The sequence below is a fragment of the Panicum virgatum genome, chromosome 8N (assembly GCF_016808335.1).
Source record: "Panicum virgatum strain AP13 chromosome 8N, P.virgatum_v5, whole genome shotgun sequence".
Classification (NCBI taxonomy): domain Eukaryota; kingdom Viridiplantae; phylum Streptophyta; class Magnoliopsida; order Poales; family Poaceae; genus Panicum; species Panicum virgatum.
Genome location: NC_053152.1, coordinates 42,395,778 through 42,464,914, shown reverse-complemented (window position 1 = coordinate 42,464,914; position 69,137 = coordinate 42,395,778). Strand labels below are relative to the sequence as shown.

At 48.0% G+C, this 69,137-nt stretch overlaps 6 protein-coding genes and 1 non-coding gene across 10 annotated transcripts; 4 read left to right on the top strand and 3 right to left on the bottom strand.

Annotated features, from left to right (window-relative positions):
- The first annotated feature begins 10,651 nt into the window (after window positions 1–10,651).
- Window positions 10,652–15,382, top strand: LOC120686662. Of its 2 annotated transcripts, none has more exons than XM_039968877.1 (13): window positions 10,652–10,979; window positions 11,104–11,596; window positions 11,729–11,819; window positions 12,043–12,133; window positions 12,208–12,262; window positions 12,333–12,414; window positions 13,027–13,110; window positions 13,280–13,413; window positions 13,525–13,644; window positions 13,762–13,902; window positions 14,222–14,371; window positions 14,499–14,624; window positions 14,706–15,382. In XM_039968877.1, exons 2-13 carry the CDS (start codon window positions 11,226–11,228, stop codon window positions 15,124–15,126), a joined length of 1,866 nt encoding a protein of 621 aa, XP_039824811.1. In that variant the 5' UTR covers window positions 10,652–10,979; window positions 11,104–11,225; the 3' UTR covers window positions 15,127–15,382. The 2 variants fall into 2 exon arrangements, with proteins under 2 accessions (XP_039824811.1, XP_039824812.1); XM_039968878.1 differs by having other exon boundaries at window positions 11,101–11,596.
- Window positions 15,383–18,742: 3,360 nt separating this feature from the next.
- On the bottom strand, window positions 18,743–18,849 carry LOC120687075. Its single transcript, XR_005680575.1, has one exon. It is a non-coding gene; the product is annotated as a small nucleolar RNA R71 (small nucleolar RNA).
- Window positions 18,850–24,239: 5,390 nt separating this feature from the next.
- On the bottom strand, window positions 24,240–27,623 carry LOC120684682 (zinc finger BED domain-containing protein RICESLEEPER 2-like). Of its 2 annotated transcripts, none has more exons than XM_039966565.1 (2): window positions 25,604–27,623; window positions 24,240–24,687 (listed from the first exon to the last, which is right to left on the bottom strand). In XM_039966565.1, the coding sequence occupies exons 1-2, from the start codon at window positions 26,413–26,415 to the stop codon at window positions 24,537–24,539; spliced, it is 963 nt and encodes a 320-aa protein (XP_039822499.1). In that variant the 5' UTR covers window positions 26,416–27,623; the 3' UTR covers window positions 24,240–24,536. The 2 variants fall into 2 exon arrangements, with proteins under 2 accessions (XP_039822499.1, XP_039822500.1); XM_039966566.1 differs by having other exon boundaries at window positions 24,658–24,687.
- A 2,012-nt stretch (window positions 27,624–29,635) lies between these two features.
- Window positions 29,636–41,131, top strand: LOC120684681 (CRM-domain containing factor CFM3, chloroplastic/mitochondrial-like). The gene is made up of 9 exons (XM_039966563.1): window positions 29,636–30,407; window positions 31,373–31,814; window positions 31,906–32,036; window positions 32,604–32,951; window positions 33,394–33,550; window positions 34,114–34,406; window positions 39,853–39,912; window positions 40,066–40,158; window positions 40,249–41,131. The coding sequence occupies exons 1-9, from the start codon at window positions 29,643–29,645 to the stop codon at window positions 40,504–40,506; spliced, it is 2,547 nt and encodes an 848-aa protein (XP_039822497.1). The 5' UTR covers window positions 29,636–29,642; the 3' UTR covers window positions 40,507–41,131.
- LOC120684683 lies at window positions 35,885–37,644 on the top strand. The gene is made up of 2 exons (XM_039966567.1): window positions 35,885–36,454; window positions 37,264–37,644. Exons 1-2 carry the CDS (start codon window positions 35,918–35,920, stop codon window positions 37,630–37,632), a joined length of 906 nt encoding a protein of 301 aa, XP_039822501.1. The 5' UTR covers window positions 35,885–35,917; the 3' UTR covers window positions 37,633–37,644.
- Window positions 41,132–42,455: 1,324 nt separating the features above from the next.
- Window positions 42,456–46,057, top strand: LOC120685740 (probable galacturonosyltransferase 4). Of its 2 annotated transcripts, XR_005679717.1 has the most exons (8): window positions 42,456–42,700; window positions 42,864–42,916; window positions 43,039–43,083; window positions 43,767–44,002; window positions 44,104–44,461; window positions 44,835–45,080; window positions 45,187–45,353; window positions 45,482–46,045. XR_005679717.1 is itself a non-coding variant. In XM_039967822.1 (7 exons), exons 1-7 carry the CDS (start codon window positions 42,556–42,558, stop codon window positions 45,755–45,757), a joined length of 1,632 nt encoding a protein of 543 aa, XP_039823756.1. In that variant the 5' UTR covers window positions 42,462–42,555; the 3' UTR covers window positions 45,758–46,057. The 2 variants fall into 2 exon arrangements, 1 of the variants encoding a protein (XP_039823756.1); XM_039967822.1 differs by having other exon boundaries at window positions 42,462–42,700; window positions 44,835–45,353; window positions 45,482–46,057.
- Window positions 46,058–50,190: 4,133 nt separating this feature from the next.
- On the bottom strand, window positions 50,191–54,323 carry LOC120685082 (wall-associated receptor kinase-like 6). Its single transcript, XM_039966922.1, has 5 exons — window positions 53,676–54,323; window positions 53,387–53,496; window positions 53,117–53,295; window positions 51,621–51,779; window positions 50,191–51,350 (listed from the first exon to the last, which is right to left on the bottom strand). The coding sequence occupies exons 1-5, from the start codon at window positions 54,321–54,323 to the stop codon at window positions 50,191–50,193; spliced, it is 2,256 nt and encodes a 751-aa protein (XP_039822856.1).
- Between the last annotated feature and the right edge of the window lie 14,814 nt (window positions 54,324–69,137).

Genomic DNA, 69,137 nt, shown 5'->3' with positions numbered 1-69,137 from the left:
ATGCCAGCTCCAAAGGAGGTCCTCTCAGTCTATGGAGACTTGCAGATCTCCTACGCGTTAGAGGCCAAAAACATCGAGCTCTCCGACACCCTGGAATGATCCAGGAACTCCGTTCTTGTTGCCCAGGCAGCAAAGAACCTCCCGGCGGACCAGCAAATCATCCCCGCCAAGGAGTCGACTTCCGAGTCGCAACTCACTCCGGCTGTGGCGACCAAGACCATCGTCCTCCGAGACGATGAACCACACAAGACCGCCGTGATCAGGGCCAGCCATCTGACATGCCCGGAGTCCCAAGGGAGGAGGCTGAGCACTCCTTAGATCTGGACAAGATGGCGAAGCCCGTCAAGCAACGGCTTCGTCGCTTTGCGCAAGTTCGAAAGGAGGCTATTAGGGTAGAAGTAACCCGGCTCCTAGCCGCTGGTTTCATCAGAGAAGTCACACACCTAGATTGGCTGGCAAACCCAGTCCTTGTAAAAAAGAAAAATGGTGAATGGAGAATGTGTGTTGACTATACAGACCTCAACAAACACTGTCCTAAGGACCCCTTTCCTCTACCACGCATCGACCAGGTCGTTGACTCGACGGCCGGGTGCATTCTCCTTTCTTTTATTGACTGTTACTCAGGGTACCACCAGATAGCCCTCAAGGAGTCGGATCAAGAGAAGACCGCCTTCATCACTCCCTTCGGGGGCTACTGCTACAACACTATGACATTCGACCTCAAGAATGCCGGCGCAACCTACCAGAAGGCCATCCAGAGATGCCTCCAGGGGCAGATAGGGCGCAACGCCGAGGCTTATGTCGATGACATCATCGTCAAGACAAATTGTAATGACCAGTTCATTATAGACCTCTCCGAGACATTTGAAAATCTCAAGAAATTCAAATGGAAGCTCAACCCGACCAAGTGTGTGTTCGGTGTCCCGTCCGGAAAACTACTCGGCTTCATAGTCAGTAGCCGGGGTATCGAAGCCAATCCCACCAAGGTCAACACCATCAGGTTCATGAAGCCTCCCAGGAGCAAAAAGGACCTGATGAAGCTTATAGGGTGCATGGCTGCCTTGAGCCGGTTCATAAGCCGACTCGGCGACAGAGGCCTACCCTTCTTCAAACTTCTCCGGAAGTCTGACAAGTTCGAGTGGAACGATGATACTTCCAAAGCATTCCAAGAGCTCAAGGATTTCCTCACCACGCCACCCGTCCTAACGGCACCTGAAGACGGGGAGGTCCTCCTCCTATACATCGCAGCCACTACCAGCGTGGTGAGTACCATCCTGGTCATCGAGCGCGACGAGCCGGGCCACATCTACAAAGTGCAACGACCCGTCTACTTCATCAGTGAAGTACTCGGTGAATCAAAGGCACGCTACCCTTAAGTGTAGAAGTTGTTGTACGCCATCCTCATCACGTCAAGGAAGCTGCGGCATTACTTCCAGGCTCACAAGATCAAGGTGGCCTCATCATATCCACTCGGCGACATCCTCCACAACAAGGACGCCAACGGACGAGTCGTCAAATGGTCAGTAGAGCTCAGCGCATTCTTGATCGAATTCATGCCACACTCCACCATCAAGTCCCAGGCGCTTGTCGACTTCGTTGCCGAGTGGACCGAGATACAAGACCCTCCACCCGATACCAAATCCGAGCACTGGATCATGTACTTCGACGGAGCCCTCAACCGCGATGGAGCCAGCGCTGGAGTCCTCTTCATCTCCCCGAAAGGCGAACAACTCAAGTATGTCCTCCAGCTACTCTTCAAGACTACCAACAATGCTGTCGAGTATGAAGCTCTTATACACGGTCTCCGGATCGCTGTCACGCTCGGCATCAAGCGCCTGTTGGCATACGGCGACTCCAAAGTCGTCATACAGCAAGTCAACAAGGATTGGGAGTGCACCAAGGAAAAGATGGATGCCTACTGCAGGGAGATCAGGAAGCTAGAAACCAAGTTTTATGGCCTGGAGTTCCACCACATCCCCAGGGACAACAACGTGGCGGCCGATGTTCTTTCCAAACTCGTATCCAAGCGGTCCATCGTACCACTCGGCGTGTTCATTCAAGCACTCGGGAGATCCACGATCAAGATGGAAGAGGAGCCTCCCACAAAGCCTGACTTGGCCCCGGCCATAGGATATGAGGTCCTGACCCTCGACACCGACTGGCGCTCCCCAATTATCGACTTCATCAAGAAAAATAAAAGCTATCCAAAAGCAAAGGAACACGAGAAGCTTGCCCGCCGGTCAAGCAACTACATTGTCATAGGAACCGAGCTGTTTAGGCACTCGGCTTCCTGAGGAACCCTGTGCAAATGCGTTGCACAGGATGAAGGAGTCTGACTCCTTAGCGATATCCACTCGGGTATCTGTGGCAACCACGCAGGCGCCTCCATCCTCGTGGAAAAAGCCTTCCGATCAGGCTTCTACTGGCCCACGGCTCTGGCCGATGCCTGGAACATCGTCAGGCGATGTCCCGGGTGCCAATTCATCTCCAAGCAGCAACACGTCCTGGCCAAGGCCTTACGGACCATACCGCCTTCTTGGCCCTTCGCCTGCTGGGGACTCGACTCGGTGGGACCCTTGAAGACGGCCGTCGGTGGATATAGTCATATATTTGTGGCTATCGACAAATTCACAAAATGGATTGAAGTCAAGCCAGTGACAGCCACTACAGCAGCCAAGGCAGCCGAGTTCATTGAGGAGATATCACACCGATTCGGGGTGCCTAACCGGATCATCACAGATCTGTGTACTTCATTCACCGGATCCGAGTTCTGGGACTACTGCCAAGAGAGCTGCATCGACATCTACTACGCCTCTGTGGCGCACCCAGGTGCAATGGCCAAGTTGAAAGGGCCAACGGCTTGATCCTTCAGGGGCTCAAAGCCAGAATTTTCAACCCGATCGAAAAATACGGTGCAAAATGGCTCCAGGAACTACCCAGAGTAGTTTGGGGACTCCGCACACAAAGAAGCCGGGCTACCGGCTACACACCATTCTTCATAGTGTATGGTTCTGAAGCAGTCTTGCCATCGGACATAGCTTTTGGTGCTCCGCACATCCAGAACTACGACGAGAACGAAGCCGAAGCGACTCGATGCATGGACATCGACTCGGCAGAGGAGCATCGCCTGACGGCCTCCATCCAGCACACGAGATATGAGCAGCAGCTCCGGCGCTATCATGATCGCAATGTTCACGAGTGCGACTTCAACGTCGGCAACCTAGTTCTACGACAAATCCAGTCGACCATCGGCGCTCACAAGCTGTCTTCCCCATGGGAAGGCCCCTTTGTAGTCAGTGGGATAGTGGTTCCTGGAACCTACCACCTACAGAGGCCAGACGGTACAGATGTGGGCAACCCATGGAATATCGAACACCTGCGTCGCTTCTATCCGTAGAAGCATAGGAAATGCAAAGCTATGTACCCATCTACTCATTCAATAAAGTTTGTTATATTTCAAATATTGCATACCACTTGCTCTTCGTTCTTTACCGAGTCGTTTTCAACACGCTCAGGGGCTGTGTCTCGGCAATCCAGCCAGCCCCCACTCGGAGTCCAACCAGTCGGACAAGAACAACCCGGTTCGTCTTTCCTGAATAGAGCCGAGTACGTCCAGGAATCACTCTGTGTCACCCTGACCAAACGCGCACATTGATGATCCGCTCTCAAGCGCCATTCAAAGGGCTCAGAGTTTGTTTTCCACCTACTCGGCAAATTCAGAAAAGAACTCGGACCGTGGGCATAACACTAACATTAAACTAAAAACATTATTTACACAAATATTGTTCTTAGTCGGTCCACTCTGACCAACTTTCTTTGCAGCAAAAGGAATAAAACAAACTCTTGGAGACCGACAGCCTACAGCTCGGCCACGACGCGCTCGGCGATCTCCAGGACGGCAGCGTGGTTGGCCTCCCACTCGGCGTCCGAGCAGTCTTCGGGGACGCCGTATCCGACCGGGTCCAGGTCTGCTTCAGGGAGATGGGTCTTCACAAGACCCACGGTGTGCTGCACAGCATCCTTGGCAGCTCCCTGAATGCAGGCCTTCATTCGGCCGTGGGACGCCTCTAGCCTCTCAGCCAGGCTCTCGGCAGCCGCCACGCCCTCAGGCTCAAAAGCCCCGAGCAACGCCTCCAGTGGCCTGCTCAGGCGATCCAGTGTCGCCCGTCCTTGCGCCACCTGATCCTCCGCTTCTGCAAAAAGCACCCGGCTGGGTCAGCCCAAGCTAAAGAACAAGACAAAAAGAACATACAATATGATCTCCGGGTCATACCTTGCCGAACCTCCCATTCCAGGCGAAGCTTCTCCTCGGTGGCGGACTCCCGCGCTTCGGCCACCTCTCGGAGCTTCTGCAGCTCCTCGTTGGCCTTGGTGTAGGCCTCCAGCTCTAAACAAAAGCAAGTCAGAGACTAAATAGCGCACAAAGAATTTCGGCGGACATCACTCCGACTACCTACCACGCTTCTCCTTGCGCAGAGCATCCTCAACCTTGACCTTGTCGGCCTCCAGATGATGGCTCCGCGCCTCCAGCTCGGCCACCCTGGCCTCAAGCTCCGCCACCCGACTGAGGGCAGTGCTCCCCCTGGCCAGCTCCTGGGTGGCCTGCTCCGACATATCCACAAGAGCCTGATGAAGACACACGTGTTACAAGACAACACCTCCAAGAAAAAGTCGGCTTCACAAAAGGAGAGCGGAAAAGGGACTTACCTCGACAAGTCCCTGGGTGATCTTAGCAGACTCCACGAGCTTGATGGAGACTGTGACGACCCCCTTCTTGTCTTCGTCCTCCTTGGCCTTCTCCTTTGCCAGCGGGGGCCTGACCTCCTCGGTGGAATCGGCTCGTGCCCTCTCCACCCCGATGGCCGGGACCTCGACGGTCCTGACCTCCTCGATGGCCGGGGCATCTAAGGCCCCGACCGCAACGTTCACCGCCCCTTCATCGCGGGGCGGATCCTGCATCTCCACGTCACATGGAGGGGGGAGACCCTATTGCTGGCCTCCTCCTCCTCCTCCTTCCTCTCCTCCTCCTCGTGGCGAGATCGGCTCTTCACCGGGCTCGCTCGCGGTGAGGTCAATTTTGCGGCATCACTAGAGCCGCCCTCATTGGACGACTCCTCCGCCTTCCTCTTGGCGCCGCTGAGCGTCGCCCTCCTGCAGCAACAACAAGGACGTTGAGAACGACTGCTGGAAATAAAAATCAAGATAGATTGGAATCAAGGTAATAGAACTTACCCGCTGCTACGACGCAGCGGGAACCTCAGCCTCAACGGCGCGGCCGGCGGAGTCCCAGAGCTAGCGCGCGGGGATACAACTTCCTCGCGCAGCTAGCCCAGCGACTGGGCCGCCTCCACCTCGACTTGGGGGCCGGTCAGCGCCGACCCTACCTAAGTGGTGGCCGGGGGCGCGATGCCCCCCCGGACTTTGCTCGCCCCCTTGCGGATCGAGCTCTTTAGCGCTTGTGCCGCCGCCAACCCAACTTTTGATAGCTAGATCTTCCTGACGGTGTGGCGTGTCTTCCATCCCGGGGCAGCCGACGGTGGTGGCCCTGAGGCTCCGGTGATCTCCGGCTCGCTCCCCACGGAGGAGTCAGAGGAGAACTCGGCCTCTTCCTCCGCCGGCTGGCGCAGCTCGGCAGGGGTGGCGGCATCCTTCCCAGGGTCCCCCTCAGGCAGAGGAGTGAGGGACTAGTGCTCCAAGACTTTGGCCTGCAAGAGAGCCGAGTTGTTATACATCCCAACGGGTGCACTCGGAAAAACAGAGCAAAAACAGAGGAAACAACCCGGAACGAATAAAAACAACTCAGCAAGGTTCAAGAAGACTTACGGCGTCGGTTGGCCGCTTCAGGCAGTGGGCTTTGGGGCAGCCCTTGTCCCGGATAAAAACAACCCGGTTTGCGATCTCGTCCCGGGGAACCTTGCGTTCATGTCCCCGGGTAGGGTCCCGATGACCCCAGTACTCGAAGGCCGGGTGGACCCTCTCCTGGATCGGCTGCGAGAGTTGCATGCAGAAGGAGATGGCCACCGCGGCCCCCGTCAGGCCCTGTTCTGATAGGCCGGCGATCTCTTCGAGGAGGCGCTCCACCTGCGCCATCTCCTCGGTCATCGGCGGCTCCTCCCAGCACGCCTTGTACTCCGGCGCGTGGCCAGAGCGTGCCGGGAGGCAGGGCGCGAGGCGGTACAGAGCCCGCCACAGATTGAAGTGGGGAGCGATCCCCAAGTACCCCTCGCAGAAGTGGATGAAGATCACAATTTGAGCAATCTAATTGGGCTTGAGATGAGTTACCTCGAGCCCATAGAAATGGAGAAGCCCGCGGAAAAATGCCCCTGCGGGCAGCTCGAAGCCCTTCTCATAGAAGGACTTGAACACGACCGCCTGGTCCATGTCCTCCAATGGGAATTCCTCCCCGTAGCAGCACTGCCACCCGGAGACCTACTTCTCCGGGAGGAGGCCACGCTCGACAAGGTCCTGGATGTCGCTATCCTGGAGCGAGCATTTCTGCCACGACGATGATGGCGGCGGGGCCTCTCCGGAGCTCCCCAAAGTCGAAGATCCGGATGCAGCAGGCGAGGCGGCCATGGAGATGGTGGTGGAACGCAGACGAGAAGAGGAAATTGCAAGAAAGAAGAAGGCCAAGAGCTCTGGAGACTTGCCGAGTTGGCTAAGGCGGCGGAAAGCTCTAGAGTGCTCGGGAACAGGGTGGCTACTCCGCGCGCCTCCCCCGTTAAAATACCAAGGGCCTTACAACGGGCAGATCCGAAATTAATGGCCAGATTTCGTTGGGTTGGCGATCTCGCGGCGGAGAAGGCGGGATAAACGGTAACTTCCCTTTTTACCGCTGCCTCTGACAACCCCACTCCTCTGTCAGTCGCGACAGATCCGCGCGGTGAATAACAGTTGGATTTTAATTCCGGAACGAATATGCTTCGAATATTCCCGCAAATGACCCGGCGTGTCTTCGTGACCCAGCCAGGGCCTCAGGGCCCGGACGCCGTGATGACTCGGTGTGTCTCCGTGACTCCGCCAGTGACCCTGCTCGGGGGCTGGGTGCCGCAAATGACGAGGCGTGTCTCCGTGACCCAGCCAGGGCCTTAGGGCCCGGACGCCATGACAACTCGGCGTGTCTTCGTGACCCAGCCAGGGCCTCAGGGCCCGGACACCGTGACAACTCGGCGTGTCTCCGTGACCCAGCCAGGTCCTCAGGGCCCGGACGCCGTGACAAATCGGCGTGTCTCCGTGACTCCGCCAGTGACCCAGCCAGGGTCTCAGGGCCCGGACGCTGTGACAACTCGGCGTGTCTCCGTGACCCAGCCAGTTCCTCAGGTCCCGGACGCCGTGACAACTGAGCGTGTCTCTGTGACCCAGCCAGGGCCTCAGGGCCCGAACGCCGTGACAACTCGGCGTGTCTCTGTGACTCTGCCAGTGACCCTGCTCGGGGGCTGGGCGCCGCAAATGACCCGGCGTGTCTCCGTGACCCAGCCAGGGCCTCAGGGCCCGGACGCCGTGACAACTCGGCGCGTCTCCGTGACACCGATAGCGACCCTGCTTGGGGGCTGGGCGCCGCTAATGACTTAGTGCATCCCCATGATGCAGCTAAGGCTTCAGGGCCTGTATGTTTGGCTAACTTGGGAAGTCTCAGAGACTTAATCTATGGCCTCGGAGTCAGGATTATCAAGTCAGGTTCGATCATTACGGCAGCCTCAAGGTGGCCGGATAACCTCAGAGGGACAATATGGCAAAGACATTGATTGGATATCCAGGCATCCACCAGACGAGTTAAAGATCATTTCTTTGACCCTCGAAAAGATTCTCCGAAACCTTCCGAGGCTCGGGGGCTACACCCAACGGGTGCGCCCAGGGGCGCATCCTATTCTGTACCAGCAAGACATGGTGGGTAATCGTCATGAGCACCGGAAGACTTCATTCAAGTACCACAAAGTTCCACTCAATCCTCCGGCGCTCGGGGGCTTGATGGAGGTAGATCTATGTACCTCCCTACCGAGTAGGGTCCTCGAACCCGGGAGACTACCCTGCTCGGTGACTCGGCTACAACTACTCGGTGTGCGGGACTCGGCCGTGCGCAGAAAGGATTCTCAAAGGATCAGGACGAGAGGCTCTAACTAGAGACCCGGATATCTAGGGATCTTAACTGACCTCCTTCCTTGTAAAACAACCCGAGTATATCATTCCTTGTACCCCTACGCCTCCTGGTCTATATAAAGGAGACATAGGCCGACACATAGACTCTCTCCACCTTTCGCAGCATCTTGCAAACTCTAATACAACCCCGAACACAGGACGTAGGGTTACCATCGAGCTCTTGGTCCTGAGATCCCCATCCTGAAACTCTACCGCCGGGTACACCCCTGGTGGACTAGCCGAAATAACAATCCGACAGCGCCCTATGCCCAAACACCTCACTGTTGTTCTTGTCGCCGGCAGGCAGGACAACGTCGAGGAATCATTCCCAGCGAGAGCCCACGCCACATCCTCCCACCAGCCACTCAAACTTCCTGCGTAGCGCCCACAACAGGCTAAATAATAACTCATGAATCGAAATAGAGCGAAAGAGGGGAAGGTGATCATCAGGGCGAAGACACGAGAAGGAAGGAAAAAAACATACAAACAGACTAAAGGGAAGCTATATGCATATTAAAAATAAAAGAGCTCCACGTTTGGGTCATGAGAGTGTCATAGGTATTAAAAACTATGACACATCAGCACAATTGCTCTATGCAACAGAGTTAAGAGGAGAGAGAGATGACCCGGGTCATCACCATGACCCTCTTATGGCACGGTTGCCAAGTAATGACATGGGGATGACAGTCCCCAGTGAGGTCGTTCTTCATCAAGTCATGGTATATTTGATCACACAATTGGTGCACTATTTAAGCTGTAAGTTGTCTATGAAACTGTGTCATGACACTATGCTGAGAGTGGTTATGTCATTCCAGTCGCATCCAACACCAAGGTCTGCCTACTGCCCATGTTGCAATGTTTGTTGTGATAGCAGTTTTATTTTGTTAGTTAGGAAGGAGATGTCTATCAGAGTGATGAAATCATATCTTAGGTCATTGACGTTCCCCATCGTCTGCATTCCCTTGGTCGTCGTCGCCGGTGTTCTCTCATTCTATCTGCCTTTCGTAAATTCGTTCATCACGTAGACATCGGCACCAGCGTCTGTTATCTTGGAGGTCAGCATAGTCACCTATTCCAATCCCAGTATGTTGTCTTGACCGGGATTGCTGGTTATATACACAATATTTTTTACAAATATTCATTTAGTTATTTTACCCATCAATTTGGATCCTTCTTTTTTTCCTCTACGGAAAATGATGCGGCTGATGTGCTAATATTGATACCTTTGGTTGTACCAGTGCTAATTGTTGAGGCATACAAAAAAGGATTAGGACAAGTCAGCCTGCTAAAGGAGTAGATCAGAGTCTGGTCTTCCAAATCAGCGGCCTTCAATCTCCATGATTCCTCTCTATTATAGAATTAATTTTTTTTATACTTTTCCTTCCCTTGCGGCTATGGAATTAAATATTGCTTACAAACTGAATATGATTGGCTCAAAATAAACTCATCTAAACTCCAATTAGTAACAAACCAGGCTAAGTATTCCTTCACCAATTTGTTGATTAACTAATTTCATAAACATCCACATGAAAACAATATGCTTCCATATTTAATCAAGGATTAATCTTATATAGATACTAAATGTTTCATTCTTTTTAGACTTTTAGATAGCAAATACAAATATAATTGGTTATTCCACTACACGATAAATGAGAATTTTTTTAGTAGTAGTTCGATGCAATCCAATCATTTTTAAATAATTTAACTTTAAATACGTGTCTGTAGCATGTACAACTCCACTAGTAATCTACAAAAAGGGAACAAAAAGAAAGAAGCAATTTAGAAAAAAGGGATAAAAACTGGGTAAACTTATCTTATATAAAACAATAAGAGACTTAATATGGAGTAGAGAGAACGCCAGAAAAAAAATTATGAACTTTTGTATTGAATTATCTTTCTCAAGTATTTATCTTATAAAAGAGAAGGAAACCGGGTACAGATATCATAGTAATGACCTTTTTGTTTTAGATACTACCGTTTGAGCAAGCCTAGCTAATCAATCAGATGGAAACTAGGCGACAGGATAGAATGGGCTCATGAAACGAAACGAAACAGTCAGATAGCAAAATATGCCGAAACCATCCGTGGACTCCGTCCTCAGCACTTGAGCTCGGCTTCACTCTAGCCTACACATGCGCAGAGCAGACAAGATGCGGTGCCGGGAAAGTGGCCATGGCGACCCGGACCGGAAGAAGCAAGCAAAAGCGCCTGCCTGCTTTCCGTCGAGGAAGGAATGTGCGCGCGGTGGCGCCTCCGTCCGGAGAAGAAACACGCTGCTTGTGATGGGCAAGCAAAAGGAACCAGGGGAAAGGAAACGAAACAGGCACATTCAGACGAAACGAAAGGAACCTTCGAAGGAGCTCAGAAGCAATCAACAAACAGTATATTAAGACTGTGCGCCGCGAAGGATAATTGGGTTTCCAAAGAAAAAAAAAGAACAAAACGGACGGGCCGCCGCGTGCGCAGCTGCTTCTGCGATGGAATCGCGCCTAGGCCTAGCAGCGCGCGCGATAAATGGCCTTGCGTCCAGCGGGCGCCGCGGCTCGGGTTGTGCGCTAGGCTTTGGAGCCGCCGTCACCGCCTCACCGGCTCCGCATCCTGCGCCGCTCTCCAGGCGCAGGGCCGGCATCTCCAGCTCCGCATCCAGTCCGCACCAGAGGCCGCCGCGGCTCCCGCAGTTTCAACACCGGTTACTCCCCTGCGCTCTCCGCGACCGTTCCTCTCACTCGGGGTTGTGCGCTAGGGTTTAGCGCTGCCGTCACCATCTCCCCATCCGTGTCGCTCTCGAGGGAGCAGGCTCATTCGTCTCCATCTCCGCATCTGGTGTCGACGACAAACACAAGGTACTTGCGGTTCCTTTGTAAACTACATTCCAACGCTCTCTAGCAGATTTGTTACCTATGTTCCAGCGCTGTCTACCGGATTTTCTGAAACCTACTTACTGTTTGTTACTCACCTTTGAAGCAGGATATGGCTTAGTTGTTTTGAGGATACCTGCTGGAGCCGGAGTGCCCGTCGTGGGATGAATTTGCTGTGTAGGATAGTTGAGGCTGTTTAGTCAGTTAATTTGTTCTTAACCTGTTTCAACCATGCGTGATCCACCCCAACCTTTTAGCCGCAAATATAGAGTTCGTGAACTTGATATCAATGGCCAATCCATTCCATTTGTTCTGAATGGGAGTGGCGGATCTTCAGCACTCGTTTCACTCTCCAATGCTGTACTACAAACTAGTGACTTCCACTTTGCATTAGTCACGGAGGGTGGAATCAACGGCCGCCCAAAATATGTCCAGACCCAGACACTCCTGCAATTAATCGAACTGGCAGTGGTTCAACGAATCCAAGAGGGTTGGGAAAAGAAGGCGTATGATGCAGACACAATGTTGAGATCGTGGCAAGGGTTCAGGATGATGATTAGGCATCTTCCCAAATGCTTTGATGTCTATCCAATCTTCGAGAGGTTTGTTTCTTTTCAGTTTGTCTGCTTTGTATCTTCTGTATTTTATCTTATCTTACGCATATAATAATATCTGACATTCCATCTGTGCATCCATTTATCTTATAGTTGTTTGTTGGGTTGTGCCCATTGCAGCTGCAGTTCCTTTGCAGAACCTTCAGAAGTTCTTTCATTGTTTAAAGCATGTGGCTTTGATGTTTACCATGGTTTGGAGTTCGATCCTGAGGTTGGTTTCTTCTCTTTTGCATGTGTCCCTTCAAATAAATTTTAGATTGCAGCCCATAGCCCATCTGGGCTGCAAATGCGAAATGCGAGTACCTTTCTTCAGAGTATTAAACTCATCCTTTACCCTCTGCTTTGATATGGTTGGCATATAATTGCTACATATTAATAAAGCATTGTTATGCTGATGCCCCTCTGTTTATGTTAATTCATTTCATTTTCGGGAGGATCCTGAAACTACTGAAGCAATTGCATCAAAGAGTTACAATGAGATAGTTGACATACTTAAGTCTCCCTCACAAATTGATGATAAGACTGGTACTGTGCGAGTTTGTCCATCTAATACAAATTGCATGTGATTTACCCTTCTTATTTTGTTCTCTTTCTTACAGCTCACATACTAAAAAAGTTTCTGGACGACACAAAAGATGGCCTGACCACTTATGGGTACATTCCATTGACTGTCTCCAATATGTTCTTAATTGTTATTGCTGATGGCACTTCCCAAATATTACAGGTTCAGATGCTTGAAGAGGTCCCTCAATGTTCACAACAGGGGTGTTCTATTCAGAAACAATCTTTGCAATTTGATATATAAGGTGTGGTATCGCTGCTCCTAAATTCAGTAGGATGGCAATTGGGGAGGGCCATTTCAGATTATTTAGAAGAAGCTAATACATGGGGATTTAGTTACTGCAATTTCTCCTTTATATTATACAGCCGTCTCAGTCTTCTCAGCAACTGTTAGTGGTAGCTACAGTGATATTCTAGTACTAGAATGAACACAACTAAGTAGGCATGGAACCATCTCTCCTCTTGGGAACATATTCTCATGTCTTTCAAAACTCTCTCAGGGCTAATGTTATTATATGAACACAATTGAAGCATGCCATGCATCTTGCTTTTTCTTGGAAGCTTCTTTTGAAATGCCTGAACATGTACAGGCAACCACTAAACAGTTGAACAGTTGATTTCTGAATTTTGAAACACTGTACCATTTACCATTAGGAGAGTGGGAGGGAGTTGGCGTTAAGGGAGGAAGTGGAGGAACTTGTCAACAATAGGCTTAGATGCTTAGGTGCAGGTGGCAGGGTTGGTGAAGCTCTAGACCATTTTTCTGGCATGGTCATCAATTTAGAGACATTTTTTAAAGCAATACTTCCGTATGTTGTAGTATGGTCACCATTTTGTTCATGTATTTACTTTTGTAGTGTCATGAGACATTGATGGTCTTTCAAGATACTGAAGAACAATTCAAGAGAACCCCGGACGCCATATGGAAGGTCTTGGATATGGTATGTTATGATGAAGTTGAACCATTTACTCTCTGATCTTTTGGTAAACCTTGCTCCTTGAAATTCACTCACTGTCAGCTTAACCACACAAGGTGCACCTACTCAATATGTGATCTGGCTTCGCTTAGTTTGTAGTGATTTGCTTTATTTTTTATGCTCTCTACTTAAGGGTAAGAGGAACGGGAAGCTGTTGGCATTTGATTTTTCGGAAATTAAGCTACAGACTATGGGACATGATGCTGATGGATCAATTTCTCTTCGAAGACAAGCAGCGCCTATTGAGGAGGAGCCAAAGCAAAAAATGTACGTCTTTTTTATGCTCATGGTGAATAAGCTACTATGATTTATAGTTACATAAGTTCAGTTCAGTTTGAATTAGAAGCTCAAACATAATTCTTATGGCATAACCTGCAGGAAAATGTCCAAACCGTCAAGTAAACAAAGACGAAAACTGAAGACCAAGATGGCCATTAACAAGTCGGAAGTGCAGCAACCCGCGAATGTGATGGCTTGTGATAAGAAAACAGAAGAATTGTATGTGTTCTTTTGTGCTTATGGTGAATACGCTAAATTTAATTTCCAATTCCTTGAATTCTGTTCAATTTCACAATGAAAAACTTACACAGAGAATCCTTTTTGGATAACTTGCAGGAAAGGGTCAAAATCCTCAGGGGAAGAAAAGAATATGCTTAATCTACAGGAGGAAGAGCATAACAAAATTGAACTTGATGCGGAAACTGAAGAGGAAAGAGATGATAAGATCTCTCAAACTTTTATACGTTTTCTAAAAGTGTAAGCACTTCTTTTGGTGCAGTCTTATTCTTTTGACATTAGTGATAAGACAGATATCTGCTTTGATTGATTGGTTCCACAGGCATTGTTTTTTTAGTTATATTAATTGCCTTCTGTTTATATACTTTCACTTATGGTTAACTAGATTGTCCCTATTTGTAACTAGGAAATAATGCATGTGCAATTAGTCAATGTAATCAATCAAAAGCATATTTATCTCTATCATTTAGATTCTATTGGTAGGGTTCTATGTGTTCACACCAGATTCTGTGTTCTTTAAACTAAGGATTTGACAATATTGTTATTCTATGTGTTTTAGGTTTAAAGAAGAAGGTGCAAGTGCACCTTTCTTTGAAGGACAGATAATTGCTATGGATCACTACATTTCCTTTAATTTCAGAATCGACTATAAAGACCTGGAGATATACGACAGACAAATCGCAAGAAATGTATGCAATAAAATGCCAAGGTATTAGCCATTTCAGTGTTTTTCAAAACTTTCCATAATCCTGTGCTGATTGAACTTTTTTTACGTCAGGATTTAGCCTTGCATAATCCTATGTTGATTGAACTAAACCCCTTCTTTTTTTTGTCAGGATCTATGATAGATTAAAATATTGTGCTTGTTCGTTTATGTTGGAACATGTTCAATTTAAGACGAAGTCAGAAGAGGTGTTCAAGAGGACAAGAATTGAAATCAACAATCTTCCTCCTCCAAATAGGTTTGTTTTCTATCTAAAAATAATTGCAACTCCTAGATTCATTGTACATTAAAATTTATAGCAAATTTCATTCTTCTACAGCGTACAAGCTCTCAGTGAATTTGCAATGCAACATGATATGCACGAAATACGTCAACTGTTTGACTATGGTGGAACCAAAGTCAATGCAACAACATATATGGGCAGAAAGGCTGCTCTCGGCTATCTTAGATTCATTTTGAAGAAGCACAAAGCTGGATACTGTTGGAATGGCTCTTTTGTTCTTGAGGATTTTATTGTCCTTGTTAAAGGTGGGGACCTGGAATTTGTAATAACAAAAGAAGCTTCTGAAGGGTTTTCCAAAGAAAACGCAATCTCAGATTTCAACAGGTTTTGTGTTATACTTTTCCGTCTTTTCATGGACGATGCAATTGATGAGATGCCAGCATATTTTGATCAGTTCCAGCTGGATTATTTTTTGCACATGCCTAGTCCTGAAGATTCGGAAGCTTATGATATATAGGTGGCTGAAGTACATGGCCAACCACTGTGCTTTCAAGGCGCCTCAGGCCCGCTCAACATTAATTACTGAAACATTTGAGGTCTGTGACTCAGAGCGACTGTCTGTGACTCAGCAACCAGAAGCCAACTATGTTTTACTAGCAAAAGTGCCCATCATATAAATATATTATTATTAAATTTTTTTGAAACAATATATTTGGGACCACATGTATAAGTATATTATTATTAATTACTTTTGCTATTGCAACGAAAGATTATGAATGGTCCAAACTAATATATCATGGGTGTGGTCTCATTTGCATGTGGACACCTGTCTTCTACTTAGGAACAACAACCAAAAGCCAAGTAAAACTCAACTGATTAAACTCCTCTTGCTCTTCTCCCCATGCAGCATACCGAGCTTCCAGCCATATCACCATTTTGCTAGTATATACTCTGAATAGCTACCTTTCCTTGCTAGCCCATTCAGCACACGACACTACAGTCATAGTTGGTCATATACATCAGAAAATTGCAATAAAAATCCCAAGAGTTTGGCGATTAAATGAAAACATGTATACATTCAAAGGATTTGTTGGTTCAGAATTTCAGATCAGAGCTCTACCAAAAGATCTACAAAGAAGATTTCCTATAACACACGAAAAATATCTGCAGAGTTTCAGAAAGTGCTTAATTATTTCAAACATTGAATTATTGGTTGAAGACACCAACGTGTGTAAACGCAACTTGTGCCACTTGCCGTTTTGTTTGCAAAAAAAAAAAGTATGTAGGATGCTTATTGGCAGGTCCTAATTCAGCAAGTAAGTGGGAGTGTGGGACACCAATATGCTTATAGACACATACATCGTCAACATTGAGTGGGGTTTATCCACTAAACTAATGGTCAGGGATAGATGGGCTCACATAGCGGCTATTAATCCGCTTGTCTTCAGCGTCCTAGGAGCAGCACTGTGCTAGGTGGCGTCGCGCGAGAAGGAGGGGGCCGCCGCCCGCCGGCCGCGCTGTCCCACTATCCGGTGCTTGATTCGTTGGGTGGCATTGCTAGCACTCCAGCGTCAGGGAGCTCTGACAGACAGCGTAGAAAGCAAAATAGAGAGGGGAGGGCGTGGGTTGCTTGCCAGTGCCGAACTGCAGACGATGATTGGGGCTGCTCGACCTTGAAGAAGGCGGCGGTGGTTTGGGCTCCACATTGCAGTGGCGCTCTTGAAGCGGAGGGGGTGCACTCGGCGCGTGGATGCGCGCGGCAGTGGCGTATTTGACTGGCAGGCACCAGGCGGCGCGTTGTTGACGGCCATAAATTCACATTCTAGGCGTCAATTTTTCGGAAATAAAACGAGATTTACACAATGTTCCATTCATTTTTTATTTATTTCTAACGAGTTCCAGAAGTTTTAGATGAGTTTTGATTTCAGAAATAAATGTACTAAAAATAGACAGAATTAGGCGAAAACCCAGGCCGACCGGCCTCTCCTAAGCCGGCCGGCCTGGCACCTCTGAAGACAGGGTCCCGGCTTCGATCCAGGGACAATGTGACACAATCACAATGTCTCTGAGTCTGGATTGGGTGTCAGTTTGATCAAGTGGACCGAAAGGTTTGCACAAAGATCAAAAGACCCACAACTCAGTACAAACTCGGGTCCAGGTCATCGATCCACTACTCTGGTAAGATCACAAGTGTGCAGAGGGAACGTCGGCGCAACGGATGGCCGAGATGGGCCAGAGGGAGGCCGGCCGGCCTACAACCTCGCGCGTTGAAGCCACGCAACAAATACCGACCCCAAGAGACGATCAGGAGCGTCAACACAATGGCGGTGGCCAGATGGCCGCAACCCCAGGCCGACCGGCCTAGGGGAGGTCGGCCGGCCCCACTTTGCAGCACCTCAAGCCTTGGCTTCTCGTGGAAGACAAGCACACCGACCTTACCTGCTTACAACTGACGCCAACTGCTTTACCGGCCAGGAACCGACCTTGGAAGCCTATAAATAGAGAACCCATCCATCACTTGTAACACACACCATTGGAGCTCATCTCTCTTCACTTTTACTTTCTAGAGTAGGTTAGTAATTTGGGAGTTAGAGTCGAGTCGAGCTTGCTCGGGATTCCGGAGTCGTCGGAAGTCTGGTATAGCTCTTGTATCTTTCTTTTAACATTATTAATATAAGTTATCTTCTTTACTTTTCTGAGTCGGCTTTACTTTCCGCTGTCTTATATCTTCTCGAGTCTGAGTGTTCAGCTCGAGTGCGGAAGTTTTCCTTTAGCTTAGGCTAAGTTATCTCTCTAGTAATCAGGATCTTATCTTACGGGTTTTCTCGCCCGGACTAGAGTATCTCAAGTTAGTGCTCTAGGTTGAGGGGGATTTCTCTCGAAGGCCTCGAGAGAAATCCTAACACCGAGTGCAGGCATGGGGTCTGACCTTAGTGTTAGCTAGAAAGTGTGTTCCACCCCACAGAACTGTTGTGGTAGGCGGTAGGTGGTGACAGCCCTATCCATCCCTTGTAGTCCACCACGTTCGGGTGTTTTCATAGCAGTAGTGCATGTTGCCGTTGGACTCCCCTATCATCCCTTTCTGAAGTCCTTCCTCTTCCAGCCGCCGAAGTAAGCTCTGCTTTTCCGACAACTAGTTAGGTGTTTAGTCTGATCTAGAAAGGCTAGCTCGATAGTTTAGAAGTGTATCAGGTGTCTTATCTCGCTCGTTGTCCTCCCAGCTGCTACCTCTCTAAGGAGTTGAGCCTCCGTGTGTCACTCGGTCACCATCTGGCCATTTATCTTACCTATCTATCTGGCTTACCCCCATCTAGTTAGTCGGTTGATTAAGCTAGTATGGTCATCATTCGATTTATGATACTCTTTACCATAGTGCTTTCCTGAGAAAAAATACGATACCCTGGAATACTCCAAGGTGAAGTGCTACAACGGTGATTCTGTGCGCTTGCGGAATATCAATTCTATTGAGCATAAGAAACGCCAACAAGTATTTCTGGCGCTGTTGCCGGGGAAGCAATTGGCTAAGGATATCGTAGATAGTTTGATAAACTTTACTAGTTTGTCACCGCTAACCCTAGCGGGCTTATCATTGATCTCTCTATCTTTTAATCGATGCAGAGCAGTGCATGACCGGTTTCGACCTACCAAGTAACTTCAACCCAAATCCAGAAAGAATTGGGAGAATTGTGAGACGCCGCGTCGTCCCACCACAGAAGAGACTCACTTGGCCTCATAGTTCCCCGTCCACTTCAGCCTCCTCACCCATGGCTCAGAAGACTCTTCGTCAGTTCTCTGCCCCGTCCAGTAGCCATATACCTATTGGATTGAACCAAAACCAAGCCGGTGATGATGGCTTTAAGCTGAAGACTGGACTGGTGAACATGGTCCAGGCAAGTCCGTTCTGCGGAAAGGCATCCGAGGATGCCAATGCCAAACTCTAGAACTTCCTGAAGATGAGCAACACCATTAACCCCAAAGGAACTACACTGGATATCGTCCGCCTTCGGCTGTTCCCGTTCTCACTGCTCGGGAAGGCCAAGACGTGGTTCTATTCCAACAAGGAAGCTTTCACAACATGGAAAGCTTGTTCGAATGCATTCCTAGCAAAATACTTTTCAGTGGGCAAAACCAATGCCCTCCGGAATAGGATTACCGGAATTCAACAATTACCATATGAGAGCATCCCAGAAGTTTGGGAACGTCTCCAGGAGTACATTCAAGCATGCCCACATCACGTCATAGAAGAGTGGCTGATTATTCAGAACTTCTTCCATGGCCTGAATCAGCAAGCTCAGGACCACGTTGACGCATCAGCGGGTGGTTCCTTCCTTTCTCTCGATGTTGCAAGAGCAAAGACGCTGATTGACAAGATAGCTTCCAATCAGAATTGGAAAAGAGATAGCCAGCCAGCCCATCCCAGGGGCGCGCATCAGATCGACAGTGTCGACATGTTAGCTGCCAAGATGGATCTTTTTATGAAGAAGCTGGAATCTCCGCATCTGGAGGTTAATCAGGTTTCAGAGTCTCGGATGACATGTGAAACATGTGGCGAGACTGGGCACTCGGGCAACTCTTGCCCACTAACTCAAGAGGACGCAAACTTCGTTGGGAGCAACAACAATCCCAACTTGGGATTTCATCCTCAGCAGGGTTGAAACTCCAAGCCCAACCTCCCCTTCGGTCAACAACAAGGTATGAATTTTAATAACAATTTTCAGCCCACATTAAAATACCTAGTGTACGACCAAAAGCAAATAAATGACAACATTAGTAAGAAATTTCTTGCTAATGACAAGATCTTAGAGTCCATGGCTGCACAGCTAGAGGGATTTAATTCTATTATTAAAAACTAACTGAGCTTTAATAAGATGATAGAAATCCAAGTAGCTCAGCTTGCATCTTCTTGTCCTAACGTTAACACGGAGAAATTGCCCGGGCAACTAGAAGTAACCCCGAAAGAAAATGTTAGTGTGGTGACTACGTGTGGTGGTAAGACCACGCGAGAGCCACCTTTTCCACAGGATGCAAGAAGTCAGCAGAAGACTATAACCAATAGCCATACCGAAGTTGATGACGAAGTGCGAGAGGAGGCCGTCGAATCCAACACCCCTGCTACCCAGGAAGACCCCGTGGAACCCCCAAGAACTTCTCGGGACTATCACGACACAACTGCCTTACCGTTTCCGGAGTGGATAAGGAAGCCGGTGGCCAACGAACAATTCGGCAAGCTCGTCGAGGTAATAAAGAAGTTGTATGTAAATATACCACTTCTTGACGCTATGCAGGTACCCACGTATGCCAAGTATATCAAGGATATTCTTGGAAACAAGCGAATGTTGCCCACCACCGAGGTCGTGCAGTTAACAGAAGAGTGTAGCACTGCTATACTCGATCCTCTCCTGGAGAAGAAGAAGGACCCAGGCTGCCCTACCATCACATGCTCGATCGGTGCCCAACAATTTTCGAACGTCCTCTGCGACTTGGGAGCAAGCGTCAGTGTCATGCCAAAGGTAGTTTATGACAAACTTAACCATCATGCACTTGACCCTACTGCCATGTGTTTGCAGCAAGCGGACCAAACAGTTCGTTTCCCCGCGGGAATAGCAGAAAACATCCCGGTAAAAATCCGGAATTTCTTCATTCCCGTCGACTTTGTCGTGCTCGACATGGAAGTCGACACCAAGACGCCTCTCATCCTGGGTAGGCCGTTCTTGAGTACAACAAACTCCCACATTGATGCGGGAGCTGGAGAAATCCAGCTCAACATCAATGGTCAGAAGGAGAAGTTCACCTTCAAACCGAACGTCGAACAATGCTCACAAGTCAAGGAGGTCCACCGGAAAAAGAAACCCGAGAAAGAGACGAAGAAACCATCGCTTCCGAACATCGAAGCCCTCATCGAATTCGTAGAGAGTCTGTGGATTCAGGAGGAGTTAAGAATTCAAGAGGAAGCAAAGCAAATCAAGCTTCACAATCAAAAAAATGTGAAACGAAGAATCCAGCGTAAGAAATTTCTGGAGTCACAGAAGACAAAGGTCGAAACACCACACCCAAGAAAGTGTGGCGGAAGAAAGTGTCATCACCAAAGACTCCATCTGGCGACGACAGTCAAACCAAAGGAATGGAGAGTCCGGCTCCGGACTCAAAACCCGAGCCCTCGCCATGAGGTAGTGGCACATATCTATCATTGCATTGCATATAGGATAGTTTAAGTTTTCTCCTGCAAAAATTTCGTTTCGTTTGTGCATAACCATATTTGATTTTCAACCAATGCATGTTAAAACTTTAAATTGTTGCATCCATAGAACTTCACAGAAAAAAATTTCGAAAATTTTTGGCTAGGTACAAGGCCGGCCGGCCCCACCTGCTCTTCTCTGGCCAGGGGCAGCAGGGAGTGGGAAGCATGGCGTGCAAGCGAAGCAAAGGAAAAAGGACAAGCACCGAACGTGCAGGAACCAGGCCGATCGGCCCCATGTAGGCTGGCCGACCCCTGCCCTCCGTTCACATCCCATCACCACCGATGCAGCCACTACCACCTACAAGTCTATGGAGTAGATGCACGACGTGGCTCGCCGGCCGCCGCTCAGAGGCCGACCGGCCTGCCCCCGGCCGGCCGGCTTGGCCCCGGCGCCGGGCTATAAAAGCCGATGAGGTCGACGCTTCTCAGTGCACCAGAGCCTCAAGTCTAACTGCCTCAGCTCGAGCTCCTTCATCTCCTCTCCCTTTCTTAAGTTTCTTTGCTTAATTAAGCTCTTTTGAGTTAATTAAGTAGAGAGCTTAAGTGCTAGCTCAACCCAAAAAAAATAAAACTTGAGTAGTAATTAGTGAAGTTCATAAACCAGAAAACATAAAAATATTTCCCCTTCAAATAAAATCATGGCACGCTGAACGACGAACATTTGTGGTTGTTTAACGCCCCGCAAGAACGACTAACACTATCGCTAACCCTCTCCTTGACTCCTTGTTTCCTTCGGGTATTCTTCATACTAATCTTTTGCAGGCACCATGCTGAATCGAGCGAAGGAGAAGGTCAAGAGGGCACTCTCAAGATAGTCGAGAAGCTCGCGGAGTTTGTCTTCTTCTCGGGACAACATGTCGGTCGACTCCGGTCACCGCTTACACCCATCCCAGGAGGAAGAAGAAGTTCCTGCAGTCCCACGAAGCCGTTTCTGCATCAGGATCTTGATGATTGTTGAGCAAATCATTGTCAAGAACGACTACGAGCGGCAAGCACTTGAGTTGCTGAAGAGGCAGACCTTCGGCCACGCTAAGAGGTTCGAAACCCGCTTCCTCATCATGACGGGACTCATGCAAGACATGAACCAAGCCTTCACTGTTGTCGGATGGGAGAATTTTGCCAACATCGTTGAACCAGGTTCGCAACTCTTGACCATGGAATTCCTCATGTGTCTTACCGTTAAAGAAAAAGCGACTGAAACTAAAGTTTACTTTTGGTTCTTTAACAAACAATTTGAGATGACCCTAAAACAATTCAGCATTGCGTTGGATTTTAACAAAAGATGCATTCTTGACCCCAACACACTTGTTGAAAGTTACGAATATGATCGTAGCTCTTGGTGGAGTTTAATCTCAAATGAACCTGTGAGTAGTAAGAATAGCATAGTCTCAATTCATAATCCTACTCTGAGGTTCCTTGCCAAGTGGCTCGCTATGGTTGTGCATCCTCACACAGACCTTCGCCTTTGCAGCTTGCCTAAGCTGCAGTGTCTGTACGCTATGGCGAACAAGATTTGCTTCTCGCCCGTCAGGAGCATGCTCGCTCATTGGCAGAAGATGATTTCAGACAGAAGCCCCATCGACATAACCTCTCTGGTCTCTCACGTGGTGAGGTATGTCAAAGCGATGGAAGGCGCCGAAGTCACCTTCTTGCCTGAGACAGAGGCATACATATACGAGGTCAGTGTCGAGCATTTTGTGCAAGGGCACATGATGCAAGAGGGGCCAGGAAACTCTATTTTTATGTGTTACCCCGGGTACGATAGGGAGATCGAGCTGCCGTGCCCGAAACTCTCTCTACTCAGTGAAGAGTCTAACCTTGTAGATACAGAAAAAGAACCCGCACGGCGGAGTGTTGCAGGTCCACAGACGAGGAGCAGGACCCGGCGTGAACAAGCCGGGGCAGGACCATCACGACGGACACCCCGATTCATGCCTCAGCACAACCTGGGCCGTCCACACAGAACATGAGTTTCGAGGAGGCATACGGGCATTACACTTATGACCCGTATCAGGCCAGCAGCAGTGAGTACGCTGGTGGGCAAGAACCGTACTACCCGGCAGGTATGCATGCGTCTTATGGTCCACATGTGGGTCCCTCATCGTCAGCACGCTTCAACTACGAGGACCCGATTTTCCGGAGCATCTCCGACCTGTCGAAGCGCATCAACACCCTTGGCACGCAGCAGTAGCAGATCACTGAGGCCAACGACGAGCTTTGGAGTTCTGCGTGGTGGCTGCGGGACCAGAGCGCGCGTGGAGGTCATCGCGGACCAGAGCTCGCCGCCGGCACCGCCGTTGCAATCGGGCGAGATCTGCCACCCCGTCGGACCTGGAAACGTGGGAGAGAGAGGAGAGGTTCCACATGACAGGTATATAGATAGGTAATTTGGCTAGTCCATTGGGTTCTACCAAAATATAGAGAAGAAATCTTAGCTAAGTGGATAGCTAAGTTTGAAAATAGAGATTGAGATTTAGCTAACCTCTTGAAGATGCTCTAAGCCCTCCCTATAATTTTTTAACATAAATACACTGCGAGAAGTGGCTAAAATTATATAGAGGTAGAAGAAAATCACTTCTAATAATTATCTTGGATCCGCCACGACACAACTATAGATGGCCATTTGGGCCGCCCGACCCGGCCCTAGCACGAGCCCAGCCTGGCCCGCTCTTCGCTGTGCCGTGCCTGGCCCGGCCCAATATCAAGTCGGGCCGTGCCGTGCTGTGCCAGCCCACGGGCTCTACCAGCGGCCCAAGCACGGGCTCGCGGGCCTATTTCGTGCTGGGCCAGCCCGCTGGAGCCCGGCACTACAGCCCAGGCCGGGCCGCCCGAAGCCCATAGTTCAAAATACATCTCACCCTACTCCAAATTTAACAAGCAATCCAAAAAAAAAAGGTCACAGGTCATAGTCAGCCACACACAGAGACACATATAGCAAAATATCACTTAACTGATAAGTGATAACACAATTATAGAGCTGTTTTAACACTTGATCTATGTGATCAAGTGTTGCTGCCTCATTAAAAACCTTCCTAGATAAAACACACCCTTGTGAGAAACCCTAGGAAGAGAAAAAGAGTACAACCCAACTCTATAATTGTTCAAAATTACATCACATTGTTCAAGTTCAGCAGACTCATTAGTACATTACAAACAGAAGATCAAATTGCAAAACACTACTGCTGACTTGGTGATGCTGCTGGCCTCTTGCCTAGGCCCAGCCTTGCCCCTTGCCTTCACTTCTCATGAATAGCCATTGGCAGGGACAGACCTAGCAAACACAGACAAGAGAAGAATCAATGATCATGATTTATGAAACTGAACAATTCATAATAGCATAATCAAACATGTTCATGTGAACTTGTGAAGTACTTACTCATTTCCAGCAGCTTGCCCTTCAGCATTGTCCTTGATGCCAAACTTTAACTCCAAATCTCACGTCAACTTCTCAACATCATGCTGCGCTCTTGCTAGTATGGAACACCATTATGAGGCGTCAAGCATCGTCGACGCTCCTCGATCACCATACTAGTGAGACTAAAGCAAGATTCCGAAGAGACAGTAGAAACTGGAACAGACATAACATCTTTTGCTAGTATGGACAGAATGGGATATGTCAGTTTGTGCTCATGCCACCAAATTAATAGGTCAAAATCATCATCAAAGTAGGTGACAGTGTCGCTGTTCAATTAGGAAGACAACTCTGAAACAAGAGGCACAGATACAGCAGGAGAAGATGTAGATGCAAGAGCAGGAGAAGAGGGACTTGTACCAGTAGCTCCATATATCTTACCCCAAGTATTTTTTTTCTTACCAGATGATCCTGATATGTTGGAGGGCCTCTTGTAACGACCCGGCCCGGGAGAATGGCTAAGATCTACTCTGCACGTTGAATAAAACACACATGCTAAATAACTCTCTTGCGCTTTCGTCCTCGCTTCGCGCAAAAGGTTCGAACCGGAGTTATTTAGCCTCCCTGGGCCTAGTATTTAAATTGGTCTGTACCCCCTTAGCCATCGAGTATGGGACTAAACCCACGCTGCTACAGTATTCCGCGACGCTACAGTACCCCCGACACCCCGGCAGCTACAGTACTCGCAAATCGGCCCGCTGGCCTGGCCCAACTGGCCCACGGGTGGGATGTTACAATCACCCCCCGTTGAGGACTCGACGTCATCGTCGAGTACCAGACCAACCTAAATATCAGGATCTGCTCTCTTGGCCACGTCCCATACGTCTAGTGCTAACGGTCCCATGTGCCACGTCCGTGCGTCCAGTGCCAACGGTCCCTGTGCCACGTCCGTGCGTCCAGTGCCGGCGCATCCTCGATGCCCGCGCATCTGTGCCCACACGCGCCCGTCCACATGCCAGTGGCATTTGCGACCACGTGCCCATGCTCATGCCCGCGCACTTCTGCCCGTATGTGGTGTGGAACCGCGAGAGTCGGCTCTGATACCACTGTAACGACCCGGCCCGGGAGAACGGCTAAGATCTACTCTGCACGTTGAGTAAAACACACCTGCTAAATAACTCTCTTGCGCTTTCGTCCTCGCTTAGCGCAAAAGGTTCGGACCGGAGTTATTTAGCCTCCCTGGGCCTGGTATTTAAATTGGTCTGTACCCCCTTAGCTATCCAGTATGGGACTAAACCCATGCTGCTACAGTATTCTGCGACGCTACAGCACCCCGTCAGCTACAGTAACTCGCAAATCGGCCCACTGGCCTGGCCCAACTGGCCCACGGGTGGGATGTTACACCTCTGCAACCTAACTGCACCATACTTGTTTTCATACTTGTTATACAGTTTGTACAGTTCAGCTCTTACCTCAGTGAAGTAATTAGAATAAGCAACACCAATAGCCTGAGAAAGAAGCTGGAGAACATTATGAAATCCTCTCATCTTGGCCCTTGGATCCAAAACAAAAGCAAAGGAATACAAAAGTGAGATGTTTTGCCAATACTTGAGGAACTTCAGTTTCATAGGAGTCAGAATGCTCATGAGCAAAGGATCAGTCTCTTTGGCATGCAAATGACAAGCAATTTCAAGGATATGATGCAGCATCAGAGGACTAGTTGGATAATAAACACCAGACAAAGCAACAGTTGATTCATAAAAAATTCCAAGAAACTCCATGATTTTCTCAGCAATAGTCCAATGACCTTCACTGAGTAGTGGCTCACCATTAACCAAACCATAATTAGCAGCAATAAAGGTCGAGAAAGTGGCCTTGTATGGTATGAGATGTTTGAGCATGAGATAGGTAGAGTTCCATCTCACATCCATATCCAAACCAAACTTGCGAGGTTTAACCCCCTTAACAATGCAATAGTTATGAAATTCACCAATGCGTTGGTTAGAAGAGTTCAAATAAGAGATTGCATTTCTAAAAGCCTCAAGATAAGACTTGACCCTTTTCAAACCAAATTTGACAATGAGATTTATAATGTGACATGCGCATCGCTGGTGCAAGAGCCCACGCAATGCATTGTCATTTTCTCTGTTAACATTGTCAAGTGGTGCAGGATCAGGACCAAGATAACTAACAAACTTAGGAATGAGCTTTGACATAGCTCTGGAATTAGAAGAAGCATTATCAAGGTTAGCAAAGATTTTATCTATCAAACCAAACTCATGAACAACAGATTCAACACGTTCAGCAATGTTAACACCATTATGTGAGCAATCAATGAGCCTAAGCCCAATGACTCACTTCTCTAACTCGCAATCAGCAGAAACAAAACGAGCAACCACACTAAGATAGTCTTCCTTAGCATTGCCCGACCAAATGTCAGAAGTGAGGCAAACAGATGTAACAGAACGCAAGCTATCAATTAGAGAAGTACGACGCTCAAGAAAGTATTTTTCCAAATATCTAGTAGTGGTCTGTCTAGAGACTCTAGAAAAACAAGGATTGTGAGCACGCTGAACGTACTCCTCAAATGCTTCTTCATAACCAAAACCAAGAGGCAAATCAAGTCTAGAAATCAACCGGCACAACTCTCTCCGAGCAACATCGGGTTTGTATTGCCAACCAGTGACTGAACCATCACCATTGAACTGGACGCGGGACTGCACTAAAGCAGCATGCTTAGCTTTCTTGACGCATTGCGTCTGCTGACGGAGCAGATGTCCAGTACCAGAAGCAGATCGAGCAGACAGAACATGATTACAGTGGTGGCACTTGGCAGCGATTCGTACCTGCTTGCCAGAGGGCAAGGTCTCAAAGATCGGCTCGAAGTCGTTCCAGGCACCAGACCTGGCACGCTTCAGCACGATGTTGTTGGCAGTAGAAGCATTAGGCGTCGAGGCCGGCGTCTGAGTCGCCGACGCGCCAACGCCATCACCTCTGGCACCAGCGCCGGCATCATCAGGGGCATCGACATTGATCGGAGCAACACTGCTACCGAACAATGCCTCAGCGCCGGCAGTCAAGTCGTCGTCGTCGTCCGCGAGCAGGCCACATGCCCTGAGGTCATCGTTGACGGTGTACTCCTCCATGTCGTCCATCACGACGACCTCAGGGTGCAGCCCACCTTCGCATCAACCCTCGGCGGCTCCGTTCCTCAATGGCCGGCGGCCCCGAGTGCACGAGACCTGCACAAGAGACAAGATGGAGATGAAAGACGAGGGTTAGGGGTAGGGAAAAGAATGGAGATGGAAGACGAGGGTTAGGGTTAGGGTTATGGAATAGAGTACCTGCGCAGCCGGAACCCAGAGCCGTAGAGAGAAGAGACAACGACGGCGAGACGGCAAAGACTACTGCGAACTCCAGCCAGGATTGGAGCGAGCCAGCGAGGTGCGTAGGAACGCGAGATCTGCTCACCGGAGCGACGGAACCGGAGATCTACTCACAGGAGACTGAAGGGAAGACGAGAAGCCGGCGACGGAAGCGGGTGCGGCCTTGCGGGTCGCCGCTTGCCGGCCGGAATGGCGGAGGCTGCCAGGCGGAGACGCAATCTCTTGCGTTCGCGGGGGGGGGGGGGGGGGTGGGGCGAGGGAATGGAGGCTAGGGGTACGGCCGGGGGATCCGCGGGCGGGCGGAGTTATATACTCCCCCTCCCCTAGCCAGCTGGGCTGGGCCGGCCGCGCCCGACCGTTGGAGTTAGCGGGCCACTACCGGGCCGGCCTGCTAACTCCGTGCCGGGCCGTGCCGGCCCAAACACGGGCACGGGACACGGGCCGTGCCAGCCCGGGCACGAAATGGACCGGGCCGGGCCGGGTTTGGGCCGGGCCTAAAAAACGGGCTTCCGGGCGGGCCACCGGGTCGCGGGCTGCATGGCCAACTATAGACACAACACAATACAGGACTTGACTACTCCAGAAGCTGAAGTCCTTTAGGTGATATCAAGGTCCGAGTCATCCACCTGGTTGAACATTTTCGAATTCCTGCATTTCCATAAATTACACGGGAGACAAGTAATAATGGTTGAGCACCCGTAATTTAAGCTCCGTTAGGCACACCCAGCTAAATCTATTAGCTGTGTTGGGCCAATAATTGAATAGTTGCAAACTTGGTATCCAGCTAATTAAAAGGACTTTAACTGCACATGAGTTATAGGGCGTGTTTGGATTAAAGTGTTAGAGTTATTTGTAGTCTAAATTAATCTAAATAGTCTAAAATCTCCAAACATGAGAGCTAATTCTTGGCTATTTGCAAATAGTCTATCTTAAAAAACTATCCCACCCAAAATATGATTAGTTGGACTATTTCAAATGGTGCCACCATAGCAAGAGACGTAATATGGCTCCAATAATTAGAAAAATGTATTTTAAAGACTAAATAGCTCTTGGATCCAAAAATGTCAAAAACTATTTTATTTGAGCATTATTTTCTAGCCCAAATAGCTCTAACCTTTGAATCCAAACACGACCATAGTTCCGTTTAGGTACACCTCCATCAAAATTAAGTGCCTACCAATTAGCTGGTGAATCCAAAACACTCCATCTTACAATTTGAATCACACGATCCCGGTGGTCCGTTTATAAAGCCCATGGGCGGTTTGCGAATGCTGCTGAAACTGAAACCGAATCTCGCGCCACCATGCTGCACACTCCCTCCGTTCAAGAACGTAACATGAATTCCGTTTCGTTAAGGCAACGGTTTAGCTGACGATCACAGTATTGATATGTCTTTTCTTTATGGAAATATAGGGTGTGTTTATTTGGTGAAAAAATTTGGGTTTTGGTACTGTAGCACATTTCGTTGTACTTGACAAATAATTTCTAATTATAGACTAATTAGGCTTAAAAGATTCAGCTCGTGCTAATCAGTTAGATTGTGTAATTAGTTATTTTTTCAATTGTATTTAATGCTCCATGCATGTGTCCGAAAATTTAATTTGACGGGTACTGTATAAAATTTTTTGGGAACTAAACAGGTCCACAGAGTCTTAGTCATAAGCTATGGAGTACTTTTGAGTACGAAGGTAATAACACTAATGTAATGTCTGGAACTTAAACACCAATAAAGAAATTGGAAGTTGAACACTTACTCTAATGAAATAAGAACACTTACTCTAATGAAATAAACACACGATGCTATAAAAAATTCATAAAATTTTGAAAATTTGTAGCCAATTTTCGTATCTTTACAGGAATAACGCTTGACGGCTTTACGAGCGGCTGGCGAAAATGGTTTTGTGAGAGAAAATCGAAGTAATCCGGTGCCATCAAAAATAAGCAGCTCAGCTTCAATCTGAGCCGTCAGTCCCCGATTGGACGGCGGAAGCATTCATCACTCGGACCAAAATATCCCCAATCCCCTAAACCCCGTGTCTTCAACCACCCCGTCATCCATGGCCGCTGCGGCCATGGCGTCCTCCCCGGCGGCCTCTCACCTCCGCCACCCCCCGCGCCTCCGCCTCCTCCTCCTCTCCTCCTGCCCCCTCTCCACCTCCGCCTCCTCCTCCTCCTCCTCCGCCTACCCGTGGCTCTCCGCCTGGTCCCGCCCCGGCCGGCGCGGCCGCCTCCGCGCGCCGGCCTCCGCGCTCGATCTCCGCCCGGAGCCCTCGCCCTCCTCCGACTCCGACGACGAGGACGCCGTCGGCACCAGCCGCTCCTCGGGCCGCTCCACCATGGCCCTCATCCTCCGCCGCCTCCAGCGCGCCGGCTTCTCCCCGGAGGCGGGGGCCCCGGCGCCCCCGCCGGCGCACCCGCCGCGGGGGTCCGTCGAGGACGTGTTCCGCGCCGACGACGGCGTGCTCCCCAACGCGCGCGGTGGGTTCGACTCCGACGCCGCCTACGCCGGGGAGGAGGAGGAGGAGCGGGCGCTCGGGGAAGCGCGGTTCCCGTGGGAGCGCCCGATGCCGCCGCCCGAGGCCGCGCCGCGCGCCGCGCGGTCGCCCACGTGGATGGCGGAGCTGACGCTCCCCGCGGCCGAGCTCAGGCGCCTGCGGCACGCGGCCATGAGGATCAAGTCGAGGACCAAGGTCGGCGGCGCCGGGGTCACGCGCGAGGTCGTGGAGAAGATCAGGGAGAAATGGAGGACCGAAGAGGTGGTCAGGGTCAAGGTCTCCGGCACGCCCGCGCTCAACATGCGCCTCTTCCACGAGATACTCGAGGTGTGTGCCACAAATTCTCCTGAAATTGTGCTTGCGTAGCTCCCATTCGTCATGTGTATTGTATAAAGTATAAACTACTTGAAGCAACTCGACCTGCAAAATGCGGCTTACTGGAAGTATGCTGGACCTTGTTAAAATTAACTTGCACCGATGCCTAGGCAGTGCATAATTACTGTGATTTTAGCATTTTCTATGAGAATACAAAAGATGATTGCACACGTTTGCACATTAATATGGAGAAGAACAATGTTAACTCGTCTTGACACAAATCCAGAACTCATCGGTAGTCTTACAGTTTACAATCAATGCTAAGGAGTATGGAGTGAATTAGAATCGCCAGCCGACTCTACCAATCTACATTGTTCAAACTCCTCTATGCCATCTGTTACCTTCATCACTCGAAGATCCAAGCTGTTCTGCACTGAAAATGTATACATTTTGGGTGTTCGCTGTAGTTACCACATTATGTCAATATCATAAAGCTTTTGGTTACTCTTGGTGCGAGGCAGGGTAATGATGGATTGCATCTTTGTAGTGCTTGAAAGTTTCTAATGATTATAGTTTCACCTATTGTGGTTCTTTATCATTGTCGATTTGAGTTAAAAACAGCATTCAACATCCTATTGCTATTGTTTAGTCGAGTTGAGAAAAGTTGCTAGAAAATTTGCATTAAAAATGCTGATCATATCATGGGATATTTAGATAAACTAGTGTGGTATATTTGTAGCACAAACTGATGGGTTTGGTTTAAAATTAGATCTTTTAATAAAAACCACCATACTTTTTGAATCTCTGTTGCCTCTTTTTATTACAAACTGAATTGTTCCCAGAGAAAGAAAGAATAAGGTGAATATAGAGGCCAGTTGACTGATTCTCTACTCAAGTTCATTGAAATATCTTGAAGTAGTTGTAATCTGACATCATTTGCCCCCTTATTTCTTTGTGTATTGTTGGTCGGTGATTAGAGAAAAACAGGAGGCTTGGTAATATGGAGGTCAGGGACTTCAGTTTCTCTATACAGGGGAATAGACTATGATGATGGTATGAAGCCCTCAGTTAAAGGGTCTCCAAGTTCTTCCTTACGACCTGCTGAGAAAGTGGACAGCGCACAAAATAGCAATGGAGCTTTTATTTGTAATACTGGGAAAGAGGAAATAGTTGAACAAGCGCCAGAAATCAAGTATGAAGATGAAATTGACAAGCTATTGGATGAACTTGGCCCAAGGTACAGTGACTGGCCTGGATCTGATCCATTACCAGTGGATGCAGATTTGCTTCCTGCAACTATTCCAGGTTACAAGCCGCCTTTTAGAGTTCTTCCATATGGTGTTCGGCCATCTCTTAGCCGAAGGGACATGACCAATTTACGCCGTCTTGCCCGGGGACTACCCCCTCACTTTGCTCTTGGTAAATCCTATGTTGCTTTAGTAAACTTTGAGCTTTTATTGATCAATTATGCTATCTTGTTTTTGATTTTCCACTTATTGATGGATGTTAGGGCGAAGCAGACAACTCCAAGGCTTAGCCAATGCTATGGTCAAGCTGTGGGAGAAAAGTTCAATTGCTAAAATTGCTTTGAAGAGAGGGGTACAACTTACCACCAGTGAGAGGATGGCTGAAGATATCAAAGTAAGTATAGAAAGTGTTTCTTATTAGATTTTTTTCTCGAATATGCAGGAGAGCTGCGTATATTATATTAATAATAGAGAAGAGAGTCATACAGAGACCCAACACACACCCAACACACACGCGCACACCCACTGAAACTTGTTAGAAATTTTTGTAGCATATGTACAGCTTAGAGCCTAGTTACTAGTTAGAAATGTTCATTGATCATTAGAAATAGTGCATTATGGATCCATAAGTGCAACAGAAGTGCTTCTAGTTTATTTTATTTTATTGTCATACTTGTCCATTCACGCACCTTGAAGTTTTTAGTCTTTGCTAAATGAATGGCATGTGTTGTGTATGAAATCATTTGGGCTCTAGCTCAATAAAAGTTTGGCTGTTTTTTGCAAGAAACAAACAATATCTTCTACGAAGCCCTAAATTTACATTTTGGATCCTGGTTATAGAGAACAATCTTTTATCCTGCTATTGCTGCATTTCTTTTCACCTTTCCGTTTCTCCAGGTTTTAAGGTAGGTCTTCTAGTGAACTAATGATTCATAGTTAATATTCTTTTGGTCCACCTTAGAAATTAACAGGTGGCGTAATGCTGTCAAGGAACAACGAATATATAGTTTTCTACAGAGGGAAGGATTTCTTGTCCTCAGAACTTGCAGAGGTGCTTATAGAAAGAGAAAGATTAGCAAAGTCCCTACAAGATGAAGAGCAAGCACGATTAAAGGCAGTTTCTTCATTTTCTTCGAGCATTGATGCATATGTACAACCTACTTTAGCTGGTACTCTAGAAGAGACTCTTGAGGCTAACTCCAAATATGGAAATAAACTGGATGAGGATCATGCAGACAAGATGGCAAGAACAGTTGCAGCTGCAAGACATGCTGACCTTGTGCGAAAGCTAGAGTGGAAGCTTGCACTTGTAAGTGACCAAGTTTGAATAATCTAAGCTCACTTTGTTTGAACCCATCTTATCTGAGCTATGTTTTTGTAAACAAAGTAGTCTTTTTAATCTTTCCATCAATATTTCTAAATTAAACTATCAGAATATGGAGTATGGATTACAATCTAATTTAGAAGCGGAATTTACCATATTATGGTCCTAATAAAGTTTTATTTTTCTGTCATATATAACTTGAGAACTTGTAGGGAAGTTGACCTGGCTCATATTTTTTTCTTCAGAGTGTTGATGCACAATTGTTTGTGAAGAAATCTGATGCACAATTTACATTGCAAGTAATTTAGTGTGCTGACATTGCAACTAAGTTTTTGTGTTAAAATGCTTGCATGTTTCATATAAAATGCAGTTGGTGGTGCATGATATGCAATGTGAATTGATCTGATTACACTTCATTTATGTACAGGCACAAAAAAAGATGGAGAAAGCTGAAAGGGTTCTAGGAAAAGTCGAGACAGCCCTCAATCCAACTGAAGGTTCCAAGCCGCCTGAAACAATAACAGATGAAGAGAGGTTCATGTTTCGGAAACTTGGTCTAAGGATGAAGGCATTTCTGCTCCTTGGTATTTCCTTCTCTCTTATATTTTGTTTGTTTGTTGGACTTTTGCACACTTATTTAGGAAAAGAGCAACAGGCACAAGATGACCATATGCCATATTGCATTTTTGTCAGCTTGCCTGCCTCTTCAACAGTCCATTTTTTTTAATCTTAGTAGCCAAATAACTAATTGATTCTCGTACATGTAGCACATACTAAATGTGGTAGGGGTAATTTAGGAAGATGAAGCTATGTCTATTCTCTATTATTGTATAACTCTTGTAGCATCAAATAAAACATTCACTTCTATATCCCTAAAATATCAAATAGAAAGTTACGGAGGGATGCCAACATTTAAAGGGTCATTGTATTTCCTTTGCATTCTTTAATGATAGAAAAACTATTTGGATCATACTACTCATTCCTTGCAATCCCTTTCTTTTTTTGTGGAAGGATCAGCGAGGCTTCTTTTTTTTTTTGAATCTGAGCAGTTATTTACTCCCATGAGATATAGTCTCCATAATTGGCCCCTGTGTCACTTTTTCCTTTGGCTCCAGTTTCTAAAGATTGTTCTTCTCACCGCTTTCAGGCAGAAGAGGAGTATTTGATGGCACGATTGAAAACATGCACTTGCACTGGAAGTACAGGGAACTAGTGAAGATTCTAGTGAAATCAAAATCTTTTAAAGAAGTCAAGCAGACAGCATTGTCCCTTGAAGCTGAAAGTGGTGGTATTTTAGTTTCTGTGGACAAAGTCTCCAAAGGCTATGCCATTGTTGTGTTCCGCGGGAAGAACTACAAACGCCCTTCGACGCTCAGACCGAGGAATCTCTTGTCCAAGCGGAAGGCTCTAGCTAGATCCATTGAGCTTCAGAGACACCAGGTACTACTTATATCTTATTGTGTTGGGTTCCTCAAGTTCAGTCTAGTTAGGTGTTTGAAAATAAAGGAGCAGTTGTTAGATAATTACCCATACTCTAGCTTGTCTAGGTTCTATGCTGGTAGGGGCTCTTGCTCCTGCTCAGTCAAGGCTGCCTCTTCAATGTTGGGCGGCAAACACTATTGTAATAGTAGCAGCTGCAGTCGGCAGCATGGTAGCAGTAGTGACTAGTAGTAGCAGCAGTAGCTAGTAGTGGTAGAGGATGCATAACACTATAGCGCCTTACCTTGTAAATGCTTACCTTGACCGGTGTGTCTATAAAGAGGAGAGCAGCTGCAGCTCACAGATTAAGCAACTCCACTTCGTGTGCTCTTTCTGAGTCCTTCCTCTCATCTTCTTCCTCCACCTGCAAGCAAGAGGGTGTTGTGTGTGTGAGGGAGTGCCAACAAGTGGTATCAGAGCTTGAGTGTTCGAGCTTGGTGGCCATGACTTCCCTAGATCGTGAGCATGGGCGCGGGCGTTCTCAGGAGCGTGGCCGTGGGCGCCAGATGACGTACGTTGTGAAGAAGACGGTGCGGGACGTTGGCGGCTCGCAGTACCCCATGCTCACTCGCACGAACTACGCCGAGTGGGTGGTGCTGATGAAGGTGATGCTCAAGGCGAGGCGCCTGTGGGCGGCGGTGACCGTGGGCACCGCTAACGAAGAAGCCGACCAGTCAGCCATGGAGGCCATCCTCAAGTCCGTGCCGGCAGAGTACGTCGTCCCGCTCGGCGCCAAGGACTCCGCCAAGGAGGCGTGGGAAAGCCTGGAGACAATGCGGGTGGGCGGCGACCGCGTGCGCAAGGCGAAGGCGCAGCAGCTCAAACGGGAGTACGAGGCGATCGCGTTCCGCGATGGAGAGGCCATCGAGGACTTCGCGCTGCGGCTCACCTCACTAGTACCTAAGGGTCGTGCCGCCCCGGTTCACATAGATTGCGCTCTCAATCGAGACACTGCTCGACATGAGCACGATCTCGATCGAGAATGTCACCGGGCGGCTCAAGGCGGTCGAGGACCGTGCGGAGGCCCCCGCCCGCACGACTGCTGGCGGCCAGCTACTGCTCACGGAGGAGCAGTGGGCAGCGCGCCTGCGCGAGAGGAAGCAGGGGGATGGCTCCTCTGTTTCGCGCAGCGGCGGCAGAGGCGGCGCGGCAAGCCACGGCGGATGGCGGAGGGCGCCGGCAAGGACGGCGGAGATCGTGCTACCGACAAGGATCGTTACCGCAATTGCGACAAGATCGGGCACTGGGCCCGCGACTGCAAGGAGCTGCGGCGCCAGGAGCGGGCGCACCTCGCCCAGGATGACAAGGAAGAGCCTGTGCTGCTCATGGCGCAGGTCTGCGCCATCAACACCGAGGCAGAGGACCGCGGCGGGCGCGTCGAGCTCGACGAGCCGCGCGCGCGGGTCAACCTCGGGCGAGTAGAGGAGGAGACAGAGGAGCTATAGTACCTCGACAGCGGCGCGAGCAACCACATGACCGGGAACCTCGCGGCCTTCTCCGAGCTCGACACCGGAGTCGTCGGCACCGTGATGTTCGGGGACAACTCCGGCGTCGACATCCAGGGGCGCGGCACGGTCGTGTTCCAGTGCAAGAATGGCGAGCACAAGGCGCTGACGGATGTGTACTACATCCCCAAGCTCCGAAGCAACATCGTCAGTATTGACCAGCTCGACGAGCGAGACTGCCAGGTGCTAATCGGCGGCGGCGTGCTCCGGATCAGGGACCGCGAGCAGAAGCTGCTCGCCAAGGTCGAGCGCGGCAGGAATCGCCTCTACACCTTGGCGCTGCGCATTGCGCGCCCGGTGTGCTTGGCGGCAAGGTGCGACGATGCGGCATGGCGCTGGCACGCGCGCTTCGGCCATTTGAGCTTCGATGCTCTGGCCAGGATGGCGCGGCAAGGCATGGTGCGAGGGCTGCCACTGATCGAGCGTGCCGGCGAGCTGTGCGACAGCTGCCTTGCCGGGAAGCAGAGGAGGCTGCCGTTCCCCAAGAAGGCGAGCTACCGCGCTGGCGACACCCTCGAGCTCGTCCACGGCGACCTCTGCGCGCCAATCACGCCGGCAACGCACGGTGGACGGCGCTATTTCCTGCTCCTGGTGGACGACTGCAGCCGCTACATGTGGCTGCACCTACTGTCGAGCAAGGACGAGGCGCCAGCGGTGATCAAGGAGTTCCAGGCGCAGGTGGAGACGGAGACGGGGAAGAAGCTACGCGTGCTGCGGACGGATCGCGGCGGCGAGTTCACCTCGGTCGAGTTCAGCCTCTACTGCGCGGGATAGGGCGTTGAACGCCACCTCACGGCGCCGTACTCGCCGTAGCAGGACGGCGTCGTCGAGAGGAGGAACCAGACGGTGGTCGGCATGGCCAGGAGCATGTTGAAGGCCAAGAAGATGCCGGCGGCGTTCTGGGGCGAGGCGGTGAGCACGGCGGTTTTCATCCTGAACCGCGCGCCCACCAAGAGCTTGGAGGGCACGACGCCATTCGAGGCCTGGCACGGGAGGAAGCCGGACGTGTCCTTCCTCAGGACATTCGGCTGCGTCGGGCACGTAAAGAAGACGAAGCCCAACCTCACCAAGCTGGAAGACAGAAGCACTCCCATGGTGTTCCTAGGGTACGAGCGCGGGAGTAAGGCTTACCGGCTCTACGACCCGGCCAGCAGCAAGGTGGTCGTGTCCTGCGACGTCGTCTTCGACGAGGCGGCGTGCTGGGGCTGGGAGTCCGGCGATGGGGAAGCGACACCAGGCGGCCTGAGCAGCTCTTTCACCGTCGAGTACATGGTGTACTCCGGTGCGGGGGAGCTGGCTCACGACGAAGGGGAAGCAACACCCTCGAGCGAGTCGCAGGGGACACCCTCGAGTGCGACACAGGGGGCACCCTCGAGCGAGTCGCAGGGGACACCCTCGAGTGCGACACAGGGGGCACCCTCGAGCGAGTCGCAGGGGGCACCCTCGAGCGAGGCGCAGGGGATACCCTCGAGCGAGGCGTAGGGGGCACCCTCGAGAGCGGCACAGGTGACACCCTCGAGCGAGGCGCAGGTGACACCCTCGAGAGCGGGGCAGGGGACTCCGATCTCCGCCGCAACGAGCACCGTTTCGTCGATTCGCTTCGTCACGCCTCCGCCGAGCGCCTCCCTGAACATCGACGCCGATTACTCCGGCGAGCCACTCCGATTCCGTCTGGTGGATGACATCGTTGGCATGGGGAGTCCGCCGGGGCAGGCGGCCCATGTGCTGGACGACCTCGAGCCGCATCTGGGCAGCGCAGAGGAGCCACCAAACTTTGCCGCAGCAGAACAGGAGGCACGCTGGCGGGCGGCGATGCTGGAGGAGATGGCGGCGGTGGAGGAGAACCGCACGTGGGAGCTGGTGGATCCGCCGGCCGGTTACCGGCCAATTGGGCTCAAGTGGGTGTTCAAGGTGAAGCGGAACGAGCGCGGCGAGGTGGTGCGGCACAAGGCGCGACTCGTCGCCAAGGGATTCGTGCAGCGCGAGGGCATCGACTTCGAGGAAGTCTTTGCGCCGGTGGCGCACATGGAGTCCGTGCACTTACTGTTGGCGCTGGCGGCGGTAAGGTGCTGGAAGGTCCATCACCTGGACGTGAAATCGGCATTCCTCAACGGAGAGCTCGCCGAGGAGGTGTACGTGCAGCAGCCGCCGGGATTTGTCATCGCCGGCGAGGAGCACAGGGTACTCCGCCTGCGCAAGGCCCTGTATGGGCTGCGTCAGGCACCGCGCGCGTGGAACATCAAGCTCGACACCAGCCTCGTGTCGCTCGGCTTCACCAAGTGCGCCACCGAGCACGCCCTCTACACACGGCGGTCGAAGGGAGGCCTGGTGATCGTCGGCGTGTATGTCGACAACATCATCGTCACCGGAGCTGAGCAGCGGGACATCGACGCGTTCAAGGGGAAGATGAAGTCGATGTTCCGCATGTCAGACCTCGGTCTGCTCACCTACTACCTCGGCATTGAGGTGGAACAGACCGGGAATGCCATCTCGCTCCGCCAGAGCGCCTACGCGAGGAAGCTGCTGGAGCGGAGCGGATTGGGCGAGTGCAGGGCGTGCCAGACGCCCATGGAGGAGAAGGTGAAGCTGTCAAAGGACAACACTGTCTCCTTGGTGGACGCCACGAGCTACCGGAGCATCGTCGGCGCACTGCGTTACCTCACGCGCAAATGGCCGGACATTGGGTTCGTCGTGGGGTATGTGAGCCGGTTCATGGCGGAGCCACGGGAGGATCACCTCACTGCGGTCAAGCATCTGCTCCGCTATGTGGCAGGGACGCGCGACTACGGGCTCGTCTACCCAAGGAGGAGCAGAGGAGAGCTGGAACTGATTGGGTTCAGCGACTGCGACATGGCGGGCGACGTTGATGGACGAAGTAGCATGACTGGTGTGCTCTTCTTCCTTGGAGCGTGCCCGATCTCCTGGCAATCGCTGAAACAGAAGGTCGTTGCGCTGAGCACTTGCGAGGCAGAGTACATTGCGGCGGCGACGGCATGCTGCCAGGGAGTTTGGCTAGGGCGGCTGTTGGCAGAGCTCACTGGAGAAGAAGCTCGGGCACCCGTCCTGATGGTGGACAACCAATCCGCCATCGCCTTAACAAAGAACCCCGTCCACCACGACCGGAGGAAGCACATCGACACCAAGTATCACTTCATTTGTGATTGCGTCGAGCTCGAGTATGTCGAGACAACTCGACAGCTCGGGGACATCGTCACCAAGCCACTTGGGCGCGTTCGACTTATAGAGTTGAGGACCAAGATTGGAGTTGAGGAGATCAAGCAAGAGCATTGCAATTAGGAGAAGAATTGTTAGATAATTATCCATGCTCTAGCTTGTCTAGGTTCTACGCTGGTAGGGGCTCTTGCTCCTGCTCAATCAAGGCTGCATCTTCAATGTTGGGCGGCAAACACTATTGTGAATAGTAGCAGCTGCAGTTGGCAGCATGGTAGCAATAGTGACTAGTAGTAGCAGCAGTAGCTAGCTAGTAGTGGTAGAGGCTGCATAACACTATAGCGTCTTACCTTGTAAATGCTCACCTTGACCTTGTAAATGCTCACCTTGACCGGTATGTCTATAAAGAGGAGAGCAGCTGTAGCTCACAGATTAAGCAGCTCCATTTCGTGTGCTCTTCCTGAGTCTTTCTTTCTCTCATCTTCTTCCTCCACCTGCAAGCAAGAGGGTGTTGTGTGTGTGAGGGAGTGCCAACAGCAGTTCAATCTACATTATATGTTTGAAAACAAGGGGAACAGGTTAGGTGTTCAAAAACAAGGGAACATATTCTGTCACAGTATTGTGTTCATATTCTGTTCGACTTATGTTATTCACTGGCATATTTTTTTCCTAATAGTAAACGCTCTCCATCCCTTTCCCTTCACTTCTTCCATTCCTTGAAACCCTGACAGGCCCTGAGTCATCACTTTGCAAAGTTGAACAAAAAGGTGGAGCAGCTGAAAGCGGAACTGGTATGTACAACTACCCAACCGATTTGGTCAGAGTGAACTATTTAGTATTCATTTATACACTGGATACATGGCCGGAATATTGAAATATTCCTTTATTTTAAAAATGTAGTGGATACATGATGCCATGGCATACTTTTGATTTCTTTTGTTCAGGTCCAAATGGAGGGCGTGAAGGAGCAAGGGGACGAGGAGTTGTACGCCAAGCTGGACTCCGCGTACTCGAGCGACGAGGAAGAAGACATGGAGGTGAGCACTGAGAATGCTGAACATCATTACGGCCATACACGCGTAGTTGGAATTTCGTAAACCTTCTTCACAACTTTTGCTGCTGCGCAGGATGAGGACGACGAGGCCTACCTCAAGCGCTTTGACGACGAGGTGGCCGGCGCCACCGCCACCGCCGAGGGCAGGACCTCGCTCGCCGACGGCAACGATCCCGTGTACGACGAGGCCGATTACCCTGACTCCGATGATGAAGCTGATGATTATTATGGTACAAGATCTGGGGGCGACCAGAGAGCCACCAGCGACAAGAGAAAGGCCGGCCGATGCACCTCTATTGGATCTCGACCTCCGCTTCTTGAATCCAAATGATTCATTCTTGCACAAGAACTGGGGGCGACTTCTTCCTAAAGTATGAACTGGAGATGCGGTTGCCGGGGGCGACCTCCACTATTGGCAAGCCACCGCACTTGCCCCTGCAGCTGTTGGTAGCAGGATGGATGGGCGGATGGGTGCCAAATCTTGGAGGAGCCGGATGGGATTTCAACGATTGAAATTGGGTGGGATTTGGACCTTGTGCTGCTTGCCGATGGGGAAAAATGGGGCCTGCGATTTTTAGGATGGAGGGTGCTGATGAGGATTCAGGTGCGCGCCAAAAAATGCAGGGCTTTCAGGGCGGGAGAGACTCGTGCGCGGGAGGAGTAGGCGCGCGCAGCGCCATGGCGGGACGGAGGCGGGACAGAGGTGCGGCCGTACGGGCGCAGTGGATCGAGACGATGAGGAAAACAGGGGGGAAGAAACGAAGAGAGCTGCCCAACACCGATGTTGGTGGTTTCTTTCGTCTTGGACGAGCCGCCGACCCGGTTTCCTGCATGCGACCCGGTGTCATGTGTTTTGCTTCTCTCTCTTTCATAAATTTCATGCCACATCAGATTTTTTGCTTACATGGCAGCTTATTAATTCTATAGACACCTCCAACTAATTGGAGGTTGGGACTGATCTAATGCACGCGTGGCACACCATCTATATGTTTCGCTACGTGTGGGTCCTCTCTACTCACTCGCAAGAGGCGCCGCCCTCCCAACACGGTTTTGCCGTCGCGCTTGAAAATGTCCACGAGCTTCAGTTTCGTTTCGAAACGGGATTTGAAATTTCACGAGTTCATAGTAAGTTGGTACATTTTGGAGTGTCCTATTTGTACGGAACGGTACAGGGTCTGCACGTAACCAAATCTTTGAAAAATTAAACCTGCGGGCCCTACTCGATGGAGGGAGGGAAATGCATGATTGCTCCAACAGGGAAACATATCCGGGAACATATCCTGATGCTGAATCTACAGTGGACCGTTAGTTTCAAAACTTATTGGAGCTCCCCAAAGCGTAATTCTTTCACTTTTCATTTTTTTCCTTGCCTAGATCCAGTTGGTGATTAAGTTTGTTCTAGAATTTTTTTTCCCAAACTAGGTATTTTTGCTTTAAATTTTTTGTTGTCCAAAAGTTATTTTTTGAAATCTTTTGTCTCCCAAGATTGATCTCAAGTTTTTGCTTCCAAATTTTTTCTTATAAATTTTACCGAAATTTTTTCTCCTAAATTTGTTATTAAATTTTGTTTTCTATTTTTTTCTCCTGAATTTTTGTTCAAGATTTTTTTTAAGTTTCACTGAAATTTGTTTCAAACTTTTATATAGCTTTCCTCTTTCTACATTTTTAGTCTTTGCGATTTAATCAAACTTTGTGTATATAAATATTTGTATGTAATTTTTATGCATATAGTTTCTTATCAAAACAGAAAGAGGAAAGGGATACGTGAAAAATAATATAGGGAGGAGAACACAGCACGCAATTGCGCTCCGATCGGGAATTTCGACGCGGGGATAAGATTCTCGTAATTTCAGGAAAGAGAATGATCTGACACCGTAGTATTGCCAAAAATAAAAAAAAATAACTTTATCAGAGATCGACCGGACGAAGGAAAAATTACGGATTTACGGGCGACCACAGACCAGAAATCCCAACATATCTCAGCACCTCCTCCTCTGATCCATCAAAAAAGCAAAAAAGAAAAAAAAAGAAAAAGAAAAGGAGATTTCCAGAAGCGCGTCCTGGCAACCGTCCCTCCCCGCGAAAGACGAGCACCTCCCGCACCCTGATCTCAACCCACACCTCCCCTTTCAAAAAAAAAAAACCCACACCTCACCCATCCAGCGGGCCCCGCTCCTTCCCCGACCCCACCGTCAGGGACACGCGTCTGCGGGCCCCACGCTCCCCGTCCCCACCACCCGCCTCCCCCCAAACTCTGAACTCTCAAGCCTTCTCCTACTCCGCCTGTGCGCTTCCACACTGGTGCCCCAGTAAGCCGTAGGCGGGGCGGGGCGGCGGCGCGCGGGCTCCGCCTCTCCCCGTGTGGCCGACGGCGGCGGCGATGAGGGCGGCCTCCGGCGGGAGGGAGCCGTCGTCGTCGTCCGCGGCGGTCGTCGCGCTGCGGGCGCTGCTGATCGCGACCGCCTGCGGCCTCGTCTTCGCGCTGCTCAACCTCCCCGACGGCCGCGCCGGCTCCGCGCCCCCCGGTGAGTCCGGCACCCGCCCGCCGCCCGCCGGCGCTGCTGGTGGCGGTACTAGCTACTAGTGGCCCCGTGCTTGTGGAGAGCAGCGCCTAATTTGGTTGGGGGAGCGCGGGTTTCGCGGCGCGTTCCGTTCGCTGATAGCGATGGGAATTTGCTTTGCGTGCAGGTGGGGAGCGCGGCGCGGGTGCGGGAGGCGGGGCCCGCCTGTCGGTGGAGCAGGTGGGAGGCCGTCCCGGACGACCCTTCTCTGACTCTGAATTCTTCTTTACTCCCATCTCAGTCCGTTCGGCCTTTTGGGGTTTGACTGAATTCGGTGCTTGTTTTTTTTTTGCCTTTCGCAGGGGCTGATCCGGGAGGCCAGGAGGCTCAACACTATCGCCGAAGAGGTAATTCTTGTGACAAATTCGGGAACGGGCTGTTCGAATTTCATCACTGGAAGTTGCCGTTCCTGGTGTCAATGAACAGCAGAGAAGTTCAGTGGTTGCTTTGCGATGGTTTTTTACTATATATACTAAATAAGAGTAGTGTCGTGGTGCCAAATTGGTGCGTACTGTAGCCTGAATATGGAGTGGGGCTGCTGTAGACAGGGGGGGTGGCTAGTTATTTACTGTACTGGGGAATAGTGATTCAAGTAGGATTATTTCCCATGTCTTTTTGTTGTTTATAGTATCCATGACTGATGCTTTCCCTATGAACATTGCACAGTTTTTTCTGCAGTTTCCATAGGCTTTTTTATAGAAAGAAATAGAAGCAAGTGGTTAATTTTTTCATCCCTGGAACTAGTATGCCTGGGTGCTGATTTAGAGTAGAGAAGTTTAGTAATTGCAGCCTGCTGAATCTATGCTAAAGAGTAGTATCGAGCTGCCAAATTGCTGTGTTATGCAGCCTTGATATAAAGTGGGACTACAGTAGGGGGTGTCTAGCCAATGCACATTTCGCAGTCTTGGGCCTCTGCAGAATGACATATGTTTTTCAATGTGCTTCTGATGTTATGTTTCTGGCGAGGTTTACAATCACCGATTCAACTAAATGCACTTAAAGATACTAATGCGGGTGAAGTTTTCTGCAGATAGATGGGCAAAGCGATGAAAGTGCTGCTGAAGAAGATGAAAGAATTTCAAAATCTCCCCCGGACACTAAAGAGAAGATATGGATGATGCAAGATCAGCTAATTATGGCCAAGGCGTACTTGCATTTCGCTTCTCCCCAAGGCAGTGCACATTTAGTTCGAGAGCTGAAATCGAGGATAAAAGAGATCGAGAGGGCAATAAGCCACTCAAGTGGAGGTTCCCATATACCTGGGAGGTAAGTTTATCCAACAATTATGTTCTGTTAAAACCATACAAGTACTTCATCAAAGAAAACAAGTTTGTCACTGAGATATAAACCACACACGCCTCATGCAGTGCATTGCAGAAAATGAAGGCCATGGAACAGACCCTTTCCAAGGCTCAGAGGACCTATCCACGTTGCTCTCAGATGACATCAAAGCTACGTGCAATGGCACACAACAGTGAAGAATTAGTAAGAGCACACCGAAGTGAATCTTCATTCCTTGAGCAGGTTGCTGTGAGGACATTACCCAAAGGCCATCACTGCCTAGCAATGCGACTTACCACAGAGTACTTTTCGTTAGATCCTAAGGAACGTCAATTCCCTAAAAGAGACAGCAGGCAGTTAGATGGCTATTATCATTATGCGATATTCTCAGACAATGTACTTGCAAGCGCTGTGGTTGTCAACTCTACAATTGCTCAATCAAAGGTACTATGACCTTAGATTCATCAAGCAATAATACCCGCATGCTTTTTCTATGAGCTATGTGCCTTACTGAATAATCTTTAATTGCAAATTTGTGTCCTAGTCTATTCACCCATTGTGAGCAATAATTGAATTTTAATTGGTTATTGTTGCTGCCGACAGATGTTTTACTTTCTGTATGCTTTCTGCATATATGAGGGACTCCTTTGATAGACACTTATTTTGATTATTTTGTTATTCATGTGTTATGATGAGAACTTATCTACAAGGAACATGGAACCAAGGCCTGCACTATAACTTCTTCAGTCTAACTTTGTTGAATGGGTTTTATTTCAGCCTAGAATTTTCTCTTGATTCATCCTATTTTTTATGGTAGGATCCTGGAAGGATAATGTTACATATTGTAACTGATGCATTGAATTGTCCTGCAATGATGATGTGGTTTCTGACAAACCCACCAACTCCAGCAGCAGTAGAAGTTGAAAGCCTGGATGATTTCAAATGGTTGCCTGGTGATTTCAGTTCTAGATTTAAGCTGAAGGGTGTTCGAGATCCAAGATACACTTCTGCACTTAACCACTTGCGTTTTTATTTGCCGGAAGTGTTTCCCTCTTTGAGCAAGGTTCTACTCTTGGACCATGATGTGGTAATCCAGACAGATTTGAGTGAATTATGGGGCATAGATATGAAGGGTAAAGTAATTGGTGCTGTTGAAACATGCTCTTCAGGTGAAGGTTACCATCGATTGGATAACCTTGTTGATTTTTCTAATCCAACTATCGTCAACAAATTTGATGCCAAGGCTTGTATCTTTGCTTTTGGAATGAACATATTTGACCTGAATGAATGGCGCAAGCAGGGTTTAACTGCAACTTATCATACATGGTTTCAAGTGGTAAGTGTTAACTCTTCTAAATTATTAAAGGGAACATCAGCTTTTATGCGAAGTATTTCTGCTCATTTATGATTTTTCTGTTTATTTCTCACTCAACACCCTGTTTCTCTTTAATTTCCAATTCTCAGGGCAAAAGGCAGAGGTTATGGAAGGCAGGAAGCCTGCCACTGGGCCAACTCGTCTTCTACAACCAAACACTGCCTCTCGACCGCCGATGGCATGTTCTCGGGCTTGGCCATGATTTTAGCATTGGAAGAGACGAGCTTGAGAATGCCTATGTCATCCACTACAGTGGGAAATTCAAACCCTGGCTGGAAATCTCCATCCCAAAGTACAGAGACAACTGGAATAGACACCTTAACTACGATAATGCATACTTGCAGCAGTGTAACATCCACGGATAGAGGTGATGGGGGTAGAGGATTCACGGAGTACAACATGGATACACAGTTTTGCTCTATAGTGCTTATTAGCAAGCTGATCTTATTCTTTTTTTCCCTTCTGTTTCTAGATGCGCTGTTCTGTATTTAGGTGTATTCTTTTAAAAAAAAATAGTAGCCCCAATCTGTGCAAAAGTGACAGAATCACAAAATCGAATAAAAGGGCTACAATTTCACAAATGATTATGTAAGTTATGGAGAAAGAACAATTAGTAGCTGGCATTTCTGATTATTCCCCTGTTTCCCTTGTTACCCCGGTTGAGTTGAGATAATGGTGCCCAAGATTGATTTTTTTTTTACTTTCACGGATATTATTGTATCCCTTGTTTTTAAAAGAAGATGTTACTACTGTTGTTTAGGAAAGCATGGCATGGTACTGTCGTTGTCACTGAACTAGAGTCATTTATGCATTACTGGGAGGAACGATTTTATGATTGTTTAAAATGTACCCTGACTTTGGTGGTATTTTTAACATGCGTTGGGGCCTATTTTTAACGTGCATTATTTTTTCGCCCTCTTTATCACAACGAAGGTGAACAAAGCTTGAGCTAAAGGTCACATCTGCACATGATCTATGAGCTGATGAATGACTTTTCTGGTTGACTACTGACCACTCTGTTCACTTGGCTTGTCAGCCAACTAGCCTGCAGTGTTCTTTTCTCACACCAAATCAGCACCAACCACTAGCCATACTTTTCTTTCATAACAAATTAGCACCAGCCACCACCCACCAGCCACAGCCAAGCGAACAGAGCGATACATTTCTGATGTGTCTTGTATTGTATGCGTCCATCTGATGGCACCTTCCTTTGTTATCTCTTTTCTTCATATTCTTGGGTGCTTTACTTTGACACATCAATGGTGACAACAGCAAGAGGCAAACATACCTATAACAAAAAGCAAGCATACATATCAATATCATGCTTCCAGATTTGCATCCATTCAAAGAAGAACAAGAAAAATCTATTTTGCTAGTGATCACCACACACAGACCGTAATACATGTTTACTAAAGTGCTGATCATGCACGTCACACTCATTTCAAAATTATTAAATCTAAAATCTAACTCGCGATCCTAGAAATGTTTATTTTTCTTCACAAAGTAATAACCATAAATGCAGCAAAAATTATGAGCCAGTTTTGCTAAGGAGGCCAAGTGCAATATTAGGGATGAAAATGGTACGGATATTTCCCGACCATTCGAATTCGATCCGGTTTGGAAGGGTTTTTATTCGTCCGTATCCAATTCTGGACATTCAATATCCGTAACCGATCCATATTCCGATACCAAAAGTTACATTTTGATGATGTCGATATTCATTACAATCTTATCCAGCAAAAACTAACACTATTCATACCCGATTCCGTATTCGAACAAAAATATAAAAATAAATATGATATCAATAATATCGGTCCGTATTCGATCTGTTTGTATCCCTATGCAAGATACTGAAAGTGTGAAATACCAGTCCACATTTCTAGGAGGTTTGATCATGAACCACATATGCTTTCTAAAACAGAGCCAAAAACACTTTAATTATGAAAAAGTTGCGAGAAGTTATGGTGCACAAACACAACTATGATTCTGGGTAAGGAAACAAATGTTCAAATCGAAAATTTGCTCATGTTGTTTTATAAAAAGTGAGCTATATGAGATTTTTTATTATTCAACTTTTCTTTCATGCTATAAAAAAGCATGTATCCACCATTGTTATATGCCCTATCCTCAAGGTTTGGTACATAAAGAAAACTTGATACAACGGTTATTTAAATTCTAAATATGAATCGCATGGTATCAAATGAAAACTTCAAACATCGAGATTCGCAGACATACTCAGTGCGTAATTCCACATATTGGAGGTGTGATAATTTCACTTAAATGGTAATCCAAAGTCAATTGAGGTTTGGAACCATCAGGGCAGTTCCAGTGGGATGATATCCATGAAATTAATTACAGTGCTACAACATAAGATTTTAAGGTTATGTGGCTGTATATTAAATGGAAGAGAGAATAACCAGAGGAATAAACTATGACTAGTTTCGACGAGAAAACGTATACACTAGACACTACTACCAAGTTTAGCATAAGAGAGCTAATGAGTGGAGAATGAACAAATAAGATTTGCGGAAGGAAGAGATGGATTCAGTGAATTTTAGTTAGTTGGGCTATTGACAGATATGATCAAGGAGGGAGCTAGAATTGGAGGTTTGGGGGAGCCAACACTACAAGAAACTATTTAATATGTGACGGATCGACATTTTCAAGAACGTCATGGGTTCGCTGTTATGGGTACCAAGCCCAATAAACCGTGATGTTTTATCAATTTGTCACAATCCGCCCCAGAATACTGTGACATTTAAACAAATTGGTCACGGACAACAAACTAAAAATCATCATGTTCCCTATGGGATACATAGAAGAAAATGGAAAAAATAAAAAAAACTTTTTTGCACAACTGCTAATGTAAAAATATTTTTGCTGAAATGTCGAAGACCAAAAAAATATATTTGGATGCTCAAAAAATAATTCCGGACGCCGAATGAAATCTGGTCGCTGAAATAATGTTGGAGACAAAAAAAAAGCTAAAAAGTTCTGCGTGGCCAAGATTTGAACTCAAGACCACATACACCAAGTGTATGCATGGGTTAACCAATGGTAACAACTACTATTCATATATTATGAGCTTGTGTATGTTGCTCCAAGGCAGCTACCCGCGCCCATGCCGCCAACAAAATAATCAAAAAATGGTGCAGAGGTGGGAGTCAAACCCTGCACTGCTGCAAATGAGGCTTAGGCTATGCGCACTGGGTACTGGAAAGGTTACTCTAGTACCGCTTTTAAAGAGAAACATCCTGTAGGGTACGGAGACAGAGAGCTCGAGCCAGGGAGGAGAGATTGCCGGAGAGGAGGGACAGCCGCCGTGCCAGAGAGCTAGTGAACTCATCTACCACCAGGCTACCTCCTCGTTTGTGTCAAGCTATTTTATTTAATTTTTATTATTTTAAATCGGCCATACTTCTACCAGCGCCCGACTAAAATGATCCAAAAAATGATGCAGCACAAAAGGATTCGAACCCTGCACATACCACCACCTATCAGGCCCGACGAGCGGTCCACATAGCTGCATCCCTACTCACCCGGTCTATGCACATCGCTCTTTCTAGGGGGTTGGCTGCCTATCCTAGATCTTCCCATTGGCTTAGAAATGGAGCACATCAACCACCAAGCTATGTCTTAGTGTGTGCATGTTTTATATTATTTAATCAATTTAACTACAAAGTTCACACACCATCACACTGGACCCACCGCCTAAGTGGACCGTCCGCTTCCATGGGTGGACCGAAAAGAACTGCAAGCGGACCATTCGTGACACATGGGCTGAAAAAATGACCCATTCTAGTGTCCAGTTCTAAAATGGACCCATTAACAATTGGGCAATATCAGCAGCCACGTTATTGTCCACATCATCGGTGCATGCCACATCATCAACCACATCATTGTCCATGTCATCATCCATGTCAGCATTCATGTCACGTGGCTATACAATCTATGATGATTTTTATGATGTTTATTTTCGTAAACACTGGGCCTGAGTTGGGCTACACGGGCTCAAAACCAATCCATGATGGTTAAGAAACATCACGAATTGCTTCAATCTGTGACGGTTTTCGTTAAACCGTTGATCCATTTAATCTATGATGCTCAATTCATGACGTTATCTGAAATTGTCACGAATACGTCACAGATAGTGCTTTATGACGTTTTTCCAGGGATCTCTGACAAATTTTATTCCGTCATAGATTAATAGTTTCTTGTAGTGCAAACAATACTCTATCCACTTATGATAGCTATATTTCATCTTGACACAATAACCAAGAAAAATAACCTTACTTATCATATAATAAATGCAACATAGATTTTTTTGTTGGTCCTTCAATGTTTTAATTGGTAAATTCTCATTACTAGTGCTATTTATTTGACATAGCCCATGCCAATTGCAAATATAGCTATCATTTTTGAACATTTGAGTTTTTGAATATAACTATCAAAAGTGGATGGAGGGACTAGAACATATATATTCTTCTTAATCTAAAACTTTTCAGTAGAAAAAAACAACCTTGAGGGGGGCCATGGCCCATGGCCCATTGGCCCCTGCCAGCGCTCCTATGATATGATGGATGTCTGGAGTGATGTTCATATCCTTTTCGAAAAAGAGTAATGTTCAAAATTGTAAAAAATTGCACAGACACAGGGCCACATACAAAATTGTAGCTGCATTTTTGTATCGACTATCTGTGTGAGTTCAAAACTCCAGACAATCAGTCGGCAAAGATCCAAGAGAAATTGGACATGCAGAAAGTACCAAGCTAGCTAGCTAGTAGCAGATTGAAAGTGACTATATAATGTCCAAGCTCGTAGCTTCCATATCTGTAACTCCAAAATATGGACTATTCACCCGAATAGAATCTTCATCATCATCTGTCTCTCCACTGGAATCAAAATCCTTTGCTGCATGGATTCCTTCAAGAGTCATCTCGACCTGTCTCATTGTCGGTCGGTCTGTACTTGTGAACTTCACGCATATTGCTGCTAATAAAGCAACATCAACAACTTCTCCATCTCCCTCTCGTGTGACTTGTGGATCTAATATATGAGCTATGTTGCCTTCTGTGAGTAGAGTAACAAAATGACTTACAAGACCATAACCTTGAGATGATCTATATGACACAGGCTTCTTTCGGGTAAGCAACTCTATAAGAACCACACCAAAGCTATAGACATCACTCTTCTCAGTGAGGTGTCCAGTGCTATAATACATAGGGTCCAAGTACCCATATGTTCCTTGGACAGTAGTATCCACTCCTGTTTGATCAATTGGAACATACCTTGAAGCTCCAAAATCTGACAATTTCACATTTAAATTCTCATCTAAAAGTATATTAGGAGACTTGATATCTCTATGGATTATTAGCATTGAAACGAGTGAGTGAAGATATGCGATAGCCTTGGCGATTTCAACTGCGATCCTCAATCTATCTTTCCACGATATTGACGTTGGTTCTTCAATATGAAGATGATTGGAAAGTGTACCATTGGAAATAAACTCATAAACAAGTAGAGGAACTTCTGTTTCAAGACAACATCCGAAAAGCTTCACAATATTCCTATGGTTTATCTGAGAAAGGATAGCAACCTCATTTATGAAATGGTCAATCTCTCTTTGTATCACTATCTTTGACTTTTTAATTGCCACAATGTGTTGACTTGTTAAAATGCCCTTGTAGACTGTGCCATGCCCTCCACTCCCAAGCTCACGAGATTTGTCAAAGTTGTTAGTGGCTTTTTCTAGCTCTTCCAAAGTAATAATCATTCTTTCAGCTATGTCCATCCTGTGAGCCACCAATTGTTGTAGCAGTTGCCCACGATTTTGTCTGAAGAATCTTTCTCTCTGCCTTTTTTTCTTTCGTGCTGTGAGCTTACGCGTTAGAACTGTGGTTCCAAGGAATAGGAGGAGGAGCAGCGCAAAACTTCCAACTCCTAGGCCAATGCTTAGACCTGGGAGAACATATAGTGACATAAAATTGATAATTTTTGAAACACCGATAAGCTGACAGAATCATATTATTAAGTCTTGCATGCATCTTGAATGATACAGCTAGAAACAGTTTGTGTAGCATAGGGCACCAGGATCATGAATATTCAGGGTTTTATTCAAATCCTGAATTATGAAAGTAGTACGTAGTTATAAAAAATTAAACTTACGAGAAATAATTAATGCACTTAACTTCTTTCTAGGAACTTACTAGACAAGCTTCATATATATACCTGGATGAGATGGACGATGCGATGCTTGCGGATAAATGCAGCCATTTGGAATGCTTGCATTGCCGCTGCTTCCTTGCGGACATTCACATACATAGCTTCCGGGTATATTCGTGCAATGGCCATAGCACATATTTGGAAGCGCAGCACACTCATCAATATCTAGCAACAAGAAAGTACAGAAAATGGATTTTCATTCATAAGCATGATGGTTACTACATAGTATTAGGCGTGCAGACACACACACACACACACAAGGTGTGTCTATTCTGCGCATATGCGCACAAACCATATATAAGCACCTGACTGCTTGTCAACCAAACTACAAACGAGTTCCAACTATGACTACCACTCAGCTACAACTAATTCTGTAACTCAGTTGCAACTCGTAAGCACTTCTATAAAATCTAACCCTCCCTGACTCTCCACGGCTGACACATCAGACAGCATGCATGCACAAAATCTTCTTTTGATTCAAATTTCAAAATGTATCTCTTAAACCGTAAGTCCGATTACCGAACCGTTTGAAGGTACTTGCTTAAAAAAATATGCTGGGCAAAATAAGATCCATGGAGGCCATCTTTAGACAAAGTTTTTTAAAAAATATAAAAAACATATAGTTTCAACACATGCAATGAGAATTGCAACAAATCACAACATCCGGTTATCACCAGTTTAATATGAGTTGAAATCACATATCCTACATGAATTACGGTTGCAATGTGGATGCTACTCAGCTGCAATTTAGTTTTGCACTATGTTGCTATCCAAATCATTACTATATAGTAGCTAGTTACTGTTAATGGGGCAACAATTGCAACTCATGGTACGGTAGACATCAATTGCAACTTTATTCAATATGCATCTGCAATGGCTAGTACTACTAGTCACTTAAATTGAACCAATTTGCATATACTCATTCACTGTTCAAACTATGCACACACCATATTTGCAACCTGAGAAATAAACCGGTCTCAATCTGATATGCATACCAGTTACTCGCAACCTCAAAAGCTACTAGTTACAACCAATATATATTCATTTATTACCAGCTGAAACACTATGGATAAATTATATTTATATATTCTGTTACAATAATAGATACATATTATAAATTATTGGATAAAATAATCACTAAGAGGTTTGATTATCTCAAGGGTAGTTTTTTTAGATTACACAATACAACTCAGACACTCATAACATTGTTAAATCTCAGAATATTCGCTTCCAAGGGGAGTCGAACCCAGAACCTCATGTGCTACCGAGGCTCTTGTAACCACTATAGGCTACATGCTCTTTCGCTATCTCAAGGTAGTTGCATTGCAACTCATATATTTGTTTTTCAATCATAGGTTGCAACTCTGTATCTTTTAGAGTTGTAACTGAACCGCTCCAAGTAGTGTCCCAACTAGAGGTGGCGCAAAAGTGAACTATAATGAGCATGAGTACAAAATAGCTACACACACATAGTATATTTTAGAGAGAGGGAGGGAGGGTACCTTGGCATCCGTCGGGAAGGTAAGGGTTTCCTTGGTAGCCGTCCCAGCATCGGCAGGTGTAACTGTCGTAGTATATACCGAAGGGGCGGCGCAGGCTGTAGTGGTTGGTGCATGTGCTGTGGCGGCTGTGGCATGTGGTGCTGCCCAGGTCCCTGGGGCACGTCGCGTCCCCGTCGCGGCTCTCGTTGAAGGGCACCACGCCGGACGTGACCGCCCCATTTCAGGACGGCCGGCATCGCCGCGTAGTCGTTGAACTCGCGGGGCCGGTACCAGCCTTCCTCAGCGACGAAGACGGAGTAGAGCTCGTACGTCTTGTCTGCAGGCTGGTGGATGGTTCTCAGCCGCCAGTCGTACGCGATCTGGCCGATGGGGATGGGCACCTGCCAGTAAAGGTGGTAAAAGATTTTAAAATTAGCTAGCTAGCTTAGATAATCTAAGCTAATGGTCCCTAAAGAAATGAACTCTGATCTTACATAATTTTGAGCTAGAAATTAAATATATAAAGATCAAATTGGATTTTGAAGAGACCGTTAAGATTATGATCCGTTACCACTCCTACCTGGCAGCAGACGATGCCGGTGCACCTGCGGCAGCGCGGGCTGCCGCTCATCTCCGGCACGTAGCACTCGTCGCCCGGGACCACCAGGTAACTGGTGGTGCAGGTCGAGACGCAGCTGTTGATCACCTGTTCGTCGTCCCCGCCGGCGACAAGCAGCTCCACGTAGAGGTGGCACCCGCTGAGGACGAGCTCGTTGTGCTGGTCCGACAGGATGTAGGGAGCGTCGTCCCGGAGACCCCACCCGGGCCCCCCCCAGGTGCCGTTGCTGCCATAGCTGTCCCCCCGCCGGCCCCCTGTCCACACGGACCCCGACATGTCCGTGTCCCCTTGCGGGCCGCGGACGCGCATGGTGGCGTTGGCGAGGGAGATGGCCACGACCTCGAGGGTGCCGTCGCCGAGGAGCAGCCGCGGGGGCGAGGAGCTGGTGTTGCAGGTGAGGCCGAACCCCTTGAGGTGGCACTCCTCGCGGCCGATGCCGAACGGGAACGGCACGCGCACATCCCCGCAGCTCGTGGGGCAGTTCGCCAGGCCGATCGGGCCCTGGTTTTCCGACGACCCGGAGGCAGCCGCTGCCAACGACGATGCTGCGGCGGCGACCAGTAGCCACCGTGTTGTAGCCATCAATCTGGATCGTCTGAACTCGCGCATGCCTGATGCCTGCCTCGACACTGCTACGAAACCCCTACATACGCCTATATGTTCCCGTGACCTAGTAGGAAGATGATAAAGGCCGGCCAGCAGCACATTGTTTGTATGCTAGAAGCTTCAGCTGCATCCCGGCGCCGGCCGGCTATTATTGAGTACATCTCACCTACCTGACGGAGGAATATATGCATGCTACCTGCAAACAATTCCGGGGTTCCGGCCGGCAAACTCCAAGCAAAACTCCAGGAATTGCAGCTCCATTCCAATATTTTCGTGCCAACCTGTGAACCTGCAGAAGCGGAAGGTCCGAGGCAACCTGTGAACTATGCCAGCATCAGCCTGAAACTTCCTTGCACCTACTCTTTTGGTGCTATGCACAGAATCCAACTCCTAGTTTGTACCATCGTGATAGTCATACATCGCACTAAGTCATCTCATGGTTTTAATAATTAATAATCCAGAGGATTGTAGCGATAGCCCCATTACAAGTCCCTTGGGCTAAATAGAACATCATTAAAACAGAAACGATAACTAAGCTTCAGGGTCTTTCTCCATCATCTTGTTGATGTTCCTTCATAGGTAAGACTTGAGCGAAGCACGGGCCTCAGTGGTACCATCCGTCATCCTTGTGGTTGAACTCCAGGTCGGATCCTGCATCTAGCCAAACTATCACAAAGGGATAGGTTCATTTCACCATCCATATGAAAGCTTTAAAGTGGACTATGCTAGTAATTCAGTAATTCAAGGATAAAGCTGAGGTTTCCTATGCACTAGCTGCGATAAGAGTATGGGTCTATTTTGATTATGGGCTTACGCTAGCCTAGTTAAGATTTAGAGCCAGGCCATTCCAAGCCTGTATTCAGTAGTACATTGGCCCATGTTTGGTTGCATGTACTAGTAGAGTCTGATTTCAATTTGATCGTGTTTGGTTTACTTCTACATCTAGATGTCATTACCTAATCTCTCCAAGCGTTGAGTGGTTAGATCATCACCTCCTCCTTTGTTCTCTTCTCTCTTTCGCCCCGTGAGATGCCATGCCAGCGAGCTCAGCCGCCGCCACGGGCAAGCTCTTCTGCAGGCACTACTGCCGAGGCGCGGGCCATGGGAGGGCACCGCTACCAAGGCACGGGCTGCTGGAGCCCTCATTGTGGATGTGGCACCGTAGAGGGGTGCCGCCACTAAGGCGGAGGTTGTGCACGAGAAGATAGGAGTCGAGGAGTTCGATTCGCCGGAGCTCAAGGTCACGACAGCTAGGCGTAGCACGCTCGCGTGGTTGGGGCGGCGAGGCTTCTCTGTGTCCGTTGATAGACCTCGCCCGCTTGAGGCCAGTGGTGGTGGTGGTGTCCGTGGGGTGAGCACACAAGAGGTGGCACGATGCTCGCTGCTAGAGTTGGAAAGGCTTGTACAACCTTGGATTAACGGAGATGACCCTTTCTCACATTTTCGTGGAGCTATGGAGCCTGCCTAAAGGCTTAGCCAGGAAACCACCCAACCAAACAAATCCTCATCTAATTTCCAGACTGAGGACGTTATGGCATCCTGGGTTACCGGTCTATACACACCTTCCAAACCAAAAAGGTGTGACAACTCCAGCTCATCGCACCTTAGCTGCCCCATGCAGGAAGTAACCACTAGAGGGAGGTTGAATCACAAGTATCACTACTCTAGTTAGCGAAGCTATAGTTCAAGATATGTCCATGATCGAGGACGCGACTATACATATTGTTTTAGGGACAATTGCATAACTGCCATTGTTTTGAGCTGCAATTGCACGTTTGCCCTTATTTTTTTTTAACTTTGCATGTTTGCCCCTGATTTTCGAAATTTGAAGGCACCGTTTGCCCCTGTTTCTCAACACCGTGAGCTGAATAATAATCCTAAACAAAATTCGCAAAAAAGGAAAAAAGAGAAAAAGGCTATACTACCCTTTATCCAAAACACAACTCCACCCCTCCCATTATCTCTATTTCCTTCGTGATCCATTCACATCGGCCGGCCCTAGGGTTAGGGGCGGCCGGACGGCGGGCCCCAATGTCCGACGGGCCCAGCGGCGGGCGGGGGCTGCCACGCCTCGGGCAGCTCGGCGCAATGCCAGGAAGGCGGGGGCTGAGCCGGCGCGGCAGCAAGCGGCTGGGGGCCGAGGCGGCTCGGGGCTGTTCGGCGCGGCGGCAGGCGGGCGGGGGCCGAGGCGGCGCGGGCTGCTCGGCGCGGCGGCGGGCGGCCTGGAATGGGAGCGGCAGTAGGTGGCCGAGGGCCGAGGCATCGTGGGCTGCTCGGCACGGCAGCAGGCGGGCAGGGACCGGCACGGCTCGTGCTGCTCGGTGCGGCGGTAGGCGGGCGAGGACCGGCGCGGCACTCTCGGCCGACGAACGGGGCGTCCGGTCCCGTCTCCGGTGGCGCAACCTCCTCGACATGCTCGACCTCCTCTAGGGCGTCGCCTCCTCCTCATCGTCTTCCTCTTGCACCTCGTCCTCGTCGTCCTCTTTGTTCGACGATGACGATGATGAGAGGAGCTGCCTAGCGTCGCCATGCTCGAGAGAAGCGAGCACAGTTTGTTCTCTGGGGCACGCGCCGCGGGGTGGTGGGCGGCGGAGGCAATCGTGTGCCGCAGGGGAGCTTGCTGGTGGCGGTGATGGTGCAGGCGACGGCGCAATGTGCGATGCACGTGTGGGTGGCGGACCAACAGGAGGTGGAGGAGCACGAGCTGGTGGGCGTCGTCGGCCTGCTCGACGTGCTGCGGGTGCTCAGGCTCCACCTACAGCAACCTCCTCCCATATAGCGGTGAACTGGATGGGCAGATGAATTAGGCAGGAGGTTTAGCAAAATATTATCTGGATCTCTCTTCATGTATTGTTATTAAATATTATGTTTACATATTGTCTATAAATATTATGCTTATATATTATCCGTAAAGTTGAAAAAATATAGGCAAATGTGCAGTTACAACTCAAAATAAGGGCAATTATGCAATTGACATGTTGAGGGCGTTTCTATCTTTTCAGCTTGTACTTAACACCGTTAACTCTCCTTCACGGAGTAGGGGCAAGTGGAACCTTCATATTCAAAAAATAGGGGCAAATATGCAAAGTTAAAAAAATAGGGGCAAATGTGCAATGACAGCTCAAAACAATGGCAGTTTTGCAATTGACCCAAAGTTTTACCCAGAGGTTGTACACCTGAACCCACCCAAACGAAGTTATTAGTCGGGGATCAACCAACTGAATGACGAGACACCGGTAGTAAACTAGTAGTTATGGCACCATCATTCTTTTTTGGGTATTGTGTGCATCCTCCACCATGTGGTCGCCCCGAGACTATGAAGCCTTCCCAAGGTCTTGCATCTCGCGGAATGAGAGGTCAGCTCCTCTCCCTACACCGATACTCTATGCTCATACATGCTTATCACCACACTTGTTTGCCTCATGCCGGACCTAGCCGCACAATGGGTAAGCGGTGTGCACGCTTAATATAGTTACATTACCGAGTCCTACTAACTCGGTCCTTACTTGCTGAAGCGAGCGTCATCGTCAAAAAGGCGTATCTAGAGGTGGAACCTGATCATGGCCCTGGTGCTCTTTTCCCAATCCAGTTAGGCCTGAATATATTTTTAGCTTAAAAAATAGTATAAGATAATAGCCCGACCTTTATATTATTCAGGCCAAAATTTGAGACTCTTTACCACCCCTAGGCGTATCCATCGCAATGGTAGCACTACACTATTACGGGTACCATGAACTCCTCAACCAAAAGTATCCACCAAAAATGTACCCATCATAGGTGCTCCATAGAGTGTACCCAAACACACATTCCAAACACCCTCGATCTGAAGATAAGATTAAGTAATGCTCGCCCAATGAAAGTAATCGGTGCTCGTAGGCTAAGAGGCGGAGGGAGTGAATTAGACACCTTAAAACCTTCACCTATGGCCTTCGTTTAGTTTTCATGTAATACAAACTAGAACATACTATCTAGATGTGCAACTAATGTTCAACTACTGTGAAACCCTCATCCCAAAATAAGTTTTGCAACCTAGAATCAATCCTAACAAGATACTACTTTAAGAAAATAAAGGCACACAAGTTGCAAGTATGAAATGCAGAAACGTAAAGAAGAGGATGAGGAAAAGCAAACTCTTGACACACTGATTTATCCTGTGGTATTGATAGGCACTAAGCTACCACTAGTCAGTGTTGTCGAAGCACTCACATTAGGATATTGCTTCCCACTCATCCAGACTCTTTCGGGACACCCCTTGACTTGCCATAAAGGCTTGGCCACTAAGGCTCACACCAAGATCCCCAGTCACCTTGATGCCATCTTCGCTAAGGAGTTTCTCCACTAAAGGAGGAGGTTTCGATGCCCCCCCCCCACAAAGCCGTTGTCACCACTCCACACCAAGCTGAAGGGTCGATGACTTGTCGGCAAGCCACTAATACTCCAAGGGGTAAGCACACTATGAATACAACTATGGTTCACTCTAGAACCAAACACAAGGCAACAACACCTTGCTATCTCACTCTTTCTAGGCCTAACCTAGCACTAACACTCTCAAAGAACATGCTAAAGCCTTTGGATGTGATCAATTAGGACTACGGTGGCTTGGATGTCTTCTTCGGTGTGTACAGGGTTTCTCTAGACTTCAACAACCTCAAATGGATAGGTGGGTATTTATAACCCAACAACTCCATGGAGCCGTTGCTCCAACATCCAGAAAATATACAGTTTGTGTCGGATGAACTGATGCTCTATTTAGTTGGGTGTCGGATCATCTAGTCCCTCCATTTCAGCCACATAGCTGTTGGCCCCCTTTCTTCCACACCAACTTTTGCTTGCGTCATTGCATTGCATTGACGTATTCATCCGAGGCACTGTCGGATATTCTGGTGCTGGAGGATTTGTCCTCCGAAATCTTCTGTTTCTTAACATGCTCTCTGAGTAATTGAAGCATGATTGCACCAACAGCTCTGCAAGTACCGTCGGATTATCCAGTGTTGATACATATTTTACCCAAAACCTTCTAGATATTCTGTGCGAACAGCCAGAGCAATTTAACATTGCCCCGACGCTTTCTTCCATAGCGTCGAGCTCCGGCTATGTATTTTTTCACTTAATCGTCCTCTGAATTCTACATTAGTCCGACCCGTTCATTTTCAATATCGACCAATAGCTTATGATCTTTTTGATAGGCCCCGGACGCCCAATCAAGGCATGCATTACCGCTTCTGATCGAATCGTTTAATTTATTCGTATGCATTGTTTAGATGGTCAAATACTGGACGGCTTGGGGCCCGGCATTTTGACCCGGTCCAAGCACATCACCAGGCACACGGGTAGGTGTGGTGTTGACAGACGACATTTTTGAAGCTTGTTTCTTTTTTGTCGATCCTTTTATCAGATGTATGTAGAGTAAGACATTGTTGAAGCTTGTTTCTTTTTTGTCAATCCTTTTATCAGATGTATGTAGAGTACACTACACATGTTTCACCGGAGGGGGAGAGAGAGCGAGGGGGAAATCTAGAAATGTTCCAAATTGTAGATCTAGATACATAGCTTTGCTATGCACATCGATATACACTACGTCTCACTACTAGAAAATGGGCCAAAAGTCCTCACCAAAGGTACCAACTGCTTTTGCAGCCAGTACTGATGTGTGGCATTAGTACCGGCTGCAACAGCAGCTGGTACCTTTGGCCAGCGGCGCTCAAAGGAAAGGGTTTTGGTACCGAGTAAAAGCACCACCCGGTACTAAAACTCGCGAATAGGCACCGGTTGGTGCCACCAACCGGTGGTGCCTAATGTGCGGACAATGGCACCGGGGCTTGCGATGACCCGGTGCCGCTAGGTGCCCAAGGCAAAGGCACCGGTTCGTACCTTCACCCGGTGCCATTGCGTAATATTTAGCACCAGTTGCTGATCTCAAACTAGTGCCTTTGTGCCGGCACTATAAATACCCCGCCCCCTTCCCCCTCCAAGCTGCCGTGAACTCACTGTTCATGGCAGCTGAGTGAGGGGAGGGGAGACAAATTTTTTCAATTTTTCTTAAAAGGTTAGTAATATTTTTTTCAATACTTTAGCAAAGTAATTTTATAGATGTAGTTAGCATTTGATTTAGTTTATACACATGTTAAATATTTGTAGATGTATTTTGGACCCGATTTAGTTTTATCGTTTTATATTATTGTTATATAAATTATTAGGCATAAGATAACTATTTATTTAGATGTAGTTAGAAATTGGGTTATTTTATTGTTATATTAGGCATAATATAACTATTTATAGTATATAATTTTGATGACACTCCAATTTGTTTGGTAATCAATCATTGATTTATTTAATTTATTATTTTTACTTCCAATATTGATTAATAAATGGTTTATGTTGACACTTGTTTGATGTTAATAAATGAAATGTGAACCCAGATGAGTCAGCAATGGATGTACAGGACAGACCGGCGTTCAATGGAGTTCATTGATGGCGTGCATGAATTTATAAAAGTTGCTGAGAAAAACAAGTACTGTGGTTTCGTTCGCTATCCATGCAAAAACTACAAGAATGAGAAGGATTACTCATCATCAAGAACCATCCACAGTCACTTGTTCAGTAGTGGTTTCATGCCGAACTACTATGTTTGGACCAAACATGGAGAAAGAGGAATTATGCTAGATATTAATGAAGAAGAAGAAGACATGATTCCTGACTTTGCAGGCAATTACGGTGCCTTTTTTGATGATACTGCAATGGGTGAACCTGAAGAAGATGCTGAAGGACACGTTGTAGAAGATGATCTGGGTCAGATGTTGTGCGAAGCTGAGGAAGTTTGCGAAATAGAAAAGGAATCGAGAGATCTGAAGCGTATGTTGGAGGACTATAGAATATTGTTGTACCTAGATTGCAAACAAGGCCAAAAGAAGTTGGGTACCACATTGGAATTGTTGCAATGGAAGGCATCAAATGGTTTGTCTGATAAGGGATTCGAGGAGTTGCTGAAACTTATAAAAAATTTACTCCCTGAGGGTAACACCTTGCCGGAGACAACATACGAGGCAAAAAAAGTTGTTTGTCCTTTAGGATTAGAAGCACAGAAGATACATGCTTATCCTAATGACTGCATCCTATATCGAGGTGAGTATGAAAATTTGGATTCATGCCCTGTATGCAACACATGCCGGTATAAGATTCCTCGAGATGATCCAGGCGACATTGAGGGGATGCGTGTCAAGAAGAGGGTGCCTGTCAAGGTGATGTGGTATTTCCCTCTAATACCACATCTGAACGTTTGTTCATAACCAAAACCAATGCTAAATTGATGTGATGGCACAAAGAAGAACGTAAGCAAGACAATATGTTGAGACACCCCGCTGATGGGTCGTAGTGGAGAAAGGTGGATAGAATATTCCTAACATTTACAAATGATGCGAGGATTATAAGGTTCGGATTAAGTACGGATGGCGTGAATTCTTTCGGTGAGCATTTAAATAATTTATTATGCAATTATCAGATTTATTATGCAATTATCAGATTTATTATGTATTTAAATTATTTATTATGCAATTATCAGATTTATTATGCATTTAAACGATTTATTAAGCAATTACCCGAATTTTTGTAAATAACCTATTGGTACCGGTTGAAATCTTCAACCGGTACCAAAGTGGTTGACAAAAAAACGGTGTTGCGCGAGAGTCAAATCCGAGCCGCAGCGTCCAGAAAATTTAGACTCACCATTGAGCTACTCGGTGAATTCAATCCTATAGGCGGCAAAAGGCTTAAAATAGATATGTCTCAAGAGCCTTAGGCACCGGTTTTTTTGACTTTAACCGGTGGGTTAGGCCCTTTTCATTTCCCGCCTGTTGGAGCCTTAAGGCACTGGGTCATTATTCAACCGGTGCCTATGTGGTGCCTAAGGTACCGGGTGGCTTACCAACCGGTGCCTTAGTACTTCTTAGGCACCGGTTGAGTTTTTCACCCGGTACCAAAGGGCTTGGGGTATATAACCCAGTTCTAGTTCCTCTTCCTTCACTAATTCTTCCTACATTGCCGATCGTCTATTGCCGCACCCTCCGCGTCCGATCGTCGACCTCCGCCGCCGCCCCCTCCGCGCCCGGTCGTCCACTGCTGCGCCGCCTCGACGCCGCCGCCGGTCGGCCTCCACAGCGCCGCCACCAGGGTCCGCCTCGACACCCTCTCCTCTGCGCCGCGCCGCCCCGTCATCCGCGCGCCGTCGTTTCCGCCCAGGCCGCCTCGACGACGACCCCGTCAGGCCGATCACCGGTGCGTCGGCACCCTTCCCCCGTACCGCCGACTGCTTCGTCTTCGCCGCCCCCTCCACTGCGCGCCGCCCTCTCCCCTGCTCCGACCAGGGCCCCGACGTAAGCAATGGCGCCGCCGTGCGCCGGCCCTTTTTCTTTTATTTCTTAATTATTTTATCTATATATTAGTATGCATAATATATGTTTAGTGCTTATAATTGATGTAGTATAAAATTTATATTATTATTTAATAGAAATCGAGGTAGTATATAATTTATGTGTAGTGCTTTTAATATATGTATAGTGCTTTGAATATATGAATAGTGCTTTTATTTATTTAAATAGAGAGTGAATAATGCTTTTATTTATTTAAATAGAGAGAGAATAATGCTTTATTTATTTAAATAGAGAGTGAGTAATGCTTTCATTTATTTAAATAGAGAGTGAATAATGCATTTATTTATTTAAATAGAGATTGAATAATGCTTTTATTTACTTAAATAGAGAGTGAATAATGCTTTTATTTACTTAAATAGAGAGTGAGTAATGCTTTTATTTATTTAAATAGAGAGTGAGTAATACTTTTATTTATTTAAATAGAAAGTGCATAATGCTTTTATTTATTTAAATAGAGAGTGAGTAATGCTTTTATTTATTTAAATAGAGAGTGAATAATGCTTTTATTTATTTCAATAGAGAGTGAATAATTCTTTTAATTATTTAAATAGAGAGTGAGTAATGCTTTTAATTATTTAAATGGAGAGTGAATAATGCTTTTAATTATGTATTTATCATGTATTTCTGTAACTCTCGCACACTCTTCAATTTTATTACATGTATTCGAAGACTTTAATCTATCATGTATTGATTATTTAATCTATCATTTATATTACTTCTCGAGCTCGCAAACTTGTGCTAACATACAAACTTACACTCGGTCTCTCGCTCACTCACTCATCGATGCTCTCTCCTTCTTACTGATGCTTGGTCTCTCGCTAACTCTCGCTGTCTCCTTCTCACCGACGCTCGGTCTCTCGCTCGCTCACTCTCTTTCTCTCTGTCTCACACACACTCACTCACTCTATAACACACACACACACATTCGTTCAACGCTCTCTCGTTGTCTCCTTCTCACCGAAGCTCGGTCTCTCGCTCACTCACTCACACACACACACACACTCATGCAGACACACTCACACTCACACACACACACACACCACTCACACACACACACACTCTCTCTCTCTCTCACACACACACAGACTCTAACACACACACACAATCTAACACACGCACACACACATACATTCGTTCAAAAAATTGAATTCTCGTGCTTCAGTTAAGGATGGACACAGACTCTAACACATTTTTACGATTTCAGTTAAGGATGGACCCCTTCGGTGATGTGGAGGCCGCCGGGCAATACATGTTGGACGCAATAAACGAAGATACGAGGGCCAATACCACCCAGCAAATCGGTGAAGAAGAGGCTAGGACAGCTGATTCCTTCCTGAATATGTCTGGAGATGGCGATGAATAGAAGATGATGACTTTGCGCCGCCGCCCAGTACGTATATTATTTATGCATGGTGACTTAGGTAGATTAGTTGGGCGATTAACATATCTTTTCTGTAATTTAGTCGACCTTCGCCAATCAAAAGGGAGACGCCGGCCGACCAAGAAAATGGAGGGAAGACAGGTCGTCACAGAAGTGGACGCAGAGGGCTGTCCAAGTGCTCCAGAGGTTGCTAGCACAAAATTTGTCAACCAATGTGGGGTTATTGTTCGGGCAAGAATTCCGATCACCACAAGATTATGGAAATCGAGCAAACCAGAAGAACAGCAACATGCCGTGCCTCCACATCAGAAAGATATGCTATGGGCAGAACTTAAGGATATGTTCACTCTTCCAAGAGTTGTTGATGAAGAACTTGTGAAGAAATGTGCCTTGAAAAAGATGGCCCTTGCCTTTGCAACTTTCAAGAAGAAGTTGTACACCAATTACGTCAAGAAGAATAAGGAGCCGAACTGGGACGATCTTCCTTAGGTTAAACCTTACTGGGATTAGTTCAAACAATACAAACTATCCGAGGAAGCCAAAGGAAAATTTGAACAGGCCAAGACAAATGCATCAAAGAAGAAGTACAGCCACCACCTTGGGGCTGGAGGATATAAGAAGGCAGTTAAAAAATGGCAGAAGATGGAGCGGGACCTTATGGATAGAGGCATCAGGCCGGCGACTTGGGAATGGCCGGATAGATCCATGTGGTGGTTATTTGCTAATGGCGTGACACTAAACCAATTGGATGAAACTTTGGTCGTGCTACAACATAGGCAAGAAGTGTCCCGCGATCTGGTCACAACAATAGATGAAGCCTAACAAGGAACATTCCAGCCTCAAAGGGAGAATGATAACCTGACAAGGGCATTAAAGAATCTGGAACACCCTGGACGAGCCCGCGGCATCGGTGTGGTCCCATGGAAAGTTACTCTAGCCGGAGATATCTCTTACAAGACTCATCGAAAGAGCAAAGCAAAACAGGAAGAGGAATTCCGTGCCTTACAAGAAGAGATGAACATGAAGGTTGCGTCTTCGGAATCTTAGATGGATGCCAGGGTCAATGAGACAGTGCAGCTAGCTCTGAGCCAAAGGGGCACTACTGGGTCACACTCGGATGTTGTGATAAGCCCGGCCTCTCAGCGACGCAGCAGCTATGCATCCACGGCGGCGCCCGACGTACAAGCTGATCAGCACCCCCAGATTGAGCCACTGGCGGTAGATGACCAGAGGTATCCAGTGGATGATATCACCATGCCGACAGCATGCGAGCTACATGTGCGAGCAAAGAATATATCCATTCATGTAGCATACAGGTCAGCCTGCCACTGAGTCCTACTACAATTCATGGAAGGCCGATATCCCCTGGCTACGCCTCCATCACAGTTGAGCAGATAGTTGGAAACAATGATGATCTTGAGCTCGACTTCGTTGGAGGGGATGGAGAGAAGACATTGGGAGATGCACTGCACGGGGTCGTTCTATGGCACAAGGCCGACATCAAACTTAATGCAAGCACAATGGCTCCCGTGGAGACCGATCGTCCGTCTCCGCGACCTCCCTCATCGCCGTCCCCACAACCACCTCCCTCACCACCGTCTCTGCCGGGGCAAAGGGCCACGAGTACTCCAACTCCTCCAGCACTGGAAAAAGGAAAGAAAAAGACATCATCCCTCCCAACGGTTGTACCCTCAAAGACTTGCCCACCTACCGCATTCAATGCAGGAGACGTTAAGTGCGTTCTGCCACGGCAGAGCCCGAGGAGACTTTAGCCAGGCTGTACTGTTGGTCGCGTATTACCAAGGTGCACAGTACAGCCGCTGGTACCACTCACGCCATGCGCGTTAGTCTGCCGCGCCAGTTAGACATGACAACTCAACGACGGAGTATCATAACGTCTATGCGGTAGACCCAACAGTCTACGCCGCAACCTACACTACCTCAATGGGCGCCTCGCCGATGGGATAAGAGGAGACCCCCCTCGGTCAGAGAGTCTACAAGACGATTAAGTGGATACAGCAAGAGATTCTCCATCACTGTAGCTCCATTAGTGTCTATAGTATACATCCATGTTGGGCCCACCTGTCGGGGTCCAACACCTGTGTACGCGCCCTCCTTGCTCTATAAAAGGGAGGCGCCCGTTAGAGAAAGGGTCAAGTCCAGAAGAGGACTAGAAGGCAGAGGATAGACTCATCAGAGACACAAGAGCAATACTACTCTCAAGTGGACGTAGGGTATTACGCTCCGGCGGCCCGAACCACTCTAAAATCCTCGAGTGTTCTTGCGTTCTTGCCCCCAAGCTAGATAGGCCTAATCGCTTAGCGCAATCCCGAGTACACCCCCTCTGGGATTAGGCGGGTGCGTTCCGCCACCCGGCTGTGGGTACCATAAAAACCCCAAAACATTTGGCGCCATCCGTGGGGATGCGCAAGCATTGGCTAGATCTCCGCTCAGCTCCTAGTTTCTGGGGTTGAGCTCATCCTCTGCAACGACGACGAGAACATGAAGAGGGACACGGTGCCACCCGCGACGCATGCCCCAACACCGAAGCGGCAGAATCCTCGGTGCAGTGGCGCACGGCAGCGGCGCCTGCTGTGCGTCGCCATTACGACACCTCAGAGCCGGCACGGTGGTGCGCAAGAGCGATGCCTGCTATGCGTCGCCCTGTGCCATCCCAGTGTCGGCTCAAGGTTTTCTCTCAAGCAATCACCGGGAGCCCCCTCCGTCGACACGACGTCGGCTCAAGGTTTCCTCTCAAGATGGAGCTGGAGCCGACGGCTGTGGCTCGGGAAGGATGCCTGTCGCCTTCTTCCTCACCCACAAGGTGAGAAATCAGAAGAAATGTGGGAAGACCATTCTTCAGCTTGGGATACAACAAACAGAACTCGAACCCCTCCGAGTGCCAAGGTTGCCAGTCCTACACGAGGCGGACCTACACGCGGCGCAATTTCTTGCTGAAATAGGATTAATGCTAGAGCAGGCAACGGAGCAAGAGGAGGATATCCCTGTCACTCCCGTTGTTGCTCCATTCGAGCATGAAAAACCTTTTGTCACTGAGGAACAGGAGATGAGTCTGGGCATGGAGATGTTCAATTTGCATAGATGGTACCTGTGCATGTCCAATGAAGAAATGAAAATGTTTGGAGTCGAGTATCGTGACCATAATTTCTTCCGCGGGGAGGACGACTTCTAGGTGGACTTTGGCAATATATATCACATATACTGTTGTGGTGTGGCAACCCACAGCCGGGTGGCGGAATGCACCCACCTAAGCCCAGAGGGTGAGTAGTCGGGGGTTAGCTAGAAATAGCCCAATCTCAGAGGAAGAACACGATGAACACAGCCGGTTTAGAGTGGTTCGGGCTGCTGGAGCATAATACCCTACGTCCACTGTGTGCTGCATTGATTGAGTCTAGGTGAGCTTGTGCTCCAGAGTGCTTGAGCCTGTGTGTGTGCTCGTGTGAACCTGTGTTCTAGCGGGCGTGCTCTCCCTTTTATATGTCCAAGGGGAGCACATACACTGAGCGGGGCCCCGACATGTGGACCCGGCGATGTATTATAAACTACACTTTGGCCTTCAATGCCTCAGATCTGGAGATCTTGTCGTCGGCTTCCGTGCGTAGCTTCTGACCAGGGATGGTCTTGAGCTGTCCTATCAGAGTAGAGTCTAGCCTCTGCAGCCGCGCGTCGAGGTCATGATGAAGCGCCGAACTACTGACTCAGTCTACTGTAGCAGCGTGCACTGTTGCTTCAGTCAGTAGCTGGTCATCATGACTCGTCGCCCATGCGCGCGGCGCTGAGTCTTTAATGCTTGTCTTGGTAACTGACGAACCACCTCGGTATCTGGCGATCCACAGTGTGGACTGACAAAAGCTGCCCCGTGCCCAGAGGCAACAGAGCCTGCCTCAACCACTCGCACTTAATGCGGGTGGGTGAGGGAGCTTCCAGCGGAAGGCTTGCGTCTGCGCCCGCGTCTGCGTGACACGTGGCGGCTCCAGACCCCTCCCGAGCAGCTAGCTGAGCCGAGAGCTCACGGGGGTCCGGATAGGCACATGGAGGTCCTGGACCCACCTGCGGGGGTCCGGGTCCACGGTCACAGGTGCTGAGTATTTTCACCTCTGGAACACGTGGTGGCATCGGACCCGTCCCCGAGCGGGAAGCGGATCCGGGACCGTTGGTCCGGTGAGATGGAGTCGGACCCCAGGGGTCCGGCTGCTCAGCTCCTTAGGGCGTAGTTACGGATAACTACGCGAGTCTTGGCACAGTAGGAGTGGGTACCCCAGCCGCAGGGTACCGACATATACCATCGACAAGCCCTCGATGCCTCTATCATCACCATTTGGGTTCTGTAAGTATCACTTACCTCTACATTAATTCTTTTTGTTAACAAGCAATGTAATTATATGTATGCATTATATAATTTCTATTGTATCGTTTAGACAGGAGATTTAAAGAAGCCGAAAAGAAAGATGGCAACATCAGATCGGTTTCATGTCTCTGTTGCTAGTCAACCAGAAAATTAAAGACGAAAATTACAAGGAAACGTGTCAAAACATGTACGATTCGTTGACTAGGCAAATTTACAAATCCTGTATATTCATACCATACAACTATGGACAAGTCTTGGTCGACTCAATCCTCTTTTATATTTCTAAATAAATACTAAGTCGTCTAATGCATGTATGTATATATACTATCTATATCTGCAGTTATCATTGGGTTTTACTAATACTTGCCGTAGAGACCGGCAATCTTGTAGTGTTTGACTCAATGAGAAAACCAAAGTCCGCAATCCAACATATCATAGACCCCTCGAACAGGTAAGTTCAGTTTGCACAATCAAATCCTTTTTTAGTTAATAACAATTGTTGAATATCAAACTTAACTTTGAGTACAGGGTGTGGAAAAAATTTGTTAAAACGAATAAAGGACATGGTCAATGGAGCCCCGAATTAAAAGTTAAAACGGATTATCTGATATGTTGATTCACGAACATTTTTCTAATTAAGT

Bases quoted from the DNA above. Each gene is read 5' to 3' on its own strand.
- LOC120686662 (XM_039968877.1), top strand. From the start codon at position 11,226: ATGCGTGATCCACCCCAACCTTTTAGCCGCAAATATAGAGTTCGTGAA. The intron at 11,820-12,042 runs GTTGGTTTCTTC...CATTTTCGGGAG, and splicing joins GTTTGGAGTTCGATCCTGAG to GATCCTGAAACTACTGAAGC. The intron at 14,372-14,498 runs GTATTAGCCATT...TTTTTTTGTCAG, and splicing joins GTATGCAATAAAATGCCAAG to GATCTATGATAGATTAAAAT.
- LOC120684682 (XM_039966565.1), bottom strand. From the start codon at position 26,415: ATGTCAAAGCTCATTCCTAAGTTTGTTAGTTATCTTGGTCCTGATCCT. The intron at 24,688-25,603 runs GTGTAACATCCC...TCGTTACAAGAG, and splicing joins GGTGCAGTTAGGTTGCAGAG to GCCCTCCAACATATCAGGAT.
- LOC120684681 (XM_039966563.1), top strand. From the start codon at position 29,643: ATGGCCGCTGCGGCCATGGCGTCCTCCCCGGCGGCCTCTCACCTCCGC. The intron at 33,551-34,113 runs GTATTTCCTTCT...CACCGCTTTCAG, and splicing joins GAAGGCATTTCTGCTCCTTG to GCAGAAGAGGAGTATTTGAT. The intron at 39,913-40,065 runs GTATGTACAACT...TCTTTTGTTCAG, and splicing joins AGCAGCTGAAAGCGGAACTG to GTCCAAATGGAGGGCGTGAA.
- LOC120684683 (XM_039966567.1), top strand. From the start codon at position 35,918: ATGACCGGGAACCTCGCGGCCTTCTCCGAGCTCGACACCGGAGTCGTC. The intron at 36,455-37,263 runs GGCGACACCCTC...CGACGAAGGGGA, and splicing joins AGAAGGCGAGCTACCGCGCT to AGCAACACCCTCGAGCGAGT.
- LOC120685740 (XM_039967822.1), top strand. From the start codon at position 42,556: ATGAGGGCGGCCTCCGGCGGGAGGGAGCCGTCGTCGTCGTCCGCGGCG. The intron at 43,084-43,766 runs GTAATTCTTGTG...AGTTTTCTGCAG, and splicing joins TCAACACTATCGCCGAAGAG to ATAGATGGGCAAAGCGATGA. The intron at 44,462-44,834 runs GTACTATGACCT...TTTTTATGGTAG, and splicing joins CTACAATTGCTCAATCAAAG to GATCCTGGAAGGATAATGTT.
- LOC120685082 (XM_039966922.1), bottom strand. From the start codon at position 54,323: ATGCGCGAGTTCAGACGATCCAGATTGATGGCTACAACACGGTGGCTA. The intron at 53,497-53,675 runs GTAGGAGTGGTA...CTTTACTGGCAG, and splicing joins CCGGCATCGTCTGCTGCCAG to GTGCCCATCCCCATCGGCCA. The intron at 53,296-53,386 runs GTACCGGCCCCG...CTTCAACGAGAG, and splicing joins TTCGTCGCTGAGGAAGGCTG to CCGCGACGGGGACGCGACGT.